This window comes from Panthera tigris, chromosome B4 (assembly GCF_018350195.1).
Source record: "Panthera tigris isolate Pti1 chromosome B4, P.tigris_Pti1_mat1.1, whole genome shotgun sequence".
NCBI lineage: Eukaryota > Metazoa > Chordata > Mammalia > Carnivora > Felidae > Panthera > Panthera tigris.
In genome coordinates this window covers 105879094-105951182 of record NC_056666.1, presented here as the reverse complement: position 1 = coordinate 105951182, position 72089 = coordinate 105879094, and positions in this window count along the sequence as shown.

Sequence of the window (72089 nt, the reverse complement as noted above, 5' to 3'; positions counted from 1 at the left end):
ATTGTTTTGTTTTTTTTTTATAGTCTTCATTTCTTTTGAAGATATTCCCCATCTGCTCATTCATGATTTCCATCTTTCCTTCTGGGTCATGATCAGCTAATTCCAATTTCAATATCTAGGTCATATATGATTTTTCATTCATTTGTTTATGAGTTCCATTTGTTTGCTTTTTTACTTATTTTTTAAGTTTATAAATTTAACATAAATTATGAATAGATTAACAGTGGAAAGTAATACATACCATTATTTTACTTTTTTCTTCATTTTCCTTTTGCCTAAAAATCCTGTTCCTTCTTACGTCTCCTGACTGAATTTAGGAGATGATCATTCACATTTTCCCAAGTGCAAATTGATCTGGGAGTGGGCCCCCAGTATTGATAATAGATCACATTTGCTTGACTGTGGGGACTAAGCTTAGGAATTCCCTGAACTTGCACTGATGGGTTAACAAGGCAAAAAGAATTACAAAACCATAGGATGCTCACACCCAAGTTTAGGTAAACAAGATTAGGTAAATAGGTGTAGAGAGGGCTGGGCTGAGGCCCCAGGATAGAGAGCTGTGGGGCAAAGGCCCCAATACAAAGAATATATGAGGTAACCAGAATTAGGTATTCAGGGTAGATAACGCCTGCCAATTTAGTACTACAGCAGAAAGCTTCTTTCACAGGAAGGAAGGAACAAATGGGGCAAACAGGTAAATAGGACTATAGACTGCAGCAGGGTGAAGTTGCCCAGAGCGGAGCTAATTAACGAAAGAAAGGTGCCCTGTTGACCCTGAGGTTACAAGCTCTGTCTTTCTGGTCCTGAGACCAGTTTAGTAAAGAGGTGGTGCCTCCTATCTGCTGTAAACAACCTTCCTCCGGGTGCCAGGATTTTGCTTTGTATTAACCCAAACCCCTAACACCGCATATCTTCAAAACCCCCTTTCCCTCACATCCATGAGTTAATGTTCACAATTTCATTTTCTCTTTGTGCACATCCATTACCATGTTTGTAAGCCTTCTGATCCTAATAAAAATGGAGCAAGGACCCTTAATCAGGGCTCTTGTGGGCTCTTCTCCCGGACTTCAGCCATCTCTCGAGTTTTAATCCTGCGTCCTGCTTTCTCGCTAGACAAGAAAGAACTCTAGGCCCAGAGTCTGCAACACTTGATGTTGCTACAGCTGCCAGATCCAGTGTATTTGTCCTGATCAATGGTGAGTCCAGGGTTGGGCTATGATTTGCCTGTAGATTCATTGGTAATAACCTCTAGTTTCAGAGACTGTTGCAACATCACAAATACTACGATAATCCTTTCTGACTTTGAGTCTCAACTTCATTGAACTAACCAAAAAAGTGGAAAAATGGAAAACAATTTTTAAAAATAAAAGTTATCGTTAACTATAACAAAATCTCTATGTAAAAAGTCATTTTTTTTCTGTTTTAAGAATAGCAGTTACCAAGGCAAAGTGGTACTTTGCAATTGAAATTATAGTTAGATTAATATGAATTACAGATATTCCTCTAATATAACAAAATGCTATAGGGTAAAATTGTGTCTCCACAAAAGTTCTTGGTTTTATAAGGTACAGTAACTTTTTACATTCCACCTAGAAAATCATAATTTATATTTTTAATTATAAGAGGAAAATCTTTGCCATTTTTTTTTTGCTTGATTTTTTTCCTCTAGTAAGAACTTGCAAGTTAAGATGTTATCTGAAATCCAGCTCAGTCATGGTACTTTGTTTCTGCCAGTAAACTTGTCCTGTTTTGTTTTTCACCCTGAACGATGTTTAGTTTCTTACATAAAATAAATAAACCTTAAGATTCATGAACCCTGAAATTCTGTTTAAAGAAAAAAGTTATTTGGAAAACTAATAATGCCAGGTCATGTGGTTAATATTATTCACTTGATTCTATCAATTATTAATTATTTTATATTTTCCAAAAAGTTATTTTTACATATTTTCTTATTATTACTATTTACCCAACTACATATTGAAGAATTCTGTGAGCCGCAAAGTTGATAGAACTGTTTGATTATAATAATATAGACATAATATGTATATATACATGTATATCTTCAGTTAAGGACAGAAATAGCACTAATGAAAAAGTCTTCAGGGTGCCTGAGTGGCTCAGTCGGTTAAGCGTCCGACTTCGGTTCAGGTCATGATCTCACTGTTTGTGAGTCTGAGGCACGCATCGGGCTCTGTGCTGACAGCTCAGACAGGGCCTGGAGCCTGCTTTGAATTCTGTGTCTCCCTCCCTCTCTGCCCCTCCCCTGCTCACACTGTCTTTCTCTGTCTCTCAAAAATGAATAAACGTTAAAAAAAATTTTTTTAAAGAAAAAAAAAGAAAAAGTCTTCATATTTCCATCCCTATTTCTACAATTAAAAAAATGACATAAATGTGTATATATATATGTATATATAAACTGTATATTCCAGTATGTGCAAGATACTGTGGTTTTAAAAATTTTATCAAGCTTTCATGTTACTGATATATTTTATGTAACCATACTTTACTAATACATAATGAAATATATCTAGTATTTTGGAAAGAACCTTTAACTTATAGTTTAAGGAAGTTAAATTTGAAATCCAGCTCTACACTAGCATGTGATAACTTGTCCTCTTCAAAATATGGAAAATAGGGCCACTTGGGTAGCTCAATTGGTTGAGCATCTGAATCTTGATTTTGGCTCAGGTTATGATCTCATAGTTTGTGAGCCTAAGCCCCACATTGGTCTCTGTGCTGACAGCATGGAGCCTGCTTGGCATTCTCTGTCTCCCTCTCTTTCTGTCCCTCCCCTGCTCTCTCTCTCAAAAATAAACAGTAAAAAATAAAATAAAATATGAATAAGAACAGTTTTTAGTATTCTTAGGAAAAATACAGGAGATATAGTTGCAATATTCTCAGAGTATTAATTACCTTATTAATATAAATAATTGTATTGGAAAAATCAGGGGACTATTCTGAACACATTCAGGGATACAAAACATTAAAGGTGCAATTTTTACTCTGGCATTGATTTTCTGTCTGCCTCTCAGCTTCTCCATGACAACTCTGGAAATATTTAACCATCCCACAGAGTTTTCATGTGGATTAACCAGTCATAGGTGGCTTTATGCTACTCTATTAAGTGTATTCAGGTGGTGAGTCCCCTATCTTACTAAGAAAATGATGTGATGTTCATTTAAGAAGATGCATCACCCATAGTCACCACAGGCATTTTGAACTGCCCACCTATAATAGTAATTTATTTATTCAGCACCATCCACACACCTGATGCCTCTTGTACCCGGCAACACTCGTATCTGGGAATAAATTTTCAACAAGTGACTACAGAACATAAAACAGAGAAAAGAGCTTTCAGCTTTTCCTATGAGTAAGCTGTTTGAAAGCTTCCCTTGTTCTAATTTTTAAAAAGGGGTTTCCTTTCATTAATCCAGTTTATAGCATGTGCACATGTTTTATTGAAACAGAGTGCACTACTCATGAAAATGTCTATTAGACAAACAAATTCTTTTTGTTTTTGTTCTTTTTGCTCTGTGGAAAATTGAGGAAAAATAAGAATTCATTATAGAAGGTCTTATGGAATGGCCTCTGAAATTAGAAGACATGAGGCTGCTTACAAGGTAGTTTCATGGAAAAATATAAATCAGCTTTTAAAAATTAATCAAAAGAATAATTAATATATCCTGATGTTGCAAAATCAGAAATGGCGATACCTGTGATTTGTATGCTATCCTATTTGTTCACAATAAGAATTTAAAAAAAATTAAAAGTTACATGTTTCTTTGCTGCCATTTTGTCATGCATTTTCAAAGACTCCTGTCTTCAATACCTGGGTCAATGGCAATAAGCACCTATAATTTGTGGTTGTTTCCACCGAGGAAAACTTCGTCTAGTTTTTCCAAACCATCCCTTTTATCACATCTTGGAGAATTCATCTTGCTTGAGTATTTCTTAGTGGGCAGCTCATTAATTTTCACAACATTTTTCATTGCTGAATAGCTCTCATTTAAAACACAATAAAACAGAACCATCAATTAATTTTTTTTCCAAAACATATTTCCTTGTTAATTTTTTTCTAAATCTATCATCTATCTATCTATCTATCTATCTATCATCTATAGCTTTAAGTATGTATATCCATATCTGTGTTTATATATCTATATCTATATATTTGTATTTATAGCTACATCTAATATAACTGTGAAGCTGCCAGATTACTTACAGGACATTTACACACCAAAGAGGAAGGCAAAATCTTATGTCCATAAATGAATATTCAACTAAATGTGTGATGCTTGAGACAGTTGATGAATTAGATTTTGACAGGTTTATGGAAACTACTTGATAAGTTTCCCATTGTTTAACTGTGGTGGGTCATGGGACTTGCTGAAAATAATACTGGCAAGAAAACGAGTACTCATATGATCTTAAAATCTCTAAGAACATAATAGTAAAATCAATGATTTCTGTTAAGTAGAAACGTTCTGTGTGTGGTATGGTCTCTGAGACTCTGAGCTGATTCTACCTGTTAACAGAGTCTATGTTTCCATATTGTCTGGGTGTCTTCCAGGTTAAATTGGCTGAGCCTGGACCATATTAGTGGTTCTATAGTAGCAAAATTGCATCTGGAGACCATACGCACACTTTCTTTCTTACCAATTTTCACTTGGTTCTATTTATTGAACTTATAGAAGTGCTGAGTGAGTCATGGCAAGCTGCCTGTCAAGTGAAAGGTGCCATCCAGCCTGGCTGAAGTCAGCAAAGGGACTCAACATCTTTGTAGTAAGTGGCTGGTAGGCAACAGCTTTGCAATTTCACAATTGCATATGTAAGCAATAAAATCACTTTTATTAGATGTACAAAATTTTAGTTGTAAGGGATTTGGTGTCATTTTATTTAATATGGGAATGCTTTTCATCCAACCTTCCATTTGAGATGTCCACTCACACTCTCTGAATGTTTCCTATACAAAGGCTATATTAGTCGAACAATTCCATTGTTTAGCTGTTCAAGTTGTTGGATGTTTCTTAAATTTTTAGTTCTAGATTTGGGAAAAAAGAAAAGGTAGGGGAAAACTAGCCTATCTGCCAAAGTTAGAAAGAGGAATTTGATAAATAACATATGTGGGTTCTAGGTACAGGGGACCTTTTTATTATTATTATTATTATTATTATTATTATTATTTTAATCAAATTAGAAGTTGTATGGAATAGGGACAGCTGGGTGGCTCAGGCTCAGCTGATTAAGCATCTGATTCTTGATCTTGGCTCAGGTCATGATCTCACGATCGGTGAGCTCGAACCCTGGACTGGGCTCAGCACTGGTGGTGCAGAGCCTGCTTGGATTCTCTCTCCTTCTCTCTGACCCTCCCCCACTTGTATTCTCTCTCTCAAAATAAATAAATTTTAAAAAATTAAAATAAAAAGAAAATACGTTGCATGGAATAAAAACCTATAGCAACTTTCAACTGTGATCCTGTCATTCTAAAACACTGAATGTTTCTGGAAAATGGCATTTCCAATCTTTTTACCTAATGTCTATCTCTTGCATTTACCAAGCATTTAACTCAGTTCTTCACTCTAAACCAATTAATCTCAATGGGGGGCATTTTGCTGCTCAGGGGACATTTGGCAATGCCTAGAGATATTTTTCATTGACATAACTAAGGATGAGTGCTACCAGCATCTAGTGGGTAGAGGCCAGGGATGCTGATAAACATCTTACAATACACAGGATGGCCCTACAACAATTTCCTGACCCAAACTGTCAATTCTTCCAAAGGTGAGAAACAGTGATCTAAGACAACACAGGATTAATACAATCATTTTAACATATATACTTTTAAATAGAAGTCATATTATTTTCTACATTTATTACAATATATTAAGCAGCTGAGGAAAGTGACTTGAGCAGTGTCACAGGGCTAGAAAATATCCCCCAGTTGAACCCAGGTTTACCTGGATTCATAGCCAATGCTTTATCTGCTTTATTCACTGGTATGGAAGGACAATGCTTACTTCTCATGCCAAAGCTATATCGTGAATTCAGGAGTAAATCATGACTGCTTGTTGGTAATTGGTTCCAAAGTAGTTAATCAAGCAGAATAATTGTGGAAAGCCCTTTACCATGTTTTTACCTCTCTAGCTGTAGCATATTCACCTAAGTGTTCTACCTATAATAATTATTGCCAAAATAAATTCAATATTTTCTTTCCTTTCTCCATTATAGGATGTCTGCTAATGACTTCTGCATATCTTCCCTCTCTACTGGGTGGGAGGAGGGAAACGAAGAGTGGAAATTATGAGTGTCCTATAGTTTACTTAAGGATGTGTCTAGCAAATGTTAATTCCTTATTTTAAGTATCAATGCACCATTCCCTCACACATGTATTTAATAGATCATTTGTTACATATTTGCACAAAAGTATGGCATAATTCTACAGGTCTATGGTCAATTTATACTCATAACTTAATTTTTTTAACTCAAAAAAATAATCTTTTTTTTTTTTAATAACTCAGCAAACTAACAGTTGGAGCAGAGTATCTAGGCCCAGTTAAATGTCACTGACATTATCTGTTATAGTAAAGAAACATTGGAGGCAAAAGAGGGCACGTGTCAACCTCAATTTGTGGAGGGTATGGAAATTTCTGTAAGACAAAGCTGTGAGAGGAACTCAAAATCAGAAACACAAATTGTGAAACATAAGCCTCCACTCCATTTTGGTTTGCAGTGGTAATGTAAACACTAGATTTTTTTTTATCAAAAGAAAATCAATTGGGGCACCTGGGTGGCTTAGTCAGGTAAGCATCTGGCTTCTGCTCAGGTCATGATCTCACAGTATGTGGGTTCAAGCCCACATCGGGCTCTGGGCTGACAGCTCAGAGCCTGGAGCCTGCTTTGGATTCTGTATCTCCCTCTCTCTCTCTCTCTCTTCTCCTTGCCCACTTGCACTCTGTCTCTGTCTCTCAAAAATAAATAAACGCTAAAAAAAAAAGAAAAAAAAAGAAAAAAGAAAAACAATCCATGAGAAGTTAGGTAGAGTCAACTCATTGTGACTCTTTCAACATACCTTCTCCACTAGGTCTGTGTTCTATTTGCACACACATTTGCCAAAGTTTTAAAATTATTTTAAATATATTTCTTACTCTTTAATATTTAACATTTTATTCATGGAGACTGAAAGTTGTATTAAAATATTTCTAGATTTTTGGGGCACCTGGGTGGCTCAGTTGGTTAAGCGTCTGACTTCGGCTCAGATCATGATCTCACGGTCTGTGACTTGAAGCCCCATGTCAGGCTCTGTGCTGGCAGCTTGGATTCTATGTCTCTCTCTCTCTCTCTCTCTCTCTCTCTCTCTCTCTGCCCCTCCCACACTCATGCTCTGTCTCTCAAAAAATGAATAAATGTTAATTTTAAATTGTTTTTGAATATTTCTAGATTTTTAAAAATATTGTCTGAAATGTCTTATAAAATATCTTTTTTTGTTTAATAAAAATTACATTTTGAAGATAAATGTAACTCTTCAGGTATTTCTAACTAGTCAGTATTCTCCTCACTCTCACTCACTCCCCCCACCTGCCCTCTAAACCCTTCTCCCTGATTCAGCTCAGCTACAGTTATGTCCAGGAAGTTTTTTATTTTTTTTTTTTATCTCGGCAACAAAAGTGAGAACAAAAAGCGGCTGAGATGGAGGCAATTTGGCATCAAGTACAAGAAGCGTAATGTGCTTTTAGGAAAGCACAAGGACCTCACCACAAGAAAGACAGCCACTCTGAAGCAGGGAGCAATAGCAATTAGCCAGAAGAGGGTTTGGGCACAGAGTCACATCTCTTGAATTTGCTGGACAGAGACTAGTCCCTCCAGGCTGGTGACTGAGAAAACTGAATTCCTTTCTGTTAGCATTATGAATGGTACCTTGGTAGCAACGCTAGAAGACGATGCCCAAAGGCAAATATTACTTGGCAATATAATCCAACATTTAGCAAGCGGCCATTTTCCCAACTCTCTTATATCTCCCTAGGTGGAAAAAAAAATCCTTGATTTAAAAAAAAAAATTAAATTTAATCTCTGATGATTTTTTAAATCTCTATTTCTGCACATTTTTCAAAGTGCATTGTACTAATTTTTCAAAATATTTACTCTATTGTTCTAACAACTACATTGGTGTTATTTGATCATACATTTTCTTCTGCTTGTAACAGGGTATGATCTAAATTTATTCAAAATACTCTAATATACATTGATAATCTTTAGTTTGGTTTTATCTGCGTATGATTTTTTTTAATTTTGAAAAAAAATTAACATGTTCCTTTCCCAAGTTATTTTAAATTCAGATCTAATCCTGCAGTGGTTTACGAAAAAAACAAATACTCATGCTACAACAAACACACGGTGAGAATCTACATACCACCCTACATTTGCTTTAATCACATGATCAAATAATGCTTATTTGAGCATCCACAAAATTGCCTGTGGGTGTGGTAAGAAAAACAGAAGATGAATAGACAAACAGTGCAATATGTCTGCCCTAGAGAGGTTATACTCTTGTATGAAACAACAAAAGCAACTACAACACAATGCTTATACAGAACATACATATGTATAAAATATCCTGTGAGCACAATAAAGGAGTATATTTCATTTTGGCTGGATGGGAAAGAAAAGACACTACAAGTACAGAATAAACTCTCTTGTTTTCCTAGAAAAATCTCAAACCATCCTAAAATCTTAACAAATCTACAGTCTTGTTTTTTGGTTTAATAACAACTTTGATATTATTAAATAGACTGTTCAACTAAAATTATACAATCTTAGGTAGGTAAAGTACTATTCCTTTGTACTGGTGTTCAGAAAACAAATTAAAAACACCGGCTAAATAAAAAAAGCTGGTGTTTTCAATAATTTTCATATCAGATTCAATGAAAGATACATCAATATAACCAGAATCTTTTCTTGTTTGTATGTGTGGTTATTTTATCAGAAGCCTATAATATGAGTATAGAATTCATTATCGCTCACTTTTCTGAACAGACTATTATCTCTCAAAACAACTTATTTTATGTTGAGATAGCTGTAAATTATAGCCCAGAAGCTTTTGCAATTTTATTAAATTGCAATATGATGGGTCCAAATAGAGTTGCACTTTAATTATTTTTAAATAATTTCAATAGATCCAGAGGCGCCTGGGTGGCTCAGTTTGTTAAGCATTCAACTCTTGGTTTCAGCTCAGGTCATGATCTCATGATTTGTGGGTTGGACCCTTGCACAGGGCTTCCTGCTGACAGTGCAGAACCTGCTTTGGATTCTATTTCTCCCTCACTCTCTGCACCTCCCCCACTTGTGCACACTCTCTCTCTCAAAATAAATAAACTTTAACAAAATTAAATAATTTCAATAAATCCAAAACCAAGTTTAAAATGGTATTTTTTCTATGGTCTTTTATACAATGGCTTATTCATACTTGTATCCATTCAATTGAATTCAGTATCTAGCCAAAGTCAGGCAGTAGGTAGATGGTTATTTAGACATACATATTTTCTGAAAAATGAGAAATTGAGCATTTCAAGGAATTTGCAATTTACAATGGAAAAAGTTAGACTTGAGGGTTATATTCATGCATATAATTGAATTTAATTGAAAATACACAAGAAACGACAGTTCTCATTTGAAGTTTATAAAGACAAATCCACAGCAAGGTTCAGGTACACAATCTTCAGGAGCACTAGATAATTTTCTCAACCTTTTTTTTTTTTCCAATTTCTTCTCAGATTAAACAGACTTCCTTTGAATCTATTACATCAATCCTTGTATCTATTGTACCACTGGCCATCCAGACTAATCAGAAGTTTACTTTACCAATTTACTAATTTACCTCACTAATCAGTTATTACTTGAAATTAGCAGATTCTCTTGTCTTGAATAATCTGGAGTTAATTTGGTGATAATATAAACAGTAAAGGGAATCTGAAATATTTGAACAAAATTCAAAATAAAAGGTCTATTTCAGTTACCCTCATTGTCACAATTGACTCAATTATCTTGACCTCTTAAGTCATTATTTCAAATGAAAGGAAGAGAAAAATTTGTATTTCAAATGAATGAAAGTCAAAATGATGAAATTCTTTTGATAAAGGTTTTGATAAAGGCTTTTAGAATCTATTAATACTTGATGCTCTCAAATACTACTCAAATGCTCTCAAATACTCAAATACATAATACTAACATATCTAACTCAAATTACTTTTTACTTATTATATATACATATGCATATGTATTGTTTTTATTTAAGGGCCTGGGTTTTAAGAATACTTTATTAAATTGTTGTTGACAACAATGTTTTGTTCAATTTCTTCTAGTCTCTTCTTACATAATCCTTTTATTTGGAATTTGGTTGTCGTGGATTGTTTAAATACCTAAGTTGCTAAACTAAATTCTCTATTTTTTGCGGGGGTTGGGGGGGAAATGGGTTGTGTTTTTTGGTTTCCCTCTTTAATTTGTGTTTTCTTAAATTCCCTGAATATTATATTATTCCTCAAGGGACAATTTTTGTTTTGTTAAGAATTATTTGATTATATTAATAATGAAGCAAAAAAGAGTACATATTATGTGTTCTTCATTCCTGAGTGAAGCTTGCCAACTGATACTCCTTATTCTAGGATGAGCTGGTGAACAGTCTTCCGTTTTACTGAGCATTCCCAAATGCCAAAGTGCAAATGATTTATTCTGGGTTACTATTGCTGCTGTTCTTGTCCTTCTCAGTCACATAATTACATTTTTTTTATACGTATTTACCTAGTGTTCAGGAAGAGGGGAAGGGGTCCTGTCAAATGTTCTGTATTATATACATCAGGGTACCCTCTATCTCAGTCCAGAGACCTTCTCAGGTTTAGAACTGGCAAATCAGCTCTCTCCTCTTTCCTCAGCTTTTATTGAGTATGTCATTTACTATGGCTTCCACTGCCTTGCTTTAAGAGTCAACACACTTCTGTTCTTCTTCTATTATTTTATTTTAATGAGGTTCCAGGAGGGCAAGTAGATAAACTGAGCTCAGAGTCTTAAACCAGAATCCCCAATTACCTATTTAAAAAAAATTTTTTAACGTTTATTTATTATTAAGAGAGCGTGAACAGGGTAGGGGTAGAGAGAGAGGGAGACACAGAATCGGAAGCAGGCTCCAGGCTCTGAGCTGTCAGCACAGAGCCCGACGTGGGTCTTGAACTCACAAACCACAAGATCATGGTCTGAGCTGAAGTTAGATGCTTAACCGACTGAGCCACCCAGGCGCCCCTCCAATTACCTGTTAATGCTTGTTTTGATTTGTCTGAACCCTTGGCAAGAGGCTCTTACTCATCTTTTCTTTCTTAGTACTTGGCATAGTGTCCGACTGAGTTGGCATTCAATGATATTAATTTAAGGAATTAATGTTTACCTGCAAAATGCTCCTTTTTCAACACTTAACTGTTCTTAAGACCATAAAAAAGAGTCTCTATCTATAGGTGTATATATGAATTCCTGTTATTCTATAATTTCCTAAAAGGGCATTTAAGAAAATGCCACCAAATTTCCTCTAATTCATCCCAATTTTGGTAAAACATACATTGCATCATGGATTTTGGAATGGGACTAAATTATGAACACTGAAATGAAAGCATTTTTAATGTGATTGAATTATTGAACATTCCCAAATCAATTATGTAAATGATCAAGAAATCTATTGATTTAGAATTCTAAACAATTTGAAAGAGGTTTAAAAAGATTTAGGTAATTGTGGGTGAAAATGAACATATCAAGATTAACTTTAAGGCAAAAATCATCATTAGTTCAACTTATATATATGGTAAAGGTATATTAGTGTGTTTTTCCTTAATTTATCCTAAACTCCAAAACACACACACACACACACACACACACACACACACACACACACCTGTGTATGTGTATGTGTGTATATATACATATGTTTATATGTACACATGTATATATATGTACACATGTATATATATATGTGTGTATATATATATATGAAGTAACATTTTTTGTAATGTATTTTTGAAGACAAAATTCTAATTAATGTCATTTATGGTGATTAAATGGGTCAGAAGGAGGCTTGAATTTGTATTCATATTGTAAAAGAATTAAAGCTGTATCAGAGACAACAGAGAATCTGCCACCATAAAAGGTAATTCTTACAAATTTAAAATGGTCATAGAAACATGCATTCATGAGCTTGACTAAGATTAAGCCAAACTTCCAAACTGCAAAGTTACAAAGTTCCAAAATACCCTGAATTATCCTTAGAAATTCTTAAAAGTAAACCTGATAAGCAAATTCAAAATAAAGTGAATCTTAAGAACAACAGCTTAACACCAGTTTTCTACCATAGAAGTGACTATTTTGCTTTTATCTCCAAATAATATATTTTTTTAGTAACATATTTGCTGGCCATTTAGTTATGGCTATTTAGTATTTAGTTATACCTGTCTTAAAATTTGCTGCTTACTGCACTATTCTCTCTTACTGTAAGGATTAACATTTCCTCTATTAAATTTCTTCCATTTTGATAGAAAGCCAAGACTATACATCTGTGTTCCTTGGGCAGGATCAACTATCTCAATCCCCTTCAGCAGAATCAGGAGTTTGTGCGCCAACTGAGCAATAGCATTTAACATGAGATGTTCAATGGTGAACATCCAGTGAATATCCAGGCGTAGTTTAAAATAAACGTTTCCATTATTTTTCTTGCAATTATATTGAGTTACATTAAACCTTATTGGATAACAGAAGGAATATAGTTTATGGAAGCAGACTGTCCTGGATTTTAACCCTGGCTCCACAATTTCTGTTATCCTGGAAAATTTGCTTAACACGCTTGAGATTCGGTTTCTATTTTGTGAAGCACTTACGTGATGATTGAATGATAGTAAGTATTTAGCACAGTAATTGGCATACTAGGCTCATAATACATGTTATTTCTCTCCAAAATACCTAAAGGCAGAATTAAAAAAAATAAAAGCCCTATGTGAATAGTAATTATCTCAGCACATGTAGGAAGCATTTCCTGTCAAAAGGTCATTTTGTAATGCAAACAACCAACAACCCATAAATTTGCCACTGAAAAATTTTTGACTTCATTTACCATAACAGGTAAGTTAGGCTTCTAGGTATAAGCTGAGCTCTAACTAGTTTAAAACTGGGATAATAATCCTAAATTCAAGGAAATCAGGAAGTATCTTGGTTTTAGAATTAGCTCCTGATAAAGCTTGTCATTAAAACTTATCAAAGGACTTGCTTTAAACTAATTACATAATCAAAGATATTTGAGAAAGGATATTTGCTCCACTGTAGAGAGACCTGTTTCTCTAACTGAAGAAACTGAGCAAGTTCCTTAACATTTCTAATGCAAGACTATAGGGGAAATACATATACACAATCTCTCTAAACATATTTATGTATAAATATGTATATTATATATATCATGTATACAATCTCTCTACATATACATATATATACATATATACACATGTATATTTACAGAGGGGTAGGGAAGGAGGAAATGTCAATGCCTATCAGTATCATTATATTGCACTCATAATTGATAAAGGATAACAAAACCATAGCAGATGAAGTCCTAGAAGCAGGTAAACCACAAAATGTCAGAACAAACAGCAGTTCGATGTTTTGGAAGATTCACCCATTGAGAATGAAGATACATAATAATTCTGTGAGTTATTGAATCTATGTCCCTGGTTTCTGTTTCTCAAGAAACTCAAACTGTACATTGGGAAATATTGTCAGAAACACAGTTTCATTGATTGAATTAATAAAGCCATGGAACAAGTCTGTAATCCAGCATACAATAATGTTGCTTGGACTATTTCCCAAAAACTCTCATCCTAAGGGTATGACCCTGTGATTCGCTTAAGAACTGGGTAGGGTGCCTGAGTGGCTCCGTCAGTTAAGCATCTGACTTAACTCAGGTCAGGATCTCACGGCTCATGATTTCAAGCCCCGTGTCAGGCTCTGTGCTGACAGCTCAGAGTCTGGAGCCTCCTTTGTATTCTGTGTCTCCCTCTCTCTCTGCTCCTCCCCCACTCGTGATCTGTCTCTCTGTCTCTCAAAAATTAATAAACATTAAAAATAATTTAAAAATATCATAAATACTATCCTTCAAAACAAAAAAAAAAGAACTGGGTAAAGCTAGATGTATGATGAAGCAACTCACAGGTGAGGTAGGCAAAGTAGGAACTGATACTAAGTCATTTTCAGTAAAACAGTAAAATTGTTGTGCTATTTAAAAATGCATTTTCTATTACTGAATCCAAACAGAATACTAGTGAATTGGAAATTAAAGTAAGCAAACAAAGTTGAATTTTAATGTAATGGTGTTGTTTTTATTTACAAAAGCTATGTATTCGATTTTTGGGGCAGTTTTAGATTTACAGAATAATTGAGAGGAAGGTACTGAGATTTCCCATATACCTCCTGCCTCCACACATATACAGTCACTCCCATTATTAGCATCCCCTACCAGAGTGGTACATTACTTACAGTTGATGAAAACCTGTATTTTTATTGCTGAAAAATTGTAAAGTATAAAATCTTGAACATTAGAGCAAAAGAGTACTAAGAAGAAACTAAAAATCATCTATAAGGCCATGTTGCTAAAAAAAGATATTAAAACATCAGTATTTTCAATGCATGAATTTACATATATTTATTCTCTGAAGTAACTTATTACATTATATTCTTTTATAAAATTGAGAAAATAAACGTATAACTTCTAATCTGCTTTCTCACTTTAAATATGTATTATGAACATTATCTTAGTTAAAGTCTCTTCTAGGACACCGTTTTTTAAACGTTTATTTATTTATTTTGAGCGGGTAGGAAGGGGCAGAATGTGAGGAAGAGAGACAGAATCCCAAGCAGGTTCCATGCTCAGCACGGAGCCCAGTTCAGGGCTTGATTCCATGAACCAGGAGATTATGACCTGACCCAAACAAAATCAAGAGTTGGTCGCTTCACTGACTGAGGCCACCAAGGCACCCCTAGAATACCATTTTTAATGATTGTATAGTATTTAATCATATCTATACAAAATAATTTATCTAACTAATATATTTGTCTTCACTTCTCTTTTGAGGGCAATTGTTATCAATTAGATTATGATTGTCAAATCCTTGCTATCTTCTTGTAATAGATTAGTCATAAAAGCTCATTGGCATGAGACTTTGCAGTGACTTTCAGTAAAGAAAATTGAATATAACCCCCCCTTCCCCTTCCTTCCATTAATTTTGGCTACAGCTTTGTGACTTCTTTTAAACAACGGAATATAGACGAAGTGTGATAATGCTTCCATTTCCAGAAAGTACTTTGTGGTGTCTAGTTTTAAGCTCACTTCATTTAAGCTCTCTGTCATTGATATTGGAGTTTCTTCACACTGAAATCAGATGAGAGGACACGAATCCAAAAGAGCCTGGCAGAGGCAGAGCTGGCCTGCAGCCTCATGTGTATTATATAAATGCTTGTTTTTATAACTGAGATTTTGAGTTTTTTATTACCAAACCAAATTTGATCAATGCAATTATTATATAAAAGGTTGTAGTGACAATCTTTACAGATTTATCTTTCTGTGTATTTCTTGTTTGGTTGCTAAGGTTGCATTCCAACAATTTAAACTGAAGCTTTGAAAGATACTAATATTTTTAAGGTCTTTAATTTGAATCACTAAATTTTATTCAGAAACAAATAACCATCCTACCTCATCAAATGTATGAGAGTACTCATTCTGCTGCATCACACAAAAGGGGTGGGAGGAGGATTAAAACACGTGCATATAATATGATCTATCTACTGATGATGAAATCTTTAACAAAAGTTAAAATATATCACCTGCAGGGGTGCCTGAATGGCTCCTCCGGTTAAGTGTCCAACTTTGGCTCTGCTCATGATCTCTCAGTTCATGGGTTTGAGCCTTGAGTCAGGCTCTTTGTTGTCAGCACAAAGCTCGCTTTGGAAACTCTGTCCCCCTCTCTCTCTGCCCCGCCCCTGCTTACATTCTCTCTCTCTCAAAAATAAATAAACATTTAAATATATATATATATACATATGTATATATATTTCACCTGCAATATTTTACAAAAAAACTTTCATTTTATCCTTAACTAGGCATTTAAATATTTCTACTGAAAGCACACTATAATATATATTTCAGAATACTCCTTGGGAAAAAATTATATTTGACACAGATGAGCAGATTTTATTGTCCCAATGCTGATTCATTCCCAGATTGATGGACCCGAAAACTTCAGGAAATATCAAAATATCTTTCTTATCCTTGCACGAAATAACTTAAACATGACTCTTATTCTTAGCAGGAAGGCATGTAATTGCATACTCTGCATTAGAGGACCCATCATTTGCTAAAGATCCCAGAACATCATTAGACAGTTAATTAAGAGCATTAGGAGTATTATACCACTAGAAAAATGTCATTAATTCTTCACCTGTGCCAGTTTCAAAATTAGGCCACTCTCTTTTAAATATACCTTAAGTACTGTGTACAGGGTAAACGGAGTAAGAAGTTATGCAATCATAGAACCATAACAAAGCTGTTAAACCAGGTATAAGTGGTCTTATTCTTGGCTTCGATCCAAATTATTAAGGTACAGCATAGAAAACAATGAAAGAAATATTGGTTAACCATTATTCGTCAGCTACTGTGCCAGGTGTTTTACAAATATTGACATAGCTGTTAATTCTCTCCCTGTAAAGATTCTCCTTTAGATAGAATGTTCTCCTTCCTTGCCAAAGGTATGACTAGATCTACTAATAACATCTCTTACAGCTAGATGTGGCCATTTAGTCAATAGCATCTGTGCTTATGCAATGTTCACAATTTCTAGATCATGTTTTTGTATAAGAAAATCACTTGCCTTACACATCTTTCATTCTTTCTATGTGCTGAAATGAAGTCATGGTGTTGTGAACAGCAATAACCATGCAGGTGACGACAATAGAGGCTAACAAAGAGAAAGAATGGAAGGAAATTGAATCCTGAATAACTGTAGAAAATAGTTCCCCTTTCAACCACTTGCTCATCTATGAATACCTACTACACAACAAAAATAAACTAATCTGGGTTAAACCACTTTATTTTGAATTTCCTTTCTCATTAGTATGGTTTATATACTAATTATTCAAAAATCTGACTAATCTCTTGCCAAACGTTTTTCTGTTTTGTTTTGTTTTGTTTTTAAATCTGAAATATGTAGTAGTGGCTTAGAACTTGGGAGGGCAGGCAGTGTTGCAGGCCAAAAAGGTGGTAATTCTCATTATGTCATAGCAAATGTTTGGTTACATTGTTGTTGTTTGTTAACTTTGAGGGCAGACCCCATGCCCACCAAGACTACAGCTATAAAGGAAATTAATGAAAATCCAATAACTTGAAGTCTCTCATAGGTTGGGAAAAGCTATTCAAATGTAATTAGCAGGAGATATTACTTTTGTTCAGGTATTTTCTCTGAGACCTCTAATTAAGAATTTCAGCCACATATTGTGAGTTAGACCCATGGCAAAGATTACTCTAAGGGAGGCATTTCAGATGGCTTATTGCTTCACATGGCCTCATTAAATCCAGGGCAGACAGATGATCTAAGCACATAACTCAGTAAACAAAAGAAGAGAATTAGTAGGCTTAAATACGATGTCAAGAATAGAGTTTAAGTTTGGTTACTCACCAGAGGAAGTTGTTCTAAATAAATAGACTTAAAACTTGCTACATAATTTTACTTCCAAAGAAACAAGCCTGAATTACAAAATTATCTGTGATTGTTTCATTCCTACAAAAGCCGCCAGACTCACAAACTTGCCCTAGCAGGAAGTAAACTGTAAAAGCTCACCATCCCCCAGAAAAGACACACATTCCAATAGTCACTTAAATATGGCTATGCAGAAAAATGATGCATCAGTCAGTGTAAACTGAATTTTGCTACAAGATCAAAATCTCTACAGCATATGACTGAAAAAAAAGTTTTATTTCCTGAACTTAAAACGTTTGATGTGAAATTAGACATCTTTCCAGGGCACAAGACCCACATGACAATACATGTTTCCACATCATAAAGATGTTTCCACATTATTTCACTGGCCCAAGAAAGTCATGTGGCCACATGTAACTTCAAGGAGGCATAAAAGAACAATATTCTCTCTGCCCATAAGTAGAGGTATACCCATTAGTACTGGATATTAATAATATCTACCCTAAATAAATAAGAAAATACCTCTCCTGGAGTAAAAGCAAGAGACTTACAGAACAAGATATGAAGACTTGCAGAGAGGAGAATCTCCAGCTAGATGTGCTAACAGAATTTACTCTATTAATATGACAGGATTCTCCTTGATTCCTGCCATTCAGCAATTAATAAATGAATGTGTTTCCATTCTTCCTTTTTCCCAGATCAGTTTCAGAATTATATGCAAAGTGATGGAAGAGATATCACATGTGCAGAGATCCTGGATTTTGAACTGGATGAAATAAATACATAGTAGGATTTATATCTTCTTCATAGGAGAGAGAATAAATATACCTATGTATGGGAAAATTATATGAGTAAATATTTAGTGGAACATACATGAAGATGTTTACAGAGAAACCTAAATGCCCTGGTATCCATTATAACCTTCCTCTTGGTGACTGAACCCCTAAGGTTTTAGTTGAGTACATGACCACCTACATTGTTATGGGTCCTCTGAGAGTCATATGATGGCGCACAGTCAGATGTGAAGGAGATATGACACCCAGGTAATTGGAAATGGGTTAAAAGCTGGCAAGGAGCACCTTCAGACTATAATATAGTGTGCCATCTGTGAATGAAATAATGTAAGGTAAGATGACTAGGTAATAAGAGTCTCAGAGTTGAGTACAACAGTGAGGAAGTATATGTCAAACCAATAAGGAGCCTCAGAAAAAAAATAATTGCCTACTAGAGAAGTTCCAAGTTAAGCAGAAATGGTCAAGCCCTACTAACCCAACAAGTGTCATCACTGACTTGCTACAGGCCAAAAAGTGCCTAACCCTGACTGGAATGCTACAGTGAACCCAAGGTACATCAACTTGGATGCTGTCAGCCAGTTACATTCCTCATGGCATCATCTCTTAAAAGGAGCTCGGAGTCATGTATTTCCATAACTGATACATTACTTACCTAGAAATTACTATTATCATCAGTCGCTCTTTAAGCTAGGATTGGCCATGACTGATTTTAGTCAATGGAATAAAATAAATGATTTTTGCAACTTAAGTACAATATTTTATAAGGCAATTTCTTGTTTCCCATGTCCTCATTTCCCTCATTACAAAGGTTAAAATTTGGACGCTATCATGTGAAATAAGACAAGACTTTAGGTGACCAAATATCAAAGGGATATAAGAAACCCGAGTCTCTTTATGACCTTCAGGTGGGCTATTGCCATACTAGTTTAACTGCCCATTCCTAAATCAACTGCCCATCCCTAGACTGTCACTTGAGAGATAACTGATTTTCTATCTTGTTTGGGGAATAGATCTTGGAGACCCTTCCTAGTAGCAATTAAACCTATCTAATATGAATACACATTATTCTAACGCCTCATAGAAATATTACCCCAGTATAAAAGCAGAGGTAACCAACATTCATAATTAATTCTCAAGTTTCCACCCCTAGTAATCAATAGCCCTAGTGCTCAAATTTGTAGAACAAGTCCCAACCAGAAATATGATTAGTACCTAAAAATCCTCCCTGATTCAGACAACTGGAGTTCAAATTTTGGCTACACTATTACTAGTTGTGTTATCTTTTTTTTTTTTTTTTAATTTTTTTTTAACGTTTATTCATTCTTGAGACAGAGAGAGACAGAGCATGAACGGGGGAGGGTCAGAGAGAGAGAGGGAGACACAGAATCTGAAACAGGCTCCGGGCTCTGAGCTGTCAGCACAGAGCCCAACGCGGAGCTCAAACTCATGGACCACGAGATCATGACCTGAGCCGAAGTCGGCTGCCTAGCCGACTGAGCCACCCAGGCGCCCCTAGTTGTGTTATCTTTGAGAAGTCATTTAACCTTTCTAAACCTCAAGTTCTTATCTTTATTTTGAAAGGGTCATTATTATTGCATCTATTTCATAAGATTATGGAGATGAAGTAAACAATAGGATAATATTCTGATAAATATAAAACTTAAATATTGATCATAATTGCTCAATGTTATTAGCATTCTTGCTCTACCCTTGCCATTACTCTCCTGTTCCCTAAGTGTTCTAACCCCATATTATTTGTAGAAATATGATTGCTAATATTTTTAAATAATCCTGGTATAATTCTAAATGGTATTATCCTCTATGTATCATCTATCTACCTATATTTATTTGTATGAACTATGAGTGTATTTAGTAATTTAAAATGAATCAAGATCATTGTCTCAAATGAAAGAAAAGCTGATGGAGTATGGAAAGATGTCAGAAAAGAAAGCTTAAAGCATTTAGGGGACAATTAAAAATGAGACTAACAGGGGCGCCTGGGTGGCTCAGTCGGTTGAGCGTCCGACCTCGGCTCAGGTCATGACCTCACAGCGTGAGTTCGAGCCCCGCATCAGGCTCTGTGCTGACAGCTCAGAGCCTGGAGCCTGCTTCAGATTCTGTGTCTCCCTCTCTCTCTCTCTGCCCTTCCCCCCCTCATGCTCTGCTCTCTGTTAAAAATAAACATTAAAAATTTTAAAAAAATGGGACTAACAGTGAATGTGCTAACAATAACCATACAGGTATGTTAATAAAATATGATAAGTGACTCAGAAAAGAAAGCATCAGGAAACAGAAAGTATGTCAAAGCTCTTTGCTGGTGTGGGAAAGGTATTGTGCATGAGGGGAAAACAAATTAGGTATGTTAGGAAAAGTAAGGGTTTTTGATTCAGTGATTATTCAACAGTATTTTTAGGAATATAGAAATGGAGAGGAATCATATATAATTCTATAGGAGACCAATTAAACAATCATATCTGTTAAAATCAACATGCTTTAAATATATTTATTTAGGTAAAAAAAACTGAGAATACTGATACAGGGAAAGGAGATAATCAAATGCATGTATAGTTTGTGGCAATGAGTTTTTGAAAGAACATCTTTAAAAGGCTAGTTTTTGGGGTACCTGGATGGCTCATTTAGTTGAGCACCCAACTTTGGGTCAGGCCATGATCTCATGTTCATCAGTTTGAGACCTGCATTAGGCTCTCTGTTGCCAGCACAGAGCCTGCTTTGGATCTTCTGTGTCCCCCTCTCTCTGCACCTCCCCTGTTCATGTCCTCTCTTTCAGAAGTAATTAAACATTTAAAAAATAGGGGCTCCTGGATAGTTCAGTTGGTTAAGCATCCAACTTTTGCTGAAGCCGTGATCTCATGGTTCGTGAGTTCAAACCCGGCATTGGGCTCTGTGCCAACAACTCAGAGACTGGAGCCTGCTTTGGATTCCGTGTCTCCTTCTCTCTCTGCCCCTTTCCCACTCGTACTGTCTCTCTGTCTCTCTCTCTCTCAAAAATAAATAAACATTAAAAAACAAAACAAAAACCTAATTTAATTGGCATTAAAAGTGCATTCGGCATCTTAAGAGGACTGAAATTGATTTAAGGTGTTTCTATTTAGAAAAATCATGTTCTGACACAGATTTGTACACAGCATCTGTGATTAGGCACACAAATACTTCTGATCTATGAAAGGTTAACTAGACTCTCTTGATCTACATGAGTTGCCCTTAAATTGCTGCTCTAAATGTTTTTAACTATCTGAACATCTAAGTTCATTCTTTTCTTTTTTCTTTTCTTATTTGTCTTCCACTGAAGATAAACCTTAAGATCTAAATAGGTTCTGGTTTCTAGCAGAATGTGGCTATCATGATCAAAACCCTATATTATTTTCTTGTTTAGTTTTATGAGGTGTTGGAAAATAGATTAAATGGACTCAACATCATTGCCTGTTTTTCTTGAGTAAAAATAGAAATATTCTTCCCATGGTAAGAATAACCCCACCATCTCTACATAGTATCCTATCACTTCCTCCCTATGCTTCATACTAAGTCTTTCTTATGATTATTTAATCATACCCTAAATTTTGAAGGGGAAAAAAAATCTCCCTTAAATCCACATGCCTGTTGGATATACAAAGAATCCTTGACTGATGGTTGGTTCTATTTTTGATGGTTCAACTTAAGATTTTTCAACTTTATAATGGTGCAAAAGCAATATTTATTCAGTTGAAAGTAGACTTCAAATTTTGAAATTTTGATCTTTTCCCAGGCTAGTGATATGTGGTACAGGTACTCCCTCATGATGCTGGGCAGAGGCAGTGAGCCGTAGCTCCCAGTCAGTCACCTGATCACAACTGATACACCTACAACCACTCTGTATCCATACAACCATTCTGTTTTTCACTTTCAGTACAGAATTCAATAATTACATGAGATAACACTATATTACAAAACAGGTTTTGTGTTAGATGAGTTTGCCCAGCTGAAGCTTAATGTGAGTATTCTAAACTGTTTAAGGGAGGCTAGCCTAAGCTATGATGTTCCGAAGCTTACGTGTATTAAATGCAGTTTCAATTTGTGATGGGTTTACCGGGACATAAATCCCAAAGTAAGTCAAAGAAGATCTGTAAGTCTCTTTCATTCCCACTAAATCTTGTTTCCAAATATTTATCAATACATTTCTCTTGCAACGCGGTGTCCATACTCAAGTCTTTACTGAAACAAGTCTGCTTAAAGTTGTGAATGACATTATTTTTCTTGGTTTCTCTTTGATTTGACACTGTCCATCACTTTCTTTCTTCACATGCTTTTTTGCCTTGAAATTTGGAATAACACTTTCCCACAATTCCCGCTACGTGCACAGTAACTACTTGTCTTTTTTATGGCTTTTTTTCTTCTGCTCCATTCCTATCTGTTGGTGTTCTCCAGTTTTCAACACCCACCATAATGTCTTCTACTGACATTCTTTTTGATAAAAACATCCATTTCCTTGACTTCACTCAGCAACTATTTGCTCATGAGTGTCATTTTTTTTGTAACTCTCTAGAGTTCTAGCCTGAGATCATTTTTGTGTATTGAAATCTATAATATAAATTCTGATTTGGACATCCTATAAGAAACCCTTAACTCAATGTGTTCTCAAATCAATTACTACCTCTCACCACAGAATCTCTTCCTTTTCTGGTGTTAATGATGAAGGGCACTGTGTATTAGCCAGTGTCTAATGCCAGAAATCTAGGTTCAGTTGTGATTATCCCTTCACTTTCATCTCTGCATCCAATGAGGTAAGTCCTCTCTAATTTCCTTGAATCCCTTGGCGCTCATTTTACATGACAGTCACTTCTCACCAGATTAATTCCAAAGCCTCCAACTATTCTTTTTGTTGTTGTTGTTTTTTGTATATATTCCTTTTCTCTATTCTGCATTCTATACATTGTTGTACCAATGTTCTTTCTACCAATATGATCATATCGTTCTCTTTCATAGTTCTTTGTTGATAAGAAAATCAATAATAACATGAAATAAACAAGAAAGCTTTAGGAAGAGCACATTACCATAGATATTAATTAACCATGTTAAATTAATAGTACAAGTTTTTTATATGAAAACAAGGCAAGTAGATAGAAATAAAATTTCCTATATGATCTTAGAATATATTTGGGATCACAAAAACCATTTCTATCAAAACTGTAGACGGGGCACCTAGATGGCTCAGTTGGTTAATGTCCAACTCTTGATTTTGGCTCAGGTCATGATCTCATGGTTCGTGAGTTCAAGTCCCAGGTCAGGCTCTGAGCTGATAGCATAAAGCCTGCTTGGCTTGGGATTCTCTCTCTCCCTCTCTCTCTGCCCAACCTTATTTCTCTCTCTCTCTCTCTCTCTCAAGATAAATAAATAAACTTCAAAACATTGTAGACAGACAGTGTTGGGGTACCTGGGGGGCTCAGTCACTAAAGCATCCAACTCTTGATTTTGCTTTAGTTCTTGATCTCATGGTTTATGGTATTGAGCTCTACGTTGGGCTCTGTGCTAACAGCATGAAGCCTGCTTGAGATTCTCTCTCTCTCTCTCTCTCTCTCTCTCTCTGTCTCTGTCTCTCTCTCAAAATAAATAAATACTTTAAAAAATAGTTTTAATGTAATGCAATGGGAATGGAGTTGGAGGTATAAAGAATCCAGTGAAAGCTGTAATCATGTTCCTGTTTCAAAGCATTGCTATAAAGATAGAATATAACAAGATAAAAGCATCTTGCATTCTATACGTACATAGTTTCAAATATATATGTCATTTTTATTCATCACTTTTCTCTACCTTCTTACACTAACTCATTATAGTTATGATTCCTGTATGTTTCTTCTATCCCTACTTTTTGCTGTAATTAAAACCTGATTCTCTTCCTAAATCTTTAAATAATCTCTTTAAATATCACTGCTTAGGATTATTTAAGATTTCCTAGAATATAAAAACAGCTGTTTCACATTTTCTCCATGTCAATCCCCTGCTATCGTGTTAGCAACTTGACAACACATTATTTTAACCGTTCAGAATCCAGGGCCATGGAGTCATGTAATGCCTATGTAGACCTCTTCTTTGTTGAACTTTATGAACTAATATTGTACTTCAAACACATAAAAAAGGATCTTTAATTCATGTATAACACCTGCTTCTCTCAAGTCATCATTCATATTACGTTTGCTCAGATCCAATTTCTACTCTAGAATGATTCAACTATAGTATGATACCAAATATATGTTTATTGAACGACTGAAGTCAAACAAAGAAATGCATTGAGCCCCAGTTATATGCTCTGCTGGTGGTGTGTGTTGCAACTAAAATAGAGATAACTGAGTGGAGACTATGAAGAAGTTAACATAACAATAAAGAGAATATGTATAATTTAAGGAAATTAGAGTAACATGGGTTGGATGTAAGATTAGAAAGGAGAATGGTTGTAGGAGAAATGGAAATACGATTATATTCCACACAATATAAGAAAGACCAAGAATAAATGAATTTTTTTTTTATTTTGCTCATTGTTCTTTTGTGTGATTTTTTTTAAAGAATACATAGCACGTAATGGACACTGATTTTTTTTTTAATTGTTTTTCCTAGAAAAGGAAGACAAGTCTTCAAAGAGGATATGAAATCTGGAAGAAAAAAAAAAACCCTAAAATTTCAATGATCAGATATGGAAAATAAGAAAATTCTAGGTTCGTAGCAAGGCCCTCTCCTACCAACCTCTTATTCCCTTGCAGAAAAAAAGCAACAGAAGCAAGGGAAAATCGTAATGATTTTTGAAGTAAAGTAAGATCATGGGTTGAATTGCATTTTCCCAGGGCAATTATGTGAGGAGTCTGCAGGCTTGAGGGGGAAGTATGTAGGGAAAGAGACCATTAGTGAAACACATCAAAATGAAATTATTTCTGAGAGATAGTTTAGAATAAAAAGGTCAAGACTAAACTATACATCCAAATACCCCCACATGCTAAATAAATTGCCAGACCACCTATACAGAATATGCTTAGTGAGTATGGAATGGTTCTACTAGCATTAGTCTTCGATCCTCCACCAGGCAATACAGGAAAGGCAAAAAATTCATGGAGCATGTGATGAAAATAGAGACTGAAGCTTCTGCACAAAAGAGCTGTTGGTGTATTACAGAATATGTGGATTATTTCCATGAACTCCAGGCCAGTGAAAACATGTTAAGAGAACAAATTTGGAGACCTTTTTCATAATGCTTGATCAATATAGTTGAAGCTATGTTTGTAATTCCTCAGCAGTCTCTCATTCTTCTTTCCTCTTTGGAGCTAAATATTATTGCATCTATGTTTTTATTATTTATTGCTTACACATATGTCCATGTGTCACATATCTATGTACATACATGCACATGCATGTATCCATAGTGATAAAGGATTGTTTTGTTTATATAATCAACCCAACTTGCTGTCATAATATATGCTTTCAACTTTTTTTTTTTATTACACAAAATTGCTTTTAAGATTTATCCATTTTGGTAAATATAAATCAAGTATATTCACTTTGCTGATGTATGATGTTCCAGTGTATGAATTTTTCATACCTGATTTATAGTTTCCAATCTTAAATTCTATTTCATTTGTTTTCTTTTCTATCACAAATAAATCTCTAATGAATAACACTGTACTCCTTTCATTACACAAGTATAATGAAGTTTTTGTAGGATATATTGGTATCAAGGATTTTTCTGGGTCTTAGGATATAAGGATCTTCTAAGACTTTCTTGATATTATTTAATTATAATGATACTTGTGTCATACACACATTTCCCAAAATGTTTAAGCTCTGCTTCTGAACTTTCTATTTTGCTGTATTAATCTCTTTACCTACTCCTGATCCAACACCAAAAGTCTTGAATTTTACAGATTTGTGTCTTAAACTTTTATAGTCATATATTTCCTCCTTAGGCTCTATGTTATATTGTCTGGGCTATCCCTTGGCCTTTAAAATTTCCCATAAACTTAAAGAAGGGCCTTAAATTTTAATGAAAATAGGAAACAACTTTGGGATTTTGAGTTCATTGCTTTGAATTTATATTATATAAAGCATTGATATCTTTTGAACATTGAGCATCCCCATTCATGAATACATATTTCTGTGTAATTATATCATTTTAAAACATTCATTAACACATTATATATACATACCCATACATATCCTGCCTTTTTTTTTTTTGGCTTATTCTTATGTAAAATGTTATTACTATAGTAAGTGAGTTATTTCTATTTTTTTAAAGTTTATTTTGTTTATTCTGAGAGAAGAGAAAGGGAGGGGCAGAGAGGAGGGTGAGAGAGAGAATCCCAAGCAGGATCCATACTGTCAGTGCAAAGCCAGATGTGGGGCTCAAAATCACAAAGGGTCAGGTCATGACCCGAGCTGAAAACAAAAGTCAGACGCTAACCAACTGAGCCACCCAGGCACCCCATGAGTGAGATACCTTTAAATTACTTTCTAATTTGTTGTTGCTAGCATGTATAACACATTTATGCAAGTGTATATCCACGAACTTGCTGTGCTCAGGTACTATTTAATAAGTGATGAAAAATTTGTTAGATTTTCTATCAGAAATAAGTATACTATCTCACAGGAAGAAAATTAATAATTTCTAATATGTGTATCTTTATTATTGTTGCTATTACTACTACTACTTTGTCTAGGACTGCCCATGTAATAACTAAAGAAGTAAAAGCATTGGTATTTTTATTTTTATTGATACTAAAGGAAATATTTCTAATACCTCTCTCATTTACTAAAATGTGTACTGGCAGGGCGCCTGGGTGTCTCAGTCGGTTAAGCATCCGACTTCGGCTCAGGTCATGATCTCACGGTCCGTGAGTTCGAGCCCCGCGTCGTGCTCTGTGCTGACAACTCAGAGCCTGGAGCCTGCTTCAGATTCTGTGTCTCCCTCTCTCTCTGCCCCTCCCCCACTCATGCTTTCTCTCACTCTCAAAAATAAGTAAACATTAAAAATAAGATAAGATAAGATAAGATAAAATTAAATTAAATTAAATTAAATTAAATTAAATTAAATTAAAATGTGTACTGGCTGGCCCAGTCAGAAGACTATGCAACTCTTGATTTCAGAGTCATGAGTTTGAGCCCCATGCTGGATGTAAAGATTACTTAAATAAAAATTTAAAAACTTAATAAATAAATATATAAATAAATAAGTTTTTCATTTTGTTTTGCAAACCTAATTAGGAAATTTGTTTCTAGTCCCTCTTTGTAAAAATTATGAATCTAATAGTAAGTATGCAATATTTATCAAATGATTTTTTCATGTGCTTAAAAATTATAAAATTTGTATATTTTAATTTGATAGTAAGGTAAATTTTACTACTAGAATAAATATTCTAGTGTTAAACATTCATCCCTTGTCTAGTTCCCTAAAATAGATGCACCTTCTTTGTGTGTGAGTCTACTTTATTCTCATTCATACTTCTGAGTTTGTATCACTGCATGGAATTTATTTTTTCCCTCCTCTAAGAACTTCGAAGACTGTATCACCTCACCTCAATTCTAAAATTTCTTCTCAGACCTTTAGAAGCCATACCAATGCCAGGTTTTCTTAATTTATGCTGTCTTTATAGTCATTACAACATGTAACTTTTTGACTTAGATAGCCACTCTTCTTTAAGTTTATTATAAGCTGCTTGAAGGAACAATTCTTGCATTAGATCCCTTGTGCATCTCTTTCCTTTGTAGCCTACTGTGGTGTAAGACAGATAATTAACATTACATTGGACTGATTCAAAGAGAACAGAAATAGTGATAGAATATATAAGTGGGGAGAGGCACACACACAGAAAGTTATATATTTGAGAGAAACGAATGAAAAGTAGGAATAAAATGTTAAAAAAAAAAACAGCTTAAGATATTGACCAAGACAGAAAGGTAAAGAGTAGAAGAATATTTTAGTGGATATTGGATATTGTTTGGAAGTAACTATTTTGGGAAAATTTGACTTTCTATTAACGTATCATTGCCATTTGTCCATTAAAAAAAAAAAGAGTTCACAACTCAACAGCTCGTCTCTGAACGTGGTATCAATATGGGGCAGTGAAGAGGGTATTGAATAAATAAAAAGATGTATATTTCAAACAAATTCCTGTCATTAATTATTTGATTGACTCTGAGAAAAACACCAAATAGATTTCTCTTGGTCTTTTCTTCCATTGGCATGATACAATTTGCCTATAACAACATTTCTTGAAGTGTTTTCTTTAGAACAATAGTCCTATAAAATATTCCTAAAAAAATGTATATATATGCAGATAGATGGGCAGATTTTACATATATATATATATATATATATATATATATATATGCACAAAAAATACACATACTCACATTTTTTTGTTTCTGGAATCGCTGCCTACCATATCATCCCTTACAGATTTATAATGCACCTGAACATGTTCTATAAGGTCTGAGAATTCCTACTGTAAAGAAATTTGACCATTTGTTCCAACATTTTGAAAAAGTACTTGTAAACCACTGAACAATGATATTTTCAAGGTCACCAATAGGTCATCATTGTTCTTATATAAGTCTACTCCAAGCAACCTATTTTGAGGGAGAATAATTATTAAACTGCAGAAACAATTCCCCACTTAATAATCTCATTGACTGCAATTACCCTGACACATATTTTTCCAGGCGAAGAGTTCCTAATGTCTAAGATACACAACCAAATTGAACACTAGAACATCTAAAGTTGTCATGGTTGAAATAATATGAAAATCGTTGGCATGATTATCACATTAAGAAAGAATCAAGGGCTCATTCATGTGCATATCTCAAAAAATAACAAAAGAAATATTCAATACATACATATTGTGTTCACTGATGTTAATGCATTGGATATTTGGAAACAAACAGACATTTTTGTATTTGCAATGAAATCTTTTATTATTAGGATATTCTAGAAAGCTGTTTCTTTTAAACATAATATAGTTAAAACTTTATGTATCTATATATTACTCTTACAATAAATGTAATTCAGCAAAAGTAGAAAAAAGCTAAATGGAATGATTTTTTAAAAATATGCTGAGCACTGATGTTTCAGATTAAGCGAAAAATGAATATAGAATGAAAACATGATTTTGGATTCCTTAAGGGATCTTCTGGACATTTTCAAAATTATTGGAAATATTACCTTTATTTTTATCACTTCATTTTTAAAGAAAAGTCTTTTTTATTTGCTAAAAAATACATAATTAGTGATTTTTTTAATTTTGTAGATTAAGCTTTAGTGATAACAGGTAAGTTACGAAAACTCCAGTCTTATGAAGATGGATTGAAAGAAGGAAATGCAATCAGGAAAAAGAAACTTACAAAAACAGAAATCAGAGAGATTTCATTGTTTTACCAAGCTAAAGATATATATAAAATAAATAATGAAGGAGCAACAAAAAATGAAAGGTTAAAGATAACAGGTATGATTTCTTTAGGTTAATGATCCATGTCACAAATGATGCTAAACAAAGGGAATTTAGAGGCTTGGAGACCTTTCAATGACCATTACAGAAAAGACTGAAGAGTACTGCAATCTAATTTTATATCATGTGATTATCAGGCTTTTATCTCAGATTGTAAGGTTTGTGAGGGTAAAAATGAGTACAAATGGTTTTCTATGTTAGTCAGCATAGGTAATAATGAGTCTAGAGAATGTCGTTACCACTCAGGAAGGTAAACAGCAAGGCAATAAGAGACTGCCTTGCCAGGAAGAACAAACAGTGACAGTCTGAATTTTCGTATCTCTGGATGTCCTCTGAAGTTTCTGTCTCTTTGTATCCACCCAGTGTTTGAATTATCTAATGAACCAAATGAGTTATATTATACCATGGTGATATCGCATTTATTCTTAGTTATGAAAATATACATTTCAAATTGAAATGGATACAAGGCAAATAATAGTTCTGAAAAATATTTGAAAAACAACTGTTGGAAGCTGAGCTTGCTATTCTGAAGATGAAGTAACTCAAAATGGGAGGGGTGGTAGGATACCATGACTGCTTTCAAATAGTTGAAAAGCAGGGGCACCTGGGTGGCACGGCCAGTTAAGCATCGACTTTGGCTCAGGTCATAATTTCAAGGCTTGTGAGGTTGTGCCCCACATTGGGCTATGTGCTGACAGCTCAGAGCCTGGAGCCTGCTTTGGATTCTGTGTCTCCTTCTCTCTCTGTCCCTCCCCCACTCCTGCTCTGTCTCTCTCTCTCTCAAAAATAAATAAACATTAAAAAAATAGTTGAAAAGCAGACTAATATGAAGGGGATCAGACACAATGGTTGCTACAGATATAACTGGACCTCTCAAGCTAGAGGGTTATTGATTTCCAAGTAAGACAAGGATGTATATTCTAGTTGTCTGCCTCAGAAAGTAGTGAACTTCTGTCATGGGTGCTCTTAAAGCACAGACATTTGCAGAGGAATTAAACATTGGAAAATTAACATTTTTTTAGGATCTCATCTAACCCTGTTATACTATAAACTTTAATTTGTGGTTAACCTCTGCAAATTATGTCTAGACATCTAAAAGCAAGTTATATTCTCACTGTATAAATGTTCTACTCATTCACTGCTGTCAAATTATGGAATCAGCTTGTTTCTTCCTTTGCATTACTTGCAAATAAAATTTCTTTAGGGTAACGTCATTAATCTTTTCAGCTTTGTTGTAAATCTGTCATCTCAGAAGGATTCTTTTATTTTGGTAGAATTTGTATTTCATATAGAACACTGAAAAATGAATGCTCTATCACATGGTGAAATCTGCAGTTTAATAATTCATCAAATGTGAGCCAACCAATGGATCTTTTGAACCCTCCCTTTTGCCTTCACTGGAATTCTTTCGGCCTTTGTTCTGTATCATAAAAAGGGTCTTAACATGTGGAAGAAATCATCAGAAACTTGAACAAGATTTTATTCTTAGACATGTAAATTTGAACAACTTCTTGACAATGACAGGACTATCAAAGGAATATGGCATGCATCTGGGCAGGTTCTCCCGGATAGCCCCCCAGCTGACTGATCTTTGGGTACGTTAATGGACGCCAACGTAAGTAAGCAGTGTCTAACCAGTCACTTTCCATAGTGCAGTCAGCCAAAGACCCAGATGTTGCTTCTGCTGCAGTTAATTCTTGCTCAAAAAAAAAAAAAAAAAAAAAAATGTGTGTCAACCCAGTAACTGGGACCTGCAGCCATACTATTCCCTACACATCCATTGTACTTTTCATTTTATTTCTACAGAAAACTTGGAATAAAAAAGTATATAACTATACGTCGTGTTGAAAATATTGGGAATTAAAAAATGCACTGACTTGCCAATTACATTTCTAGCTTAAAACAATACATTGATCCCTTGCTAGTGTTCAGTGTATTTGACTAGTGTGCATGATATTCTTTCATTGTTGTGGAGGTCGTGTTTCTTCTACTGTGGCCTTCATAACATCATCCAACTTCATACTTAACAATATGCAAAGACATGTCTAATACATCTGGCTACATCAAAACAATAAATCTTGCTGTACGTGATGTTAACACGCTCAAGTTTCAATCCTCTTAGGTATGAGTGAATAAAGTAATTTATTATAGGTGTTTAGTAGAACTTGTTGTACCTATTGTGAGCTGCTTAAAAAACTCTGGTGATAAGCTTTTAAATTGTTAATATTAAACAGACACAAAATTTTCCCTAGAGATCTATTCCAGAGTTCTTTTCTGCTAAATCACATCCAAGAATACGAATTAATTCTGCTGTATGTTTTAATAAAGATGGTTAATTTATATTGTTTTTGGAAAAATAGGTTGAAAACTAAATAAATTTTCAAGTTTTATATGTAAATGTAGATTTACATGCATATAAAATGTACATGACACCCTATAAGCATTCTAAGCCCACATAAATTTAATTTTACTATTCTTTAATAAATGGTTTTATTATGAAAATTATTCTTAATTTAAATTATATTCAATTATGTTTATCTATATTTTAATAGTTTTATAAATATTTTAAGAAGCAATTAGTTAGAAGATGTTTCATAGAAAATCAATAAAATATGCCAATACAATTTTTTTAAGTCATTTTAAACTATACTTGGCAAGCCTGTATTAGCAGCATTCACAATGAATATCTGCTATATAGAGAAAAAAAAGAGCATTTTTCTTCATAAAAAGCTGACATCTAACTTTATTAAATACATTTTTATTTAAGTGTATTTATTTGTTTTTTTTTTAATTTCAAACAAGGACTCTCTGCTTGTTCCCTAATGGTTATTAATTTCTCCAAAAATGAAGCCCAAAGCCCTTTGAAGAATCTTGCTCAATATACAAAAGGATTATTTTATATAACCAGTCCCATTTTGTGTACTCTTTCCTTTTTAATTCATTTTCTACCTGGGACTTCCCAAGCAGGTGTCCTGGGCAAGATATATTTAGTTTTAAAAAAAATGAAGGAATCTCCTCATATACTGATGCATTTTTATAAAATTTAAAAGACGAATAAACTATCATATATAATTTTTCTTAGGCTTACTTGGCCACAGACAACTTTCATTGCTGAGCATTTCTCTGGAATAACACTTTAAGAAACACATTCTGCAAAATGTGTTAACTGCATTTATGGCTTTTATTTTTAACACCATGTACTATCATGTCTCTTTACATGTTGCATGGAAAACCTTGACCTTTCTCTTGCTAGCAAAACCTTCATGGCTCAGTTCCCTTGACTTCCCTTTACTTCTGCAAACTATGCTAATTCACTACTCTCTATTATATCACCATTGATGTATTTCATCAAATCTAAGGCATCTTTGGGTGTATCTTGTATTGAGATTTTCAGCTCTTTAAGAAATAAAAACTCAGTGCCTGGGTGGCCCAGTCAGTTAAGCTTCTGACTCTTGGTTTTGGCTCAGTCAAAATCTCATGGTTCTTGGGATCGAGCCCCACACTGGGCTCTGTGCTGACAGCATGGAGCCTGCTTAGGATTCTCTCTCTCTCTTTCTCTCAAAATAAATAAACATTTAAAAATAAATAAAAACTCACTGTTGATATAATTAATATATAGTTAATATACCATGTTTCATTCTACTTAGAATTATCTTCTACTAGTACACATAGTTCTTTTTGACTTATTTAGTAACGTATACTATCATGTGACATTCTCAGACATAACTAAGAAGAAAAATATAAGCGAGATAGAGTTAAGTATTTCTGAAACTATCACAAATTCCAATTTCAACTTTTGCTAAATTGCTTTCTTTACTCAGGATTGTCAATATTTACTAGACAGTATCATTCCCTATCATCAAGAGCATTGGTAATTTCTTAAGAGAGAGCTCTAAGACTGACTCTGGCATATTCTTCCAGGCCATAGCTTCCCCTTCTGTATTATTTGATGTTGGCATTTTCTTCATCATACAACACAGTTTCATGCATGTGAAGACAATGACAAACTATATTACAACATCAGCTTGACAAACTAAAAGTATTATTGGCTACTGATTGTAAAACACATCCTAATTTTAGAGATAGTGCAAAGTGAAAAACATTTACCTTAGAATTGATGAATTGTGGTATTTTTCCACTTCACCAGTAAACAATGTAACAATGTATCTCTTGAGAGCAGGACCTTATCATCTTTAGAAACATTCACTGGCATTCTCCATTCTCACCTACAGACATGCACTCCACACACACATACTTTTGACAGTTTGCAAATAAATATGATTTTGTTGACTATTTTTGTATAAACATCCTCTGTTGAGTACTGTGACATAAATTTTAAAGTTTAGTTATGTATTTTTTGAGAGAGAGAGAGGAAGAAAGAGTGCACATAAGCAGGAGGGGCAGAGAGAGAGAGAGAGAAAGAGGATTCCAGTCAGGCTCCGCGCTGTCAGCACAGAGCCCGACGTGGTGCTCAAATTCACAAACTGTGAGATCATGACCTGAGCTGAAAGACATATATTTATTATATACATTAAAATTTTTTTTTAATGTTTCCTCATTTTTTGAGAGAGAGATGGAGACAGAGCACGAGTTGGGGGAGGGCAGAGAGAGGAGACACAGAATCCAAAGCAGGGTCCAGGATCTGAGCTGTCAGCACAGAGCCCATTCAGGGTTCCAGTGCACAAACCATGAAATCTTGACCTGAGCCAAAGTTGGTCACTTAATGGACTGAGTCACCCAGGTGCCCCTATTACATACTTTTGATGTTATAATCCCCTAAGCTGAATGATGAATAGATGAATAGGTGCACATGTGTTTGGAATAGTTGAACAACTGCTCATTGAGTCTTCAAGATTTACTCCTCCTCAGAGGTAAGTTTACAAATATTGAACCAATTTGCTTTTTAAAATTGAAGGGGTCTTGCCATCTAGTTGAGTCCAAGAAGAAAAGGAGATACTGTTATCCAATAATTATATCTATAGTAAACAAACAATATCATAATTACTTCCTGATAATTTCCAAACACACTGACAGAAGTCGTTTTTTGTTTTTTTTTGTTTTTTTGTTTTTTTTGCATGACTTAGGAAAGAGCTCCATCTACCAACTTATGGGACGATTCTTCCCATATACATTTTAAAACAAATAGGATTTTCCTCCTGATGAGTAAGGCTGCAGACAGATGGAATGTTGACTAAAGTAGCTGAGCAGTTGTAAATACTAACAGAAAATGTTGACTAAAATGTTGACTAAAAAACATTTTTAAATTTCACTTTGCTCACACAATTCAGCAATCTCTTAATTTGTATTTAATGATAATTTAACATGCTGCTAAAATATGCCTGGGGTTATTTCCAAATTCAAACACAAAGTAAAGTAAATACCCCTAAATAGATGTTTTTATTGTGAAGGAATTGTTACTTTCTAGAAAGCCACAAGGGCTACTATGGGTCAAAGTATCACAATCCACACACGCGGAATTTTTTTAATTGGCCACAAACACCATAGTAATTGTTTTTTGTTGTGGAATATTTAAAATACATTTTAAGTGTTAACAGAATATTTAAAATAAGTTAGGAAACATTCAGTTTGAGACAAGAAAAAAACATTTTAAAGGCACTACCTTGTCTCATAGCCTTAACACTCAATGTTGCTGAACAAGTGTGTCTTTTTTTTTTTTATTTTTTTTAACGTTTATTTATTTTTGAGACAGAGAGAGACAGAGCATGAACGGGGGAGGGTCAGAGAGAGGGAGACACAGAATCCGAAACAGGCTCCAGGCTCTGAGCTGTCAGCACAGAGCCCGACGCGGGGCTCGAACTCATGGACTGCAAGATCATGACCTGAGCCGAAGTCGGTCGCTTAACCGACTGAGCCACCCAGGCGCCCCTGGACACGTGTGTCTTATGATTTGTTTACTGAATTTAACATGAACAAAATATGGCTGGGTGCCAAAATGTCACACAGGGGTTAAAATAAGCCAGTTATATCTATAAAGGCACATGAGTAAAGATGAACAACTTTTGTCTCTTTAAGAAATAGTACCTCTTACAAATAATGAGAAATTAAAAAAAGATAGAAATGGAAACAACAGGTGAAATACTGTAGTCTAGAGGCACCTGGGTGGCTCAGTTGGTTAAACATCTGATCTCGGCTCAGGTCATGATCTCACAGTTTGTGGGTTTGAGCCCCATATTGGGTCCCGTGTTGGGCTGTGTGGAGACTGCTTAGGATTCTCTCTCTCCCTCTCACTCTGCCCCTTCCCTGCTCATGCAGTCTCATCTCTCTCTCTCTCTCTCTCTCTCTCAAAATAAATAAATACACTGAAAAAAAATAAAAAGATTGTAGTCTAGTGAGCTATGTAAAATGCTTCCATCAAAAAGAATTACATGTATAAATGCAACAATGAAAGCAAGGCTCAGAATCTAAATAGAGAATAGTTTTGATAAAGGTTTTCACATGGTGGTATCTTTTTTCAGTCTTGTCTCCAAAGGAGAACTATATAGTATTGGTTTGCTGTAGACTTGTCAGGGTCATGATAACCAGTGTGTGTATATGTGTGTGTATGTGTGTGTGCATATGTGTTTGTGTGTGAGCAAACATACCAAACTGACTAAAACCAAAAAGATCACTGTCCCTAAATACTTTGTATATAAAAAATAGAGCGGTCTAAGCTAATGTCAGGATGTCCAAAACATACAATATACATCTTAGTCTAAATAGTGAATGTTTATTACTTAACAATTTTGCAATCCTCCTTTTTTTACTTGTAAGAAAACTATTTGATTGTATCATTTCTGATATTGACTGGGTAGGACAGTAATACACAGTGCATGAACAGCTGAGTGTGTGAGTGTATGTGTACCCTAAATACTGAAACATAATTAATCCTAATATCAACATTATTCTTAGAAGCTAAGAAGGTTCAACAACTAAGTCCAATGTTTTAAACATGGAGAATTTACACCTTAAAAAGACCAGAATTTTATCCTGTAAATACATCCCTATATTCTATACTACAATAATTTAATTATTTTAATTATAATTTAAATATAATTAAATTTAAATATTTGATTAATTTAATTAAAATATTTGAATCACATAGAAATATCATGACGTTCAAAGAGAATATAAATCTTTATCATTTTCTGTATTTCTATCATTATGTTTTTTAAGCATGTAACAAATCTGAAGGTCCAGTGCTTATATGATTTTAATTGCAGAAATAATTATTTTTTTAATTGACCACAGGTTTTACAATGCACAAATCCAAGACTACCATTTGAAGGAGTCATCCTGTGGAGACTGGTTTATTCATTGCTCATTGCAATCTCTTTACAGACATTTCAGAGCTAAAAACAAAAACAAAACAAAACAAAAAAAAAACACCACCACCAACAATAACAAATCTAAAGCCACAAAAACCAAACCAATAAATCAACCAAACAACAGCAAGAAATTCATCCAGCAACAATCACACAAACAGAAAAATAAAAATCTACACATATCTGAACCGAATTAAATAGGGGAGACAAGCATGGTAAAAGGCATCCATTTATTGATACACAGTGCAGCAAGCTTTCTGAGGTGGCAGCTTCCTGAGGACTCATTAGCAGTTTGGTCAATAGCAAGAAGCTTCGCCTGGAACCTGCCACTCTTGGCATCCCAATGATTTGTAAGCCACATAGGACCAGGGTATAGTCATTCCTACAAAAGCATTTCCTCTTGTCTGCAGCTGAACCGTAAGTATTATCCAATTCCTACCAGGAATAGTTATGTATATCATTCTCACACAAAATGTGTCTTTCAGAATGGTAGTCTGATACTTTTTCAGATATAAATGTAGTTGACACTCATCTAGTATTAAAAGATGAGACATGGTCTGATTTACATTTAAAAAAACTTAATGTTTATTCATTTTTGAGAGAGAGAGAGAGACAGAGTACAAGCAGTGGAGGGCCAGAAAGAGAGTGAGAGAATCTGAAGCAGACTCCAGGCTCCAAGCTGTCAGCACAGAGCCCCACATGGGGCTCAAACTCACAAACTGTAGATCATGACCTGAGCTGAAGAAGGATGCTCAACTGACTGAACCACCCAACCACCCCTGGTCGTATTTTCATTTTTAAATGGATCTCTATGGCTGCTGAGTAAAAGGCAAGAGAGTCTCAAGAGAGGCAGAGAGACAAGTTAAAAAGCAACTCAAAAAGAGAGAATACTTTAATTCCATGAGGCAAATATTACTCTAGTACTAAAAACAAAGAAATTACGATAACAGTAAACTACAGAACCATATTCTCATGACCATAGTTACAAAAACTATTAATACAGTTTTAGCAAATCTAATCCAATATATAAAAAGGATACTACATCATGACTAACTTGAGTTTATCCCAGTTTGCAAGTTGGACTTAAAGTTTGAAAACTCAAAGTGTAATATGTATATGTAAAGTAGACTTTTGAAAAATGTCACTATTAACAAATTAGGAAAAAAATTTAAAAAGATTATCTCAATAGATGCAGAAAATCCATTTGTCAAAATTCAACAACAATGTATATTAAACATATTATACTTAAAAAAAAAACTTTCATGGGGTGCCTGGGTAGCTCAGTTGGATAAGCATCCAGCTTTTGGTTTTGGCTCAGGTCATGATCTCACAGATAATGGGTTTGAACCCCACTGTCAGTGCACAGCCTGCTTGGATTCTCTCTCTTTCTGCTTCCACTCCCTTCATGCGGTCTCTTTCTCTCTCAAAATAAATAAACTAAAAAAAAAAAAAAAAAAAGAGATACAGCTTCAATGTCAGCCACATGAAATCATGTGACTAGAGTGATTTGGTATACTATGGTACATACCAAAAATACTATATGAAATGAAAAGAGAAGCTGTAGGGACAATCTTCTGTTAAGTTCAAAATCAGGCAGATTAAAGTAAACAGTGCAAAGGAATTATATAATGACCTTGTATTTTTGTCATTAATACAAAGAGTTATTAAACACACCCTTAGGGTGTGTTAAACCTTAACAAAAATCTTAAGACAAAAAGTGGGATGAAATAAAGTATATGTCAATTTGGCTATTAGCAGTCTTTGGAAAAAATAATTTGAGTAAAATTACAGAGGTGGAACTAGATTGTAGGAGATTGGTCGAAGGGAGAAATTGAGACAATAAATATTGACTACTCTATTAGCATTAAGAATTTGGGGCGGGGGAGTCAACATGGCAGAGTAGTAAGGGAACCCAAAGTACCTTCGTCCCTCAAACACAAGAGTATTTAGGCCAGAAGACTTCGAATTCCAGGAATCCAGGCTACAGAGAGACAGAAACATCTTCCATGGCCAACAGGGAGACCTTGGTGGGCCATGGGTGCATGACTATAAGTTGGGAGAGCGAAAATGGGCAGCATAGACTCAGAGAGGAGGGATCCCCTTTATGGAGAGAAAAAAGGAAGAGAAAGAGAGCTGTGGAAGTATAGGATTGTATCTGGACAACAGAAAAACCACAGAAAGGGGACAGAAAAAATGGATAAAGAACCAATTTCTACCACAATCCATGGTTGTGGGACTTCCTCCAGACTGGCACCTGCCACCCTGTACACACCTGGGGAGGAGGGGGAGACAGACAGCCCCGGCTAGGTCCCTGGCTCAGAGGCACAGTCAGAGAGAGCAGTCCCCTACCTTGAGTGCTGTGGGAAGAGGTATATATCTGTTCCAAGGACAAAAGGCCATGCAGGTGCCCACCATCCAGAGGCCCTTTGTCTACTGGCTGGGTGGAGTGGCACTACTCCAAAACTGAGGTGTGTGAAGCAGGATCCTTTAAGACACTGGGTTTGAATCTCAGCCAAGCACCTGGGAAGCACAGGACACTGTGGAGCAGGACAGACTGGCCCACTCATGCCCACATGACCACATAAGCACAGCCTGAACAGAGTGGTCTGGGACACCCATTCCAGGGAGAAGAGACTGGGGTGTTGCCAGTTTACTCCCCATCACCAACAAGGTGGGGCTTCAGGGAACAGGACAGCAGGCACACAGTGGAGGCAGGACCTGCCTACACCAAACCATGCCCCTCCATGCCTGGTAAGTGCAGGAGCAAGATTGACACTGACAGACCAGATGTCCCCTCCTCCAGACCAGTACAGCTACTGGTTCCGAGGTACCATCAAATACCAGTCCAGTGTTTTGCATTTTCTGATTTGATTCTTGGTCAATTCTTATTTTATATATATATATATATATATATATATATATATATATATATATATAGTATATTAATTTATATATATATATAATATATAATCTTATATTATATATAATATATAATACATATACATACTATATAATTTATTATATATATTTATTATATATTATTATTTATTATTATTATATGTTATATATATCATATATATATAATTTTCTTCCTCTTACTTCCTCCCTTCTCTATTCTAGTTGTTGGTTTGTTTAAGCAGACATTTTTAATCTACTCTTTTTACACCTCTTCTGTATCTCCTTCTTTATTTTTTTTTCTCTCTCTCTCTCTCCCTGGATTAAGCCATATAGTTTCTCTGATTGAATTTTTTTTCTCTCCTTTTTCCCCACTCATCATTTCTCTCATTGTATGGGATAAGGCTTCTTCCACCACCACACCTTTTTAAATTTTTTCCAGGATTACTTCAATGAACAAATCAAAGCACACCTGGTGGAAGGTCCAAATCACCACTATTAGTAGGGAGATAAAGCAACCAGAGTCACAACAAAAGATAGCACACAACACACTCCAGAAACACCTCCTGAAGGGCCAGACCCTGGACATTATATGACTCCTTCTTAATATATTTGTGCTCGCAGGTGCAGGACACATAATAAGTTATTAAAACATGTAAAAAACAGAAAACTAGTTGCAATGATGAAACGGAAGAATTCTCCTCAAAAAAAAAAATTCAGGAAGAAATGACAGCTAGAGAAATGCTCTATAAACAATATATCTGAGCACGAATTTAGAATAATAGTCATAAGATTAATAGCTGGGCTTGAAAAAAGCATGGAAGACAGCAGAGAATCTATTGCTTCAGAGATCAGGGAACTAAGAAATAGAATGAATTAAGAAATGTTGTAAATGACACACAAAATTAACTAGATGCAGCGATAGCAAGGGTGGAGGAGGCACAGGGGAGAATAAGTGAAATAGAAGATATAATTATGAAAAATGATAAAGCCAAGAAAAAGAGAGATAAAAACAACTAGATCACAAGGAGAGTATTAAAGAACTAAGTGGTTCAATGAAATGTAATAATATCCGTATCATAGGAGTTCCAGAAGAAGAGAGACAGAAAGGGGCAGAAGTCTTACTTGAACAAATTATAGCTGAGAACTTCCCTAATCAGGGGAAGGGAGTAGACGCCCAAATCCAGGAGGTACAGAGAATTCCATCTTCACCACGGCACATCATAGTGAAACTGGTAAAATGGAAAGATAAAGGTAATTCTGAAAGAAGCTAGGGACAAATGGGCCTTAACCTACAAGGGGAGACATATAAGGGTCGTGGCAGACCTGTTCACTGAAGCCTATAGGCCAGAGGGAGTGGCAGGAAATATTCAACGTGCTGAATAGGAAAAATATGCAGTCAAGAATCCTTTATCTGCAAGGCTATCATTCAGAATAGAAGGAGAGAAAGGCTTTCCCAGACAAATAAGAACTGAAGGAGTTCATGACCACTAAACCAGTTCTGCAAGAAATCCTAAGGGAGACTCTGTGTGTGAAATGCTACAAAGGCTACAAAGTACCACAGACATCACTACAAGCATGAAACCTACAAACATCATAATGACTCTAAACCTATATCTTTCTATAATAACACTGAATGTAAATGGACTAAATGCTCCAACCAAAAGACATAGGGTATCAGAATGGATAAAGAAACAAGATACATCTACACGCTGTCTACAAGAGGCTCATTTTATACCTGAGGACACCTTCAGATTGAAAGTGAGGGGATGGAGAACCATCTATCATGCTACTAGATATCAAAAAAAAAAAGTTGGGGTAGCCATACTTATATCAGACAAACTAGATTCTACACTAAAGGTTGTAACAAGAGCTGTAGAACGGCATTATATCATAATTACAGGGCTTATCCATCAAGAAGAGCTAACAATTGTAACTGTTTATACCCCCAACTTGATACACCCAAATATATAAATCAATTAATCACAAACATAAGCAACATTATGATAAAAATACAGTAATTGCAGGGACTTTAATATTCCACTTATAGTAATGGAAAGATCATCTAGGCAGAAAATCAATTTAAAAAACAATGGCCTTGAATGATACACCAGACAAGATAGAATTGACAGATATATTCAGAATTTCTCATCCCAAAGCATCAGAATACACAGTCTTCTTAACTACAAATGGAACGTTCTCCAAGATAGATCACATACTGGGTTCAAAGTAGCCCTCAATAAATATAAAAGAACTGAGATAATACCATAAATATTTTCAGATCACAACACTATAAAACATGAAATCAACCACAAGAAGAAATTTGGAAAGCCTCCAAATGCATGGAGGTTAAAGGACATTCTCCTAAAGAATGAATGGGTCAACCAGGCAATTCAAGAAGAAATTAAAAAATATATGGAAGTAAATGAAAACATGACAGTCCAAACCTTTTGGGATGCAGCCAAGGAGTCCTAAGAGGAAAATACACTGCAGTGCAGGCCTATCTCAAGAAACAAGAAAAACCCCAAATACAAAACCTAGCCTTATATCTAAAGGAACTAGAGGCAGAGCAGCAAAGAAACCCTACAGCCAGAATAAGAAGATAAACAATAAAGATTAGAGCAGAAATAAGCAACACAGAATAAAAAAAAAAGAACAGATCAATGAATCTAAGAGCTGGTTTTTAGAAAAAATAAACAAAATTGAATAAACTCATAGCCAGACATCTCAAAAAGAAAAAAGAGAGAACCCAAATATATAAAATCACCAATGAAAGAGAAGAGATCTCAACCAACACCACAGAAATACAAACAATTATAAGAGAATACTATACAAAATTATACGCCAACAAACTGGGCAACCTGGAAGAAATGGACAAATTCCTAGACAACCACACACTACCAAAACTCAAATGGAAAGAAATAGAAAATTTGAACAGACCCATAACCAGTGAATAAATTAAATCAGTTACCAAAAATCTCAGCAAGTAAGGGTCCTGGGCCAGGGAGCCTCCCAGAGAATTCTACCAGACATTTAAAGCAGAGTTAATACCTATTCTTCTCAAGATGTTTCAAAACATAGAAACAGAAGGAAAGTTTCCAGACTCATTCTATGAAGCCAGCATTACCTTGATTCCCAAACAAGACAGAGACCCCACTAAAAAGGAGAATTATAGGCCAATATCCCTAATGAACATGGATGCAAAAATTCTCAACAAGATACTAGCAAATTGAATTCAACAGTATATTCAAAGAATTATTCACTGTGATTAAGTGCAATTCATTCCTGCCCTGCAGGGCTGGTTCAATATTCACAAATTAATCAATGCAATACATCACATTAATAGAAGAAAGAATAAGAACCATATAATCCTGTCAATAGATGAAAAAAAAGCATTTGACAAAATCAGCATCCCTTCTTAATAAAAAACCCTCAAGAAAGTTGGGATGGAAGGAATATACCTTACCATCATAAAAGCCATATATGAAAATCCCACAGTTAATATCATCCCCAATGAGGAAAAGCTGAGAGCTTTCCCCCTGAGATCAGGAACACAACAGGGATGTAGACTCTCACCACTGTTGTTTAACATAGTGTTGGAAGTCCTAGCCTCAGCAGTCAGACAACAAAATGAAATAAAAGGCATTCAAATTGGCAAAGAATAAGTCCAACTTTCACTTTCCTCAGACAACATGGTACTCTATAAAGAAAACCCAAAAGACTCTACCAAAAAGCTTCTAGAACTGATACATGAATTCAGCAAAGTTGCAGGATACAAAATCAATGTAAAGAAGTTGGTTGCCTTTCTATACATCAATAATGAAGCAACAGAAGGAGAAATCAAGAAATTGATCCTGTTTACTACTGCACCAAGAACCATAAAATACCTAGAAATAAACCTAATCAAAGATGTAAAAGATCTGTATGCTGAAAACTATAGAAAACTTGTGAAAGAAATTGAAGAAGGCACAAAGAAATGGCAAAACATTCCATGCTCATGGATTAGAAGAACAAATATTGTTAAAATGTCAACAGTACCCAAAGCAATCTACACATCTAATGCAATCCTAATCAAAATTGCACTGGCATTCTTCTCAGAGACAGAACAAACAATCCTAACATTTGTATGGCACCACAAAAGACCCCAAATAGCCAAAATAATGTTGAAAAAGAAAACCAAAGCCAGAAGCATCACAATCCTGGACTTTCGCCTCTATCCCAAAGCTGTAATCATCAAGACAGTATGGTACTGGCACAAAAACACATAGACCAATGGAATAGAATAGAGAACCCAGAATTGGTCCCACAAATATATGGTCAATGAATCTTTGATAAAGCAGGAAAGAGTATCCAATGGAAAAAAGACAGTCTCTTTAGCAAATGGTGCTGCGAAAACTAAACGGCACATGCAGAAGAATGAAACTGGACAACTTTCTTACACCATACTCAAAAATAAACTCAAAATGGATGAAAGACCTAAATGTAAGACAGGAAACCATCAAGACACTAAAGGAGAAAACAGGCAACAACCTTTTTGACCTCGGATGCAGCAACTTCTTACTTGACACATCTCCGAAGGCAAGGGGTATAAAAGCAAAAATGAACTATTCGGACCTCATGAAGATAAAAAACTTCTGCACAGCAAAGGAAACAATCAACAAAACAAAAAGACAACCAACAGAATGGGAGAAGTTATTTGCAAATGACATACTGGATACAGGGTTAGTATCCAAAATCTATAAAGAACACATGAAACTCAACACCCAGAAAACAAATAATCCAGTGAAAAAATAGGCAGAAGACATGAATAGACACTTTTACAAAAAGACATCCAGATGGCCAACAGACACATGAAAAGATGTTCTATATCACTCATTATCAGGGAAATACAAATCAAAACCACAATGAGATACCACCTCACACCAAAGTGACTAAAATTAACAACTCAGGAAACAACAGATGTTGGCAAGGATGTGAAGAAATGGGAACCCTCTTGCACTTTTGGTGGGAATACAAACTGATGCAGCTGCTTTGGAAAACAGTGTGGAGGTTCCTCAAAAAATTAAAAATATAATAACCCTATGACCCATAAATAGCACTATAGGGAATTTATCCAAAGGCGACAAGAGTGCTGACTCATAGGGGCACATGTACCCCAATGTTTATAGCAGTACTTTCAACAATAGCTAATCATGGAAAGAGCCCAGATGTCCATCAACTGATGAATGGATTAAGAAGATGTGATTTATATATACAATGGAATACTACTTGGTAATGAGAAAGAAGGAAATCCTGCCATGTGCAACAATGTGGATGGAACTGGAGGGTCTTATGCTAAGTGAAATAAGTCAGAGAAAGACAGATATCCTATGTTTTCACTCATATGTGGAATTTCAGAAACTTAACAGAAGACCATGGGGGAAGGGAAGGGGAAAAACAGTTTCAAATAGAGAGGGAGGCACACCCATAAGAGACTCTTAAATACAGAAAACAAACTGAGGGTTGTTGGGGTGGGGGGTGAGCAGGGGAGAGGGGAAAATCGGTAATGGGCATTGAGGAGATCACCTGGGATGAGCACTGCGTGTTGTATATAAGTAATGAACCATGGGAATCAACCACCAAATCCTAGAGTACACTGTATACACTGTATGTTAGCTAACTTGACAATAAGTTATATTAAAAAAGAATGGGGTAATAAATAATGGTAATAAATAATGAGTTCTATTATAGTAGAAAGTTTTCTTATCCATTTGAAACTCTTACTTAATGTAAGAATGACAGTCAAATGTTTATTTCCTGAGAAAAAAAAGTATCACTAGAAAAAGCTTTTAAATACACAAGAGAGAAAGTCTATGAAAAAAGCATCTTGAAACAGAAAGGATGGCAAAGGGGCAGAAATAGTTCTAGTGAAGATAAAGTTCTTTGTTTTTAAAAATATTAAATGACATAACTATATCTGTATTCTTTTAGCATGGTATCTAGAGAGTTGTAGGTTTTAAAACTACAGAAAATAGAGTAGAAAACTATATAGATAAATCACTGGACAACAGTTTCTCTGTATCCTATAAACTTCAAATTAACAAACAAGAATTGAACATATCAAAACAATAGCTTAGAATAGATCCATTGTATTGGTAGAGACAATACTTTCTTGTTTTTTTGGTTTATTCTGTTTATCTCCCTGTAGTCTCTTTTTAGGTCACAGAGCACATCAATATTTGTGTTCTTTTAGTACCAAGAAAAGTGTTTTAGAATTACTGTAGAAATCACAGCGATAACTTTTCTCAAGGATACAAACACTAACTACTCTTCCATTTTACTCTACAATGTGCACCTAAAAAGCATCATTTTTTATGAATGTTAATATGCTAACCAGAGCTGGCCTTTCCTGGAAGAGCCTCAATTGAATTAGCATTGTGGATACTTAGGGAGTCATTTAAGAATAAAGAATATATTATGTGGCCTAAGTATATTAAATTTACTAAATGGGATTTTTGTTTAAAGCAACATTCTAAATCACTATTGTATTCCCTAGCACTTTAAATATTAATTCCCTTTGTATGGAGAAAGTTCCAGTAGGAATTTGACTTAAAAAGCAGAAGCTATTTAAAGAGAAAGATGATTTTCCTACTTATAGATTTTTCAGATCTGATATACTTTATTTTGCTAACAGCCTGAATGTCATTTTTCCATTCTGTATAATTATTTTTACTATTTTTACATGTATCTATTCAAAAGGAAATAAATAATTTGTTCTTTGTTCATTTCTTAAAGTCTAGTGGCAGTTTATACTTACAGCTACTTAATCATTTTAATTACAAACTTTCCTATTGTATAAGTAACTCTGTAGTAAGACTAGCTCAAATTAAGATTTTTTAAAAATCTTTCAATGTGAAAAGACGCCATAATACCATGAGTTTAAGGAGAGATGCCATTCAAGATAACTTTATTTCTCCCAAATCACAGGCATATACACCTACACACATATGAATATATATATATATATATGAATATATATATGATAAAAATCATATATATATATATATGCATGCTAAATATCATGAAATGTAAGAAAGTAGCACATTATACTACTTCCTACCTACCCTCTTTATGTTGGGTCTTTTTTCTGTTGCATGGAACAGAAAATCTGAATCAGAAAGAAGATATACTGAGCTTAGCAGTCTAGCTACTACTGGTAATGGGAGCTCAATTAATGTAATTAGGATCTTCTTTCCAGTTTCAACTTCCTGATTTTATTAGGTTGATCTTTTCATATTTCCCAACTTTTTTATGGTTTCTAAAGTGGCTGCGGCCACTTTGCAACTTACATATAATCTCATTTAAAAGAGTTTCTTTATTCCCACAGTTAAAAATAAATAAATAAAACTTAGCATCTCTTTTTGTCTTAATCAGTGGTTTTCAACCAGAGGAAATTTTGCACCCCGGGGAATATTTGGCAGTGTCTGGGTATATTTGTTTGTTACAACTGGGATGAGATGGATAGATGTTACTGGAATCTAATGAATAGAGGCTAGGCATGCTGGTGAAAATCCTACAGTGTGTAGGACAGCCCTCCACAACAAAGAATTATCAGGTTCAGAATGTCAATAGTGACAACATTGAGAAACCTTGGTCTAAAATGAATGGTGTGTTTTTATGTGAACCAATACTGCAAAGAGAGGGAAAGAATATGCTGATAGCTATAAATCTACCAGTGGTTACTCCTGAAGGTGAGAGCAGAATTAATTCTCCCATGGCATGAGAAAGAGGGAGATGTGACATTCAAAAAACACTGAGTGCAGTTTTGTCAGAAGTGATAAACTCAAATTCAGAAGACATCTATACCACAGTCTCTTCTACCTCCACTGTTGGGGTGGACATAATCATTGCATATTTTTATGGTGTAAAGTATTTACATTCTATTCTATAATAATAATTTATGGAGTTTTGGTTTTACACAGAATCAATACTTTCATTATCTTCCCCATTTATCACACATTAGTAATGTTTATCCTCAGATTACAATTATTGTAAAACATTTGTTTTGATCTGGATCTACCAAGTTTGCTGATATCAAAAGTTGGTTGACATAATTTTTTTTTAAATTTAGTTTTTACTATATGATTACTTATCAATAAATTAAGTGATCAATAGGCCTTTATATGATACTCAGGAAAAGATTCTGGTAGGAAGCCTAGAAAGAGAGTGTTCAACATTTGATGCTGATCACTGAATAGATAACAAAAGCTGACAAATTACACATTTTAGGTTGTTTTCCTATCTAAAATTCTATTCCCTTCTATCCCCCTATCACACTCTCCACTCATTTTCATAGTTTCTCTCAATTTTTGTGAGCATACATTTGATGTGTCTATGTGTATGTGTCTTCCTATCATGTTTATGTATCTTGAAATACTTCTATTTCTCCTTTTAGAGGCAAATTCTTGGTTTATCAAGGCAAAGAGATATAATATCTGAATAATGACATAAAAATTTTAAATATTACAGAGTAGAGAAACATAGATGTAAAAATAGATGTTCCAGAGAAAATAGAAGGTATTTTCTTTCCTAAATAATGGTAATGATAAGATAGGTACCAATTGGTCTATGATTGTTAGAGCCTTTTTGTGATTGTAGCTCAATTACACTGCATGATAGTGGTCTAACTCATTATTTTAGAAGGAGATTTTATATTTACCAATAAATACAATTTTTAATTGTTTAAAAATGTTTGTTTATTTTTGAGACAGAGAGACAGAGACAGAGAACAAACCAGGGAGGGGCAGGGAGAGAGGGAGACACAGAACCCAAAACGGGCTCCAGGCTCTGAGGTGTCAGCACAGAGCCTGACTTGGGGCTCAAACTCACGGACCACAAGATCATGGCCTGAGCTGAAGTCGGATGCTTAGCCGACTGAGCCACCAAGGCACCCCCCAATAAATACAATTTTAATGTTCATATTATAAATTCCCCATAAAAAAAACAACAACTGGGAATGCAGGTGGCAATGTATAATCATTTTTTTATAGAAAACATTACATTTTGTTAGAAAGTAGTTGTGCTTCAAAATGTAAATAATAAAAATCATTCATATTAGATATTAAAATGTCTAATAATTTTGAAATGTTTCTCATATGCCATACACTGTTATGTTAATTTATATTATGTGTGTGCATGTGCATACTCATTTGACTCCTGAATTAAGACCTGCTTTCAGATGAGGAAACTGAGGCACAAAGATTAAATCACCAATGGTAAATGATGAACCTGGGATTCAAGCTCAGACTTGCCCAGAGCTTGGATTCTTAAAAGTAGTACCATCCTTCATCTCTGCTTCTATTAAATAATCACGAGGGTGCTGAAAATACATCATGTTCTAAGGATTAAATGGATTTTATAAATGGTTTGACTCAAAAATTTTCTTTACACTTCATTTCTTTTAAAAATTTTCTCCTTCAGTTCTGCACATTTGCACTTACTCATTGTTTTCTACAACCATGTTTTCCAAAAAGATATGGTTAGATTTTAGTGAAATAAAGAATTTTTCATAAAACTCATATGAAAATACACCTAAGTCTTGTGAATCAATATAAAAGTGCCATTTAATTTGTGTTTTCATTTCAGAATTACTGTGTATTATCAAACTTTCCTTCCATTAATATATGTCCACTGTATAGGATATATTTATTTATTATATTTTACAGTATATTAATATAATGCATAGTTTGTATTATAACATATTGTAATATATAATATTGTTAATGCTCCTGTATTTTAATCTATATCCATATTATTTATTCACTGATTAGTACAGTAATTATAATAGTCATTATAGTAGTTCACTATCTGGCTATCCTGGTTACATTCAACTTAAACCTTTGTAATTTATACTCTTAGTGGACACCAGATCCTTTTCAGACACATAACTCTTTCACATTTATTAAACAGCCCCTTGATTTTCATCTGGAGAGCCATCTTTTCTCTATTCACTCCATGTAACTGAGGTGCTGAGGACTTCCCCTAAACTTGCACAGTTAGAAAGCATCATGTCTCCTGGGGCTTGAATAAATACACTGTGGCAGGACCCATCTCCAGCTAGTTGAGTATTAATTTGTTAACGAATAGGAAACTATATAACTCAATGTATAGTGAGCTGGATCCTACCAGGGATACAGGCAGCACAAAAGCAAACACAGCAAAGTAATGAAAAAAGGCTGGGCTTGATGATCCTGTTTTAGTCATGACTAAAGCCAGATGTTTGCATATCCGTTTCACATATCAAAGCCACAAATATGTCTTCATCTAATAAATATTAACATGCATATACACTATAATGAAATCCATAATTAGCATATAATTGTATATCATATGCATACATATTATAATTATACTATCATTATTATTTGTATAAAATAGAGTTGACTTTTTCTACTTGTCACAAATAAAAAAAAACCCTAAATAATGAAATGCAACCCATTACTAATATGATACTAATTTCCCATTAATTCAGTGATCTTTTTAACTCCATTTTGCTAAAGCTTCAAGCATTTGTTTTTAAATGCCTTTATGTTTTTTCTCTCCCTCTTTAAAATTCTCTTTCTCATTTTCCTTATTTCAATTATACAAATGATGTGTTCATCTTGGGCAAAATATAAAAATATAAAAATGATAAAATACACCATCTTAATTCCAAAATTTATAAATAGACACCACTAAATCTTGAGTCCATATGTCTACATTTTCAATTATACACATTATTTTTACAAAACAGGTATATATTCCACATGAACATGTATGATCTGTCGAGTTTTTTGACTAACACCATAAATATAATTCTATATTGACAAATACACACTTCAAACATTGTCTAATGGGTATAATATGCCTTCATTAGAGAGACCAGTTCGTTTACTAATTTCCCTGTGCTACATATCTGGGTTGTTGCCAGGGGCGCACTATTATAATTAATGCTACATTATATATTGACATCAAAATATATTTCTCTGCTTCTTGTTTTTGGGAGGCAAAGTTTTAGAAGGTGAATCACTAAAGCTAAATTTATACACATTTCAAGGGAGCCTGGGTGGCTCAGTAGGTTGGGCGTCTGACTTCAGATCAGGTCATGATCTCACAGCTTGTGAGTTCGAGCCCCACTGGGCTCTGTGCTGACAGCTCAGAGCCTGGAGCCTGCTTCAGATTCTGTGTCTCCCTCTCTCTCTGCCCCTCCCCTGCTTATTCTCTCTCTCTCTCTCTCACGGTCTCTCTCAAAAATAAATAATCATTTAGGGGCGCCTGGGTGGCTCAGTCGGTTGAGTGTCCGATTTTGGCTCAGGTCATGATCTTGCGGTGAGTTTGAGCCCCGCGTTGGGCTCTGTGCTGACAGCTCAGAGCCTGGAGCCTACTTCAGATTCTGTGTCTCCCTCTCTCTCTGCCCCTCCCCTGCTCATGCTCTGTCTCTCTTTCTCCCAAAAATAAATAAACATTAAAAAAAAATTAAATAAATCATTTAAAAACTTAAAAAAAATCATACACATTTCAGAATCCTTTCTCTGTCAGCAAGTACTGATGGCCCAGAGCCCAACCATTCTCTCTCCTAACTCTTGCATTTTTTTCCCCCTTGGAACTGAGTTGAGACTGTTTTCTGGTCCCTATCCCTTATCAGAATAGCCTTGAATAAAGTCTTTTTTGCCTATACAACTTTGTACAGTGCAATTTTTGTTTGATAATTCCTATCCGCATGGAAAATAGATTCTAGAAGAGAAGACAAGAGAACATATATTTTAAAATATCAAAGCATGGGGCGCCTAAGTGGCTCAGTCAGTTAAGTGTCCAACTTCGGCTCAGGTCATGAACTCACGGTGAGTTCGAGCCCCAAATCAGGCCTAGTGCTGACAGCTTAGAGCTTGGAGCTTGCTTAGGATTCTGTGTCTCCCTGTCTCTCTGCTCCTCCCCCATTTGCTTGCTCTCTCTCTCTTTCAAAAATAAATAAACAATAAAATATATACATAAAATATCCAAGCATGAAGAATTCCATTTACTGAGCAGTATAAGAACATTCACGGTACTTCAACTTTCCTTCTTGTAAAACAGAAATCATAATATAGTATGGGATCTATTTCAAGATATAAATAGAATATCAGTTGTGAAACTAATTGGCCATATTCATTATTCAATATAGCCTTTGTTTTCAATATGCATCATTGAGGATGCTATGGGAATGTCATCTCAGAAATTTACACATTAACTAGTTCTTCATCTTTCTGACTTTAAAATAAGGTCCAACTTGAATCCAAACTGACTACACATGTAGACTATTTATAGTGCTACCCTTTAGTTGATCCTTCGTAACACTTTCTTTAAAGTTTAGATTGTCTGGGGCATCTGAGTGGCTCAGTCTGTTGAGCATCCAACTCTTGATTTTGGCTCAGGTCATGATTTCATGGTCATGGGATGGGGACCCATGTAAGGCTCCATGATGAGCATTGAGCCTGCTTAATATTCTCTCTCTCTCACTTTGCCCCTCCCCCTTCACTTGTGCATGCACTTTCTCTCTTTCTCTTTCTCACTCTAAAATAAAAAGAAAACAAGTTTAAAGTTCAGATTGTTAAATCAAATAAGCATCATGACTTTTATATTCCTGACTTTCTGAATATTTGTTCATTTATTGATAGTTTTCTTGTGTGGAAATATGAAAGGCTAACTCTGGTTACCCTTCTTCCTCAAACCTCCATACCAAGGAATTATTCCCCAGACTCACACATTTTCTCCAATGCTCTTAACACAAAATCCTGAAACTAAATATAGATTGCTGTTAAAAAAAAAAAAAAAAAAAGACATGCCACTGAAGCCACCAACTAAATCCAGATGTGCAAAAACCTAAGGTGTGGTGAAGTCATTCCATGGTTGTGTATGCCATAATAATTTGGGTGCATGGACACAGAATCATGAGTATTCAACAATTCCCCAAATGATCTCTTTTTTTTTCTTTCTTTTTTATTTGTTTTTTTTTTAACAGATAACTTTGAAGAGCACCTATTGATTCTACTTTCAAGGTTTATTCTCCCCACTGTAATTATGGGTTTCTTTTTAATAGAATTATGTTTAGTAGATTTTTATTTCACCCTTAATGTAAGAACATTTAATAATATGACATGAGACAATAAAGAGTATAATATGTGTACATATTTCCCTATTATTCTTTACTATCTAGTTTAAGCTTGTTATATAAGCCATTACTGAAATGTGGAGGAATCCAACAGGGACAATTTAACATGTCATTATTATTTCTGTTTACTAGTGGTTTCCTTGAGCATAATGTAAGGTACAGTAGAGTAATAGCTTTTAAAAGAACAAGAAAGAATCCCCAAGTGAATCTGAACATTTTCAGAAAATCTTTCATTACAAACTCTTCTGCTTTTCTCAATTTGATTTTTCTCTTGAAGTTTAGAAAACCCATGCTTATGTATGTGACATTAGTATCTGGCTTACCTGAAGTAAATAATAAAATGAATTTGATTTATTTTCTTCTAATATGTAACCAGCTTTTATTCATGATGATAAAATTAAGCATATTATTATTTGCTAACAACTAAAAGAATTAAAATTATATCAGTATGGATACCTGAATTATATGCTTCCATTTTTGCTGCCAAAACCCCTCCAATGAATTCTTCATACTGCTACTTGAGTGATGGTTCCAAAACAGGGGTCTAATATTTTATTTTATTATTATAAATACTAAATCCCCCTCGTAAATAGGACGGCATTGTAATTTTTTTGTGTTGTGTACAGATGCCTTCAGGACCTGCTGGTTTCTGCTTATCTTTCCTTCCTAATGCAGGAGGCTTATATGAATCAATGTGGCTGGCATGGAATAAGAGACACATACATCTAAATTCCCTTCCATTGTAGAAGTGAGCCAATCTACAGCCTGGGGATGGGTGGAGGAGGGGTACTGGAAGGACTGCAGAGACCTTGAGGCTAAGCCAATGTATTCAGATGGATCTGTTCTTTTGGAGCCATAGGATTCTTCGTTGGCATACTATATTCCTTCCTCAACGTCTCCTCCCATCCATAACCATCTATATTGCCAGTTTATTTTCTAGAGTTCTTCCATTTTGAACAGCAATGTGAACATATCAAATTCTTTAATGAAATTTCTTCCACTCAAAATAACCCTTCTTTGAATTCCTTTGCAAATTTCCTCTTCAATCTTCACAATTTCCCTCTAGTTTCACCATGTTTCTGAAGCCTTCCTTCACATCTTTTTTTGCACATTAGGATCACTCTGCCACTCACTGTACCTTGAACTTTATTCAATCACTTGTTTCAGATTATCCCATTATTGAACTATGTTTAGGTCTATTTTTCTACTAGTCTGTGAACAACGTGGGGGGCAGGATAACATTTTACTTCTACGTGCACTTTTTCTTTAACACTTAATGTAGTATTTAGCAAAAGTTAAGCACATAGAGTTATTTGCTGACGCTGAGTTTGGAGAGATATGTGTGTGTGTGTATGTATAGTAGTAGGAGCAGTAGCAGTAGTAACAACAGTAAGAACTATATTAATAACTACATGCATGACAGTAAATGGGCAATTTCAGTTGAAAACTGAGGGATTGGAAGGAGTGATGCTGGTGAACTACTGTGATTTACCAAATTTTCGGTGAAAATAAACAAAAAATAGAATGAAGAGAATATTAAATTAGCTGCCGACAGTGTAGGCTCTTGTCAATTAAAAACTTTTTTGGAGGTGCGAGGCTCAGTAGGTTAAGCATTGAGCTCTTGATTTTGGCTCAGGTCACGATTTCATGGTGCATGGATTTGAGCCCCGCATCAGGCTTGGAGCCGACAGTATGGACCCTGATTGGGATTCCCTCTCTCATCTCTCTGGCCCTCCCATGAGCGCTCTCTCTCTCTCTCAAAATCAAATAAATAAACTTAAAAACACTGTTTTGGTTTAAAATTTAGATAATTCACTCATTTAGTTGATCAAAGTATAGTGTTTTATTTTCCTAACTGCATAACTATATTTAAGCACTGGGATTTCTTGGTATTTAAACAAACCTGAATAGGTGAATGGTTAAATAGTTTGGAAGACCTGACTGATTCATGTCCCAAAATATGTTTAGATGGATTCTGCCAAATAAAAATTGAGGAAAAGGTTAAAACTTTCTTGTGACAAAACATTTCCAATCTTCCAGTCTCAGACTCTAACTCTAGATTTACATTTAACACCTTTGTCCTTTGCTCAATGTCAGCCTGTTTCTGGCAATCACTTACTCTGTCTTACTGAATCCTCTCTTCAAATATGAAAGGCTTCCATGCACTCTTATCTTGACATGCTACTACCTATTTTATCCCTTCCAATTTGTATAATTAACAGCATTCTTCTAATTTGCTTACTCGATTACTCCCTGAAAGAATCTGAAAAGCATGGAATGCCTGGGTGGCTCAGTAGGTTAAACGTCTGACTTCAACTCAGGTCATGATCTCACAGTTCGTGAGTTTGAGCCCCGCGTTGGGCTCTATGCTCACAGCTCACAGCCTTCATGGGGCCTGCTTCAGATTCTGTGTCTCCCTTTCTGCCTCTCCCTTGCTCCTGCTGTGTGTGTGTCTCTCTCTGCCTTTCAAAAGTAAATAAACACTAAAAAATAATCTGAAAAGAAATGTATATACTTAGTATTTTAAAGATGAAACTGTTCATCTTGTTTCAATAATTATAAGAGAATCATAAAGATGGACATTTTAAAATAAACTGCTGCAATGCAATGTAATTGTAAGCAATGAACTCCAAATACTATAACCCCTTAACATCCAGTGCCGTTCACTTAAATATCATGTAAATAACTTATTAGACAATGAGAAATTTTAAATTGCTGCTTGAAATCATGGTTGTACATTTTGAATTTCCATTTTGCTTTCCGAAGAACCTTACCTTAATATATTTTTATGCTTAAAAATAATAACTTTGTATATTGAAATACAAACTATTTCTTGAAAACATAAATTCTTTACATGTTTGTGTGTGTGTGTGTATGTATGTATGTATGTATATTCTTTGCACAGTTGTACTCATACTGTATAAGTAACCTTTCAGTTAAACAGGCTATTCAGTTACTTTTGCACAATTGGCAACTTAATTGTAAAAAGGGGAAAGAGCATTCTCTAAATGATTGCTCCCCGTGATGCTTTCAATTGGCAAAAAACCTCAGCCTCATATTGTGTAGCATACTCCAGCATTCACATATACACACAGACATACAAGCTCAACACATGCTAGAATCAATTTCTTTAAAAAAAAATCACTCCCTTCTGAAGTCTTTAGAGAATCCTACAAAGCCATATGTTCAGTTATGAACTATGATAAGAGGTGTAGAAAGATTGAGAAGCATGCCAAAATGTTTAATAGCAATCGGTTTAGTGATTCTATTTATGATTTTGTTTTGAATAAATCTAAATTTAAAGGATTTTATTGGTAAAACACACACATGACTACAATTTAAACAATATTCTTTAACACTGAATATTTAAGGCAGCAGGTGCATTATCATTTGCCTAAGCAGATTAAAAGTAAATTTTTTCACTTTAAAGTTAAAATTGTCTAAAAGAATCCTAATAACTGACGACAAAATACAGAAAAAAGAAGGATCAGAGAAGGTAATAGAATAAAATTATACTTTAATGTTATCAATAAAATGCATAAATGATTTCTAAATAACTGAGGAATTAGATTCTATGTAGGATGTGGGGTTTGTCTTCTTTGTTTTTGCCTATGGAAAACTTACTTTTTAAATATATATAAAACGATAGGACTTTTAGAAAATGTAAAAGTTCTAATATTACATTTAAATATGCATTACATTCTATAAATAGAAACAGGCATGGTTTCTAGTAACTTGAAAATAAGCAAAATAATGTTGCTCTTTTACCAGCATTAAAAACCATTCCATAATTAATCAGCCCAGAAATATATAAAATCACTTTAAACAACTAGAATGACACATAGAACACGGACATCTATGAGAACAAGAATGAATAAAATAGTGACATTAACTAAGAATATGTTAGTCCTCTGAGGGTACTCCTCCTACTGGAAAATACGAGGGCATTAACTGAGGCAAGGGACTTCTAAATCTAGTCCAGGAGAAAGACTTCTCAGCATGATTGGGGCAGGGGCAGAGAGAGGGAGAGGGAGAGAGAGAATCCCAAGCAGGCTCCAAATTGTCAACATGGAGCCCTACATGGGGCTCGAACTCACAAACCATGAGATCATGACCTGAACCAAAATCGAGAGCCAGATGCTTTACTGACCGAGCCACCCAGGCACCCCTATAATATAAACTTTCTTATCAAAGAATGACAACGAAGAATGGCTAGATATATAGTAATAAAGCAATGCAAAATAACAATGTAGTAAAATAATACAGAACTAGATTAATAAGACCTCATATAATTGGAAGATTGGTCTCTAAACTTTCTAGAAACCATGGCAGAAAAAAATAATAAATTCACTGGGTCTATTTCCAGCTTTTCTTGGAATATTTTGGACATTGTTTTTTGGCAAGAACTCTGCTTTAAGTATCAGAAAACTAGAGCCAAAATTTTAATTCTATTATTGCCAAACCAAAAAATTCAGCTGTCATTAAGATTTAATTTGCTGAACTTAGTGGATAAATACACATACTTACAAAGTTGTCATGGAAGTCAAAAGAGTCAATACATCAAAAAGTGCTTTAGAGTCATAGGTAATTCTATTATTTCTGTTACGTGAGCTTTAAAGAGTTCTTAGAAATGTTTAGCATAGTGTTTTAGATCAGAAGTTTACCATCAAGCTGAGTTCAATTGTATTTGTTTTTTATGGTATGAAACAAAGGTTTGGAAACATTATTTAAAGCTTTAGTTTGGTTTAATTTCATTTATTTCATTTCCCCACTACATTATAATAATGTCTTTAAATGAACTTCTGCATATTAAAAAATAAAATAAAACCATATAACTCAAATTCATATAAATTAAATGACTTTTCATATTTCAATTATTTTCACTTCTTTTCATTATTAAGTAATTGAACAAAATCAGACCAATATACACAGCCAGTTGCTAAATTAAAAATATGTGTAAGTGTGAAGCAGGTGACATATTATTTCCAAAACTGAAAACACAGAAAGTTGATCAAAATAACAAGAGATCAGCTTTTAGATGTTTGTTTCATATTATAGAGAAGAATCTTTTTTAGTGCAATAAAATAACTGAAATTGCTGAATCTCTTGCTGTATTTCACAGGTAACTTTTGTAAATAATAGAATTCACTTGATATCTCCATTTCTCACATGCTAGTACAACCTTAATAATGTGGCTTCTTATCACTCTAGCAAGCTGCTATCTGGATGATTTGCAATGACCCTGTAATTGATACATCAATTTGCATCTTCTCTGTCTTCATTGCTCTTGATTTCTCTACAGTGTTTATCAGTACAGCCCTGTCTTCTGTGACATCTTCCTGTCCAGTGATCTATAATGTTATATTTTTATACTCTTTACACTAGAAAAAAAATCACCATTTTCATTTCCAAATTTTTCTTCCTCTTTCTTTTTTCATAATGGAATTACAATCCAGGTCAGACAGACTAAAAGCCCTGGAGATGTTATCTTCTATTCATTCCACCTCATATGACTCAGTTTTGAAAAGATAACTTGACTAAGATTTCCATACACTAAAATCTGTCACTTTCCTACCTAATGCTATCCAATTGCAATGAAAAATAGGCCAAAATTCTTTGTGGTGGCTTATGAAGCTCTACTCTACCTTATTTTGCTTCCTTTTAGCATGTCATCCCTTGCCACACAAGTCATAAGCACAGAGAGTTTCTTTTCTGTCCTTTGAAAACACCAGACTTCTGCATTTCTTCCTCAGTAAGGCTTTAGAAACAGTACCCTCTATCTGGGATGCTCTTGCCTTGTATTGTTGGCAATGACTGACTGCTAATTTCCCATCACATTCCATCTGCAATGTCATCTTCCTATAGAACCTTTCCCTGAGAAGTCTGATTTAAAACATAAGCTTCCCAAGAGTGGGAAACTTCTGTTTTCTTTCGGAAGTCTCTCTGTTTCTAGGTCCTAGTGGTCCCAGGACAGTCCACAGCATGTATTTGGCATTAAATACTTTTTTAGACAGTGAGTGAATATTCTAATTCAGAAATATCATCTTTCGTTGTTCCTTTCAACTGTACAGTAGCTCAGAGTATTGCTGCCTTTTCCCTTGGAGCATTAGATACCTGGGCTGCATTCTTTCAAACATGGCCTCCCTGATCATGTTCCTTTCATTCTCAACAATTTACACTGACCTCCACTTCTCAAAGAATGAGGCTCATACATGACATTCCATGACTGGACTCATGCCTGCCTCTCGGGTCCAGTGCCATGTGTAACTCCCTAGTCCTCTTTCCTGAAACCAACCTATCATACTCACTCCTCTTGATAGGCGACGTTTGTCTATCTCTTGAACACATCCTCTTATGTTTTGCCATCCATGATTTTTATATCTGAATTTCAAATTCAGACTATTTTCAAAATCTTGCCAGCTAAAATCATCCATGGACTAGTGAGGCTCAGTTCAAATCCTATCCCTTTAAAAAAAGACATTATTGCTGTAAGTAGAATTAATGTCTCTCCTTTGTGAAGAAGTACAAAACGGATTTTCCAAAAAGTATAAAGTGAATGTCTTACATCAGTTGCCCACTTACATGTCCCTACACAAGATTGACAGCTTCATTAGTGGAGTAAACTCAGCACACATTTTTAATACTTCACTTCATCTAACACAATGTCTTGAAGAGAAAGGTATTTACCCATTACAAAGATATTTGCATGTTTTAAATTTCATAATACTAGTATAGTCTAACATTTAAATTTATTAATTTTAGGAATTATTTCATAAAGTGTACATTCAAACTGCCAAATAGAGAGCAATTACTTAAAATTATATGTGTCTTTAAACTGCAAAGTTAAAATTGAATATCAAAGAGAATTAGTCTTGCTATTTTATATAAAGATTTTTTATTTCCTGTTCATTTATAAGTTTTAATTTTGTTCTTATTTTAGATTTTAATTGTTTCTCTGTTCTTTTAAAACTGTTATTTTAGTTGTTTGGGTTTTTTTGTTTTCATTTTTCTCCTTAGGAAAAAGACCTGATTGAACTTGCCCATCTAAGTTCTTTGTACTTCAATTATAATTACAACTCTCTTTTGAAAGTATTTGTCAATACTAGCTCTGAATATTCTTATACTTTTGAGATTTAAGCTGCCAAAAACACCACAAATAATTCATCAATAATTCAGTATTTGTTATCCTAGGGATACTATCTTTATGCTTAGCTTGGATTGCATAAAATTCAATTCTGAAAATGAGTGATCTAAAAGTATATTTCTAGCTCAAAAATTTTAAATACCACATTGCACACACAGCTCACTGGGTCTGATATTGAACACTGAAAGAATTTATTATAAATATATACATATAATTTCTCATTTTAATTAAATCTTTAAATATAGTAAGGCAAGTTGTGCAATCTTGAATAAACACATAGATTATGCTTGGCAGTGATTCTAACACAGGCTTTATGTAATTATTCAGATCCCAGTGTACAAAAGACTTTTTTGCTTAAAAAATAATTCTATTTTTCTGCTTATTGTCAATTTGAGAACTTAGAAGTTTTGGTTAGTTGCACTTTTAGGACGTGTCATTCCTTAAATGAGATTTAAAAGTTTTATATATTGAGAACTACAAAGCATTCAGTATCTAATTTCCTTGTCTCATCACTCTGGAATGTATTACCTGATGTCACATCTGTAACCAGTCACAACGAAATGTGACAAAGCAGGCACTGTTTAATGGTTCCATTTACAACAAGATTTTTGTATCTATTCCATTTTCCTGTAATTTCATATGGCAAAATGTCTTCTGTAGAATAAATTAGGTATTGAGCAAATGATCAGACATTTTAAAATATACACTCTATTTTAAACTACTCTGAAGTCTTTTAGGACAATATTTCTATAAAATTATAAAATAAAAATGTTAATAAGAGATTATTCAGATTATCTATGAAGGTCTTTATTTTCATGGAAATACATAATTTAATCCCTTGTTAGTTTATTTGAAAATTTCTCATTGCGAAAATACAGGTTATGAAACGAAGTCTTCTTCATTCGCTGTCCCTAAACAGCACAACATATGGTACAAAATGTGTCTTTATTTTTAGAATACTACATACTGTTATTAGGACAAATTAAAAAGTAAAGCAAAATAGAAATCAAATTGATTTTTTTTTATTGGACACACCAGTACCACAGCTACTATGAAGAGAAGTACTGAGTCAAATACTGGACTAATTACTTTTCATTGCTTGCTATATTTAATATTTAAAATAACCTTAGAATCAAAATGGAGAGACAAATTTATTATTTTACACAAATTCTGAAAATAAGTTGCAAAATATATATTTTATTTAATATCTAAGACCAAGCTAACATGAACTATTAACTCCTATATAATTCTAATTCTCTCCTTCAAACCAAATGTATATATGCATATATTTTTCACACATTGCTTCAATTTTTAAAAAAAAAATTTTAACTTATATTTGAGAGAGACAGAGCATAAGCAGGGGAGGGCAGGGAAGGGGGGAAACAGAGGGTTTGAAGCAGGCTCTGTGCTGACAGCCGACAGCCAGATGTGGGGCTCAAACTCACAAACTGTGAGATCAGGACCTGAGCTGAAGTCAGACGCTTAACTGACTGAGCCACCCAGGTGCCCCCACATCAATTTTTCTACATATGTACACACATAAACACACACACACACACACACACACACACACACGCTTGATTCAATGTGGGAACAAATATTTTTTTTAAAACATTGGTAGGCCAGTATGCAGAACTGCTCTGTAAATTTTCAAAATTTTAAGTTCTCATATCTCTGTAAGAAATAGTGATCTTTCTTCTTACACTATCCACAGGATATCAGAGGAAATACTGATGATTTATGACCAAACTGACTCATAATTCATTCTCAACTCATTTTAGAAAGCTATATAACAGTCAAGAATTAAGTGCTATAACCGTTTTCCTATCCAAGTCAACATTTATTTGCTATGTTTTTTGTTATTGAATATGCAGCATGCCAAAATCATGTTTCAGGGAAATTTAATCTGGCCAAAAGAAATTTATAATTTATTTTGGAGGCAGTTGTGGGTTTTTTTTGGGGGGGGTTGGGTTTTCTTCCTCCTCAATATACATTGGTTACCCAAAGCCTGTTTTTATCTTAGCTGTGTTTCTTAGTTTAACGTTTGAGACGTTTATAATATGAAAGGAAATATATAAGTTGTACATATATATTTTTAGGATATTAGTTGTTTTTTAATAGGTTTTAACCAACTTCTTTCTAAATTGTTTACCTTTTTATTACATGCTTCTGAGGCAACGTATAAGTGGTAAATAAAGTGTCCGCTAAAGTGATACCCACACAAATTTTTAAGCAGTTTTTTGTTTTTTGGTGTTTTTTTTTTCATCCTGACAGTTTAAACACTAACAACACAATACCAACTGAACAAGCTAATTCTAATTCACAGACCTGAAATGTAGTTAGGTAAAATACCCTCTATAATTATTAGGAGTTGAGATTTATTTTAACATGACATGCTTGGTATTATATTTCCTCTGAAAAGTTATAAATGCCCATGTCTCTGACTTCAATGTTGACAGTCCAATCATACTAAAATTTTAATGTGTATAGGTAAGGAGATGAGGGACATCTAGGCAAAGAATTTACAAATATGAAATGTCCATTTAACAAATAATTCTTTAGTCTATGCTAAGAGTTAATTTGAAATGGAGAGCAAGATAGATGTGGTCTTTACCTCTGAGTACTTCCGATATTAAGCAGAAAGCAAGCAATTAAAACATGAGTACAAAAAAATGTGGAAATGATGTTAAAATTAGAACAAGCTTACTGGAGACTCTGAGGACCGCAAGGGCAGTGTAAAGAAGGGGATCCTACCTGCTCCCCAGATTTGCCCCCATGTGAGGCTGAACTGAGCCAAGGATGTGAGCAGACACACAAAAGCACTGTGATGAGACACAGCAACAGAAACAGGAAAAAAAAAAAAAATTTTTTTTTTTTTTGAATGGCAAGTCATTACTCATTGACATAGAACATGTGGGCCTATGTCCAGAAAACAGGGGAGAAGGGAAACATTTGAGGATTCTTGTATCATTCAACATAAAATGACAGACTTATTTGCTGTTATCCGTTCCTCTTGCTTCATATTTTGCCTTAATGTATATGCACAGCTGTTGTTTCTGACCCAAGAGACTTTATATGCAGTCAATTAGTCTATGGTTTTTAAGGGGATTTTTTTTTCATAGTTGTCATTCATCAAGCTTTTAAAGTAATAAGTTTAGTTAAAAACACATGTTTTTATTCCTTGTGGGATAATTTCTCAGGTACATTAATATTGTATTGCAAAATAGTCTAAGATCTATAATATAACATTTAATAATCAAAATCTTGAGGTCATTTGAAAATCATTACCTATTTCTTAATAATGTATTTTTAAATCTTGTATAAGGTTTGGCCTAGAATTTTAAAAATAAGTGGTAGAGGAGGATTTTATTTTGCAAACTGCTGCAAACTGTGTTATACTGGCACTTAGTGTTTAATAAAAATGATTGCTTGGATTATTGAGGCTTTGGCTTACTCGTTAAGTATTTCCTGCAACTTTCAAGAAATATTAGAAAATCATAATCAGATGAAGGACCTATATAAAGAAGATCTGGGGGTCTACAAAGTGTGCCACCTCAAGGAGGTTCTTATATGGTTCCCTTATTTCCCAGCCTTTCCACACACCTCTCTCCAACCATATTCCCACTATAAATCAATTTTTAGTCACATATCTATACTAAATATTAGAAGAAATAATATGGAACTTTTAAGAATATAATCTAACTCATAATAGTATGAATTTGTTTTTATATTCAAACTCATCATTAGCACTTTGATTTTGTACAGGTTACTTAAATTTTTTAAGTTTCATTTTTTTCAACTTTAAAGAAGGTTTTATAAAACCTATCTTAAAGTAAGTTTGATAATTAAAGGTAGTAATTTAACGAATGAGAATACATAAAAGCCTTAGTTCCTACTTCATACATAGTAAATTATCAAGAAACAATAATATTAACTGTTTTATTACTACTAAAGCATTTTCTGTTTATTCTAATTTCCATTTAAAAATGCATCTGGGAAACTGAATCTGTTTTTAAAAGAGTATATATGTTTTCGTTTGTTTGCTTTTTCAAGTTTATTTACTTATTTTGAGAGAGATAGAGAGTGCAAGGGAGGGGCAGAGAGAGAGAGGGAGAGAGAGAATCCCAAGCAATCTGAGAGCCTGATGTAGGGCTTGAGCTTACGAACCGTGAGATCATGACCTGCGCTGAAGCCAAGGGTCTCGTGCTAAACCAACTGAGACACCCAGGCACCCCATGGGAAACTGAATCTTTTAAGTAGAAATTGATGGTAATAATTTGTTGTGGACTCTAAGTCTAAAGTTCTCTCTTGCCCAGCAAGAGAGCGGGGCACAGGATAAAAAGTGAGAGATGGCTAATGTCTGGGAAAAGACAAGAGCCCTGAATAAGGGTCCTTGCCCCGTTTTTATTAGGATCAGAAGGCTTACAAACATAGTGATGGACGTGCACAAAGAGACGATGAATCTGTGAACATTAACTCATGGACGTGAGGAAAAAGGGGTCTTGAAGATATTCGGGGCTAGCGGTTTGGGTTAATACAAAATAAAATCCTGGAGCAGGGCATTCGGGCATAAAGTTGTTTACAGCAGACTTGAGGCAGCACCTCTGTTTATCTGAGATAGCCTGGGGACGAGACAGAGGACAGGGACCTCAGGGTTAACAAGGAAACTTTCTTTTGTTAATCATCTTGGCTCTGGGCGGCTTCACCTGCAGCACAGCAGTCTATAGCCCTATTTACCTGTTTACCTAACTTGGTCCTTGCTTCCTGTGAAAGCAGCTTTCTGCTATGGTACGAAATTGGGGGGGTGCTTCCACGCTGAATAGCTAATCTTGTTTATTTCATATACCTATGTTCTATACTAGGGCCTTTGCTCCTCCTTCTCTATACTGGGGCATCTGCCCTGCCTTCTCTATACTTATGTACTGAATCTTGTTTAGCCAAACTTGGGTGTGATATCCTATGATTTTGCAATTATTTATGCCTTGTTAACCCATTGGTGTAAGCCCAGGGAATTTCTATGCTTATTCCCCACAACTCTTACGGTTCAATTATAAAAAGATAAAAATACCCTAATTAAATAATGGGCAAAGAATCTAATAGACATTTCTCAAAAAAAAAAATTAAGTGACTAATAAGCAAATGAAAAGAAGTTCAACATCATTAACCAACAAGGAAAAGCAAATCAAAACCACCATGAGACACTACTTCACATGCACTATATAATCAAAATGATGTGACACGAACAGTGTTGGCAAGGATGGAGAGCAGATGGAACCTTCCTGCACTACTGGTAGGAATGTAAGATAATGTGATACCTTTGAAACAGTCTGGCAGGTCCTCAAAAAGTTAAACACAGAGTTACAATTTTACCTAGTCCATTTATCTTTTTTTTAATGTTTATTTGCTTTTGACAGAGAGAGAGAGAGAGAGAGAGAGAGGGAGAGAATGAGTGGGGGAGGGGCAGAGAGAGAGGGAGACATGGAATCTGAAGCAGGCTCCAGGCTCCAAGTTGTCAGCACAGAGCCTGACTCGGGGCTTGAACTCATGGACCGCGAGATTGTGACCTGAACCAAAGTCAGACGCTCAACCAACTGAGCCACCCAGGCACCCCTCCATGTTCCATTTAAAGAAACTAAAACATGTCCACGCATAAACTTGTAAATGAATGTCTAAAGAAGGAATATTAGAAGCCTTTTGGGGTTCTTTGCGATCCTGTACTCAAACTGCACTTAAAATCATAGAATAGTAAAACAGCCTTAGGGCAAAATAAAAGCTAATCCTGAGAAACTTGGAAATACATAAAACTAGCACACGTATACAACAGACTGAAGAGACACTGAAGATGCTACCCTTTTCCTCCCTTTCACTGGGTATGTGTTTAGAAAGCAGAGTGATTTGGCTTTATCCAAAGATGAGGCAGGTTGGGGGGGGCAATTAAATTGTGTTCTGAAGGCTGTTTTCCAACTTGAAACTGGTATTGTGTAAATTGGTAAATATGTCATTACCTGAAATTATAATGTCATTTATAATTCTAAATGTCATTCTAAAAATTTTTTTAAAGTAAGTTTTTTCCCCAGCTGACCCTGAAATCGCTCTCAGAAACCATCAACCTCCTGACTAGAGTTGGCATTCCCATTCATAAGGTTGCAGGAAATCTGAGGAGGGATGCAGGGGATTACTGATAGATAAATGTTTGCTTCCTGCATCAGCCCTTTTCTTGAATTGGATTTCTTCTAAATGGATTACAAAAAGACAGAAATTCATGGAAACGTGATATTGACCTCCAAATAGAAAGAAACAGAATTCTGTCTCCTGTTGCAAAATGTTTTTTTTTCTCTAAACAAAGATAAATCTATGTAGATAAACTGGTATTCCCAATTTTAAGCCCATTTCAGACTAGGTATTTTAAATTACTTAAAGACAATCATACTCTATGGAACATTCAACACCTGTTCCTTCATACTGGCTGCTACTACCATACTATCCTTCCCAGCTTTCTTCTAAAAGATTGTTTTAATTGAAGTGTATCTTTTGCCCCGTTGGATCAAAATGTAAACAACTTATCTTAAAAAAAAAAAAAATTGTTGGCACCAGCAATGTTTCTCATTTCCCTCTAGTAAAAGCTATCTTTCCCTACCTGATTGTTTGCTGGTACTTCTTCTTTGGTGCTAAACAAGATAAATAATTATTTTCATGTGTTTGGTGAATATCCAGTGTTTCCAGTAGTTTCGTAGCCATGATCTAAGCAACCTGAAAGAGGTACGATCCCCAATTGGAGTTTATCGAAACCCCAAACTTGCTTAACTTTGTAAATAAAGAATTTCTACTTCCCCTTGTAGATTCACGGTTCTCCTTATAAATTCACAGTTCTTTTTTTTAATTTTTTTTAATGTTTATTATTTTTGACACAGAGAGAGAGAGACAGAGCATCAGTGGGGGAGGGGCAGAGAGAGAGGGAGACACAGAATCAGAAGCAGGCTCCCGTCTCTGCATTGTCAGCACAGAGCCCCACGCAGGGCTCGAACCCACAGACCGCGAGATGATGACCTGAACTGAAGTCAGATGCTCAACCGACTGAGCCACCCAGGTGCCCCTTCACAGTTTTTTAAAATCACTTTAAATTTGAAGAATTACCTAGAAAAACTGAGTTTACCTACAAAATTGTTGCACTGATGATGAAATTTATCCCCTTATATTCCCTAAATAACACAAAACCAGTGTGAGAGTTACTGGTTTTGCTCTCTTAGACTCCTGGGCTTTCTTCTTATTAGCATTCATTTGCAGCTGTTTCCGTGCAAACACACATCTACAGAAAGTATATCCAGGCACATGAGCTTTCATATTAATTCTATTTTTTCACCTCTTTCAGAAAGAGTCATGAAGGACCCAACAATAAATCCCAGATGAACTCCCCTTCACACATTTAAAAAAACCTTACAAAATATAATGACAAGTATGTTTCTTATTCAGGCCAAATGAAAGAATTTTCCAGAGAGAGAAGGCTACTTGCTTCTGTTCTTCAACTGTAAATTTTTCAGCTCCCTGAAATGATGCCAATGTTTTTAGTATATCTCTGTCAAATTCCTGATAAAATATGAACCTATTAGGACCCTAGTAACATATAAGTATGAAAAATGACATTTCTATGGTTTATTCTTTTTTTAAAACTATATAAATGAGAATTGTTGAGTTTTACATAGATTTGTTCTGAGAGTACGATCCTAAAACTATACACTTGATAGTATGCAACGTACAAAGGAAGAAATGGTATATAGATTCTTTAAAGACCCTATATCCCTAATTATAATAAGATAGAATGAAGTTGAAAGAAGCAAAATAAGTAAATAAATAAATAAATAAATAAATAAGCTACTAATAGTAGGGAAAGTTCACATCTTCTGATTGTCTTTATACTACACACATGCTACTTAAGTATGACTGCTGTCTCTCCTCCCCTCCTTGTTCTCCCTTTCTCCAAAGGATGGAGGATACTCACCCCAGGCTCCAAGTCCACTCATTTCCTCTTCTCTCGACTATAGTCAGTTCGCCAGTACATGTAGTGCAAGCTTACCCACCATACGAAAATCACCAAGGCACTCTTTGCCTATTGAAAAGGAAGTTATGTTCAAATTAATACTGCTTCATTCAGGTCATTATAGTTTATCTAGTTCTATGACTAAAACAAGAGCCTCTAAATGAAGTACAGGGCTTTCTCTTGTGTGTACATATGTGTTTGTGTGTTTTGCTTTGTCTGTTTTGTTTTTTAGGTTTTGATTTATCTCTGGAGCCCATGCTGTGTTCACAATTATTCATATAACCTGTGTCACCCGAGAAGTGACACTAGAACATGCTTATAGTCTGTAAAAATAGTCAATCATTAGAGTGGAGCTTCTACTTAAAATACAGTATTATTTTCATTTTTCGTTTTTAAGATTTTATATTTTTAAGTTACTATATGATTTCTGCTCCAAAAAAGAAAATACAGAAAGATACCATGACAACAAATTAAAATGTCAAAATACTTCCAAAATTACATATAGAATTAAATCATTAGATATATCCATTAAAGCTTTTAGCATGAACAGGTCATAAATGAGCCAGAGCACTGAAAGCAAGATCTTTCCAGCTTCACTGCACTAATTAACAATATTCTATAGAAAAGAGCCTTTGCAATGACCCAAATGCACAAATATGAAACATTTCATCTGAATAAAAGTATAGAAGATAAAGCCTTTCTTTATTTTTTTTATTTTTTTCAATATATATAATTTATTGTCAAAATGGTTTCCAAACAACACCCAGTGCTCATCCCAAAGGTGCCCTCCTCAATACCCATCACCCACCCTCCCCTCCCAACCACCCCCCATCAACCCTCAGTTTGTTCTCAGTTTTTAGGAGTCTCTTATTCTTTGGCTCTCTCCCACTCTAACCTCTTTTTTTTTTTTTTCCTTCCCCTCCCCCATGGGTTTCTGTTAAGTTTCTCAGGATCCACATAAGGGTGAAAACATATGGTATCTGTCTTTCTCTGTATGACTTATTTCACTTAGCATCACACTCTCCAGTTCCATCCACATTGCTACAAAAGGCCATATTTTGTTCTTTCTCATTGCCCTGTAGTACTCCATTGTGTATATAAACCACAATTTCTTTATCCATTCATCAGTTGATGGACATTTAGGCTCTTTCCATAATTTGGCTATTGTTGAGAGTGCTGCTATAAACATTGGGGTACAAGTGCCCCTATGCATCAGTACTCCTGTATCCCTTGGGTAAATTCCTAGCAGTGCTATTGCTGGGTCATAGGGTAGGTCTATTTTTAATTTTCTGAGGAACCTCCACAATGTTTTCCAGAGTGGCTGCACCAGTTTTCATTCCCACCAACAGTGCAAGAGGGTTCCCATTTCTCCACATCCTCTCCAGCATCTATAGTCTCCTGATTTGTTCATTTTGGCCACTCTGACTGGCGTGAGGTGATATCTGAGTGTGGTTTTGATTTGTATTTCCCTGATAAGGAGCAACGTTGAACATCTTTTCATGTGCCTGTTGGCCATCTGGACGTCTTCTTTAGAGAAGTGTCTATTCATGTTTTCTGTCCATTTCTTCACTGGGTTATTCGTTTTTCGGGTGTGGAGTTTGGTGAGCTCTTTATAGATTTTGGATACTAGCCCTTTGTCCGATATGTCATTTGCAAATATCTTTTCCCATTCCGTTGGTTGCCTTTTAGTTTTGTTGGTTGTTTCCTTTGCTGTGCAGAAGCTTTTTATCTTCATAGGTCCCAGTAATTCATTTTTGTTTTTAATCCCCTTGCCTTTGGGGATGTGTTGAGTAAGAGATTGCTACGGCTGAGGTCAGAGAGGTCTTTTCCTGCTTTCTCCTCTAGGGTTTTGATGGTTTCCTGTCTCACATTCAGGTCCTTTATCCATTTTGAGTTTATTTTTGTGAATGGTGTGAGAAAGTGGTCTAGTTTCAACCTTCTGCATGTTGCTGTCCAGTTCTCCCAGCACCATTTGTTAAAGAGACTATCTTTTTTCCATTGGATGTTCTTTCCTGCTTTGTCAAAGATGAGTTGGCCATACATTTGTGGGTCTAGTTCTGGGGTTTCTATTCTATTCCATTGGTCTATGTGTCTGTTTTTGTGCCAATACCATGCTGTCTTGATGATTACAGCTTTGTAGTAGAGGCTAAAGTCTGGGATTGTGATACCTCCTGCTTTGGTCTTCTTCAAAATTACTTTGTAAAGCATTTCTTTAAACACTGTTTTATTAAATGCTTATTAATGTTATGCAATTTATGAATAACTCAATGTCTTCACATAAATTTGAATTTTTAAAATTTATATTTCTTTTTAGGAGTCATTATCCTCACATAGGTTTTCACTTGATCTCAGTTTGATTTGAGAAGCAAACAGTGTCATTAACATTGTGAAACTGTCAGATGTTTTGAAGTGTTTCCATGTCTGACCTCTATCTTTCTTTTCATTTTAAATTGACTCTTTTTCTCCAACTGGGTCCTGTTAAAAGAACATCAAGTCTCTGTGGTTAGGGACAAAGGAGACCTCGGGGCACCGAATGTTTCAGGCCACAAAAGATAAAGCCAGTGGGATGGCTGTGAGAAAGAGCTCCTTTAAAGTCAACATAGGGCCCCTGGGTGGCTCAGTCAGTTAAGTGCCCAGCTCTTGATTTCAGCTCAGGTCATGATAGCATGGTTCAGAGTTTAAGCCCTGTGTTGCGTTGGGCTCTGCACTCACAGTGCAGAGACTGCTTGGGATTCTCTCTCTCTCTGTGCCTTCCCCACTCTCTCTCTCTCTCTCAAAATAAATAAATACAAAAAAAAAATAATAAAGTCAACATAAAGGAGGAACTTGCCACTATCCCTGTTTTAGCACTGGAACAAATTTCCACACATTTAAAAACTTAAATTTATTGTCTCACAGTTCTATAGGTTAGAAGAATTACTTGTATCATACTGGACTAACATCAAATATTGGCAAAGTGTATTTCTTTTTGGAGACTCTAGGGAAGATGCTGTGCCCTTATCTCACAGCTTCAAAAGCCTTTCCTTGTCCATGGAACTCTTCATCCAAAAGAAAGTCAATACAGTAGAACTAAGATTTCTCCTGTTGCCATCTCTCTGGCACTTTTATGGTTCCTTTTTCTACTTTTAAGAACTTTTGTGATTTCATTGGGCTCACCCAGACAATCCAGAATAATCTTCCCATCTGAAGATCAGCTGATTAGCAACCTTAATTCCATCTACAAACTTACTCCCTTCTTGCACTGTAAGCTACCATATTCATTGGCTCTGAAGATTAGGGAATAGCCATCTTTTGAGCTCATTATCCCATCCATCACAGTGCCCTGCCCATGATTTCCACATTAAACTTCAATATTGGCTTCAGTAATGGTGAAGCGAAGAATGAGGATGTTCATTTAGTTATTCACAAATATTGACTATTAGTGGTTGGTTATGCTGTTCTAGGCAATCAGGATTCCTAAAAATCAAAAGTGTACCCTGCTCTTGAGTGATTGTGGTC